Raw genomic sequence first — 72,089 nt, 5'->3', positions numbered from 1 at the left:
TGCAGGATTTTCCTAAAAAAACGTGTATATATATCTATAGATTTATACTAAAGTAATCTCAACGTCACCTATGATGCACTAGATGTTTGCGATGGCGTTTGGATCAGAGACTCTGCCCTCTATCTGTATTTTCTTATTTTCTGTGTTTGGCACGTTTATGGATGTGTGCCCCCGCAGCTCTCAGGTGAGCTGTGGGCTTTCTAAAAAGGTTGTGACCAGGTGTCACACCATAAAGAGCAAGAGACAAAACACCGAAAAACACAAATATAGTGAGACAATCAGCAAACGAGTGAATCTGGAGTTGGCTTTTTTTCACTCTTGCCACCGTGTTTACAAACACTAACCAATAATCCTGCCTAGTAAAATTTTAAAGTATTCAATATTTCACCAACAAAAAAGAGAAAATGACAGAAAATTCTAAAACGTGAAAAGCTTTGTGAAACAGAACATTGTTTTTGCGTATGTTAGTCATCTCACAATCCTTAAATTTGATCCTGTGACCCCTCGGAGGGGCCTGAACCGCAGAACTTACCTGACTAAACAAAAGTAGTTAAAAGTAGCTCCCCCTACAGCAGCAAACTTATATTTGTGTATTTAAACTGTGTCAGCGATAACACTGTGATGATCACCACACGAGGCCTTTTTGTTGAGAATCTATTTTTGCTTTTTGATAACGTCTCTGTGCTTTTACTTTGGATTTTGCATACAGAACTTAAACTATTAATGGAGTATTTTTACATGATTGCACCAGTACTTTTACTTCATCTGCCACTGTTACTTTCAGGGAGTCAAGAGCTGGTACAGAATATAGTTCAAGTCTGCTAGTTACATAAAATAATGGAACTGGAATTATTATGGGAGTTTAACTCTTTGCTTACTGTATGTCAATGATTTGGAGAAACGGGAACACACACCTGACAATAAATGCTCTGTTATCCAAAAAGGCAATTGTTGCAAAATAAAGCTACTAAAACACAACTAATTCACAACACATAGATACTGATCATATAGAGCTGATTAACTTAATAGTCAATCAACAAAATCTGCAAAATCTTACTCTTCTGTGATTGTAAAATAAATATATGTGTTTGGACAGACAAATTGTGCAATTTAAAGACATTTCTTTCACCTTTTTTGATGAGCATTTTTCAGTTTTTTGACATTTTATGGACAAAATTATTTTCAATCAGTGAATGAGATAAATTCTTACCTAAAACATTAACAAGAAAAATTCCTACACTTTTGTTGCACTGATCCCATAGAGACAGCACAACATCCACCTTGAAGAGGGAGGATAAAAAGATCACACCTCTCCTGAGCAAAACCTTTTTTATTTCTCGTTGAAAGTAACTTGGTAGAATATTACAGCAGAACACACATGACTGAAACAGCTGCCATTTCACGTAACACAGTACAGGAAGAAGGATGTAGTTCAATCTCATGTGTAATATTATATATAGTATATTTATATCAATAGAAAAAGAAAAAAACTATTGCTCCCATGTGTTTATTTTTTTTCATATGGCATTTCTCTGCTGTGTTGAAGTGGGTAAAGTAAAATTCAACGAGAGGTTTACACACCAAAGGAAGTGGGACAATGAAAGTGACATTCCCCAAAGCACGGGAACTTTGTGGCTTTTTTTTTTATTAGGCTAAGAAGTAAACTTTTAACTTTTTTCTCCATTGCAAGAAATAAAACTTGAAACCGCTCTCAAAAAAAAAAAATGGATAAATACCATCATACAGCAATCAGAGTATGCAAAAGAAAAGAACACAAGGCAGCTCTGCGCAAGAGCACGCATGCAAAAATTATTATATTTTTAAAAGGAGCACTAAAGACAAAATGTCGATGATTGCAGGTGTTTATGTTTGCGTCGTATGGCAACTGATGGAGAGCCAATTTGTGACAAAAAATGGTAAAACGGGTGGACTGAAACGAGGGGACAATTCGATGCTATGTAAAGTGAACTGGAGTGCTGAGTGTTTGCTGACAAACTACTTCAATGAAGTTGTTTCTAGAAATTGCTATAACATACTTTGTTATCATTTTGTTGTACTCTTCTTAATTTCCTCTAAGGAATAAAAGAAATGTTAGGAAAAAAAGCAGGTATGAAATATCACCCTGGACAGTTGCATCCAAGTTTAGTGTTTTAAATAAGCCACTTTAGGCAGCATTATCTAATAAATGTCTCATTATTCTAAGACATATTTCAATATATCTCTTTTGAAAAATAATTCTATCTATAGTTGATCTTTTTAGTAAGTAAATCTCTTCCAGTATATATATTTTTTTATATTTTTTTCTCCTTAAGGTACAGCACCCCACTGTGGGTTTTGTTTTCCAAAAGCACCTAATTTTTCTTACAATCAGACTGAATAATGCTTCAGTCATAAATGGTCTGAGTTCAAGATTAAAGGATCCAAATGGCGCACCCCAAATAAGTCAACAAGGTCGATTCCCTTGCGACCGTAGCTCGAGCCCGGCAATATTAAGCTTTGACTTGAAAAATTGTGACCAGTGCTCGAGGCCTGAGCTCACCGTGTCCCTGTTAACAAAAAGGTCACAGGGGTCAAACATGGGCCTGCATCATATGAGACATCATCAGTTGCCACAGACGTCTCTGCTGCAGCAACTGGCTGACCAGAACTGCACCCAGAACCTCTCTGAGGATGATGCACAGGCACAGGTAGTGCTGATATACCCCAAAATACAGATGGCCCTTGCCTACCCTGAGACAAAACAAGCCACACACGACCACGTTTCAGCTATCAGAGCGGGGAGGGGGGTCAGCACCTGAGTGATGCCCAGGAGGGAGAAGAGACGGGGAGAAATGGGGCGGGGAGGGTCATTTGGACTCATTTGGATCATCCTGGGAATCCAAATGAGTCATGTGCTTGTAACAGATCACCTTATGGGCCCTCACTGGGCTGAGCAGATGTCCTGCGGTGCCAGAGATGCCCCCTATAGCTGAGATCGTGGCTCTGGGTGCTGTGGGTCTGTCCGGGCGAGCTGTTCGATACAGGTCATTTTCGACAAAAACACACACACACACAGCCATGGTGAGTAACGCAGGCGCTCTGTCTCACTCCCACTCTGCACCTGCTGGTATGAGTATGTCACACGTTGTACACTTCCTTATTATCATCACACAGACTACAGGTCAGCGCCAGGTGAGCTCTTACCATTGGATATCAAGCAGGAAGTGGTGTATCTTGAGCACTGTCAAACTTAATTTGCTGGGCTACATGTGAGGTTATCAAATAGAAAATCAATATATATTTATATATATAGATGTATATAGATATATATTTCAAAAAATTTTATATCAATGGGGAATCTCATACAGGAGCTGGCTACTGCAGTCCGCACTCATTAAGCTATAACATCCACCTAAACTTTAGGACATGATTCTCTTATATAGACAGTAATTTCTCAGTCAAATATACTTTTTTTTTTAAACTCCGTTGATTTAGCATTTTAAAGTTGGATTCGTCATGCACAGAATAGTCGCTCCTCTCTCTCTCTGTTTATCGCCAGGCTTTTGCATCATGTTGTAGCATTTATCACATGTAACGTTAGCCTCCTCTCCATCAGTCGTCGTCCACGTCGTCGCCCTCTGACTCCTCTCCGGCTCTCCTCTCGTACATCTTATCCCGGTGCCGCTCCTGGATCTCTTTCATTTCCTCGGCGTAGCGGCTGAACGCTCCCCCGAACTTGCTCCACGCCTTGAAGGGGATTGTTATAGAGTTTCTGTAACTGGGCTTCACTTCACTCACCCGCAAGAAAACTCCGTACTTGTTGGACCCCACGTCAAAGAAGAACCGCTTGGAGTCCACCATGATCGAGGTGCCCTCCGGAAGCTCGCTGTAGCCCCCGGCCCCTCCGCCGCCGGCCAGCTCCTCCTCGTCTCCCCCGTAGTCGTCTATCAACTTGGCCAAGGCGTCGCGGAACTCTATCAACCCCTGGGCCGGGAGTGCGATGGTTTGTCCGGCCTGTAGGCCAGCCCCGGGGATGCCACCCACCCCAGCTCCGAAACCGGGGCCTCGGTTGACGGTCTGCCGGATCCGGAGAAACCGACCCCGCTGGTTCTCCTTCAAGTCGAGGTAGTATTTTCGGTTCTCACGCACCAGGAACTCGCTCTTCAAGGCCCGTCTAGGCCCGGTGTCATCCCCACCGGATGATTGAGCGATCTGCTCCGGGGTGCTAGGCCCGAGCTGGGCGTAGTGCTCTATGAAATCCCCCAGGTAGTCGCGGAACTCTGCCGCAACTGACATCGAGAGGGTCAGCCGACTTTTCGAGCCCCCGGCGCCGACCTCGGCGATTTTGATGAACCGGCCTTTGGCGTTCTGCTTTACATCCAGGTAGAAGCGTTTGTTCTGAATGTCCAGCCGCTTCGAGGCCAGTTCCTGGGTCTCCGGTTCCCGCTGGTAATGCTGAAATCCGCCACCTCCTCCCCCTCCGCCGCCGCTGCTGCCACCGCGCTCACTGCCACTGTCCCCATCCGCCATCTTCACCACCAGCAGCCCGTTTCTCTGCGTATCTTTGACCCCCACACACCCCCCTCCCCCTCCCCGTACTCGCCGAGCTCGCGGAGGAAACCGGACGCTGGTTGCTGGGCTCTGATTGGCTGCTGCCGCCGCCAATCACAACAGCAGATAGAATGCTTGCGTTTCTATTCGCTAATCATTCTGTCCGTCATTTCAAAGGTAACCGCCCAGTAGATGACATTCAAGTATATATATTACAGCTCATAGCTGCTCTCCTGTTAGTATTAAACTGAAGTGTAACGTTAACGTGAAACCGAGAATTTGTCCGTTGGTGAATTTACCTTCGGCTAAAACAGTTTTGTAACGCCAGCTGTTGTTTTTTGAAAAAGTCATGAGTGCCCTTGTGCTGAAAATCAATAGTTTATTCCAACTACGGCCACCTAATAATGTATTTTGTACATTTTTGGGATGGATGCCCCTGGAAGGACACTCACACACACACACCGTCCCGCCTACTTGTTGGTTCCGTGCGCAAAGGCAGGCAAGATGATCTTAGGGTGGGGGATGGGTGAGTGCTCTGCAAGCCGCCCGCGGATTGGTCGAAACGGAGATTCGAAGTAACAAAACACACCATGATTGGCTGTCCACTCTCCCACGAGGGGTCGCATGCAAAAGATTTACGAAAGGGTTTATTGTTTCTTTGCTTTCGGGAGCCGAAATTGTTTGCTATCTGCTCAGTTCTACAATCAAATAACGAGACGGAAAAATGGTATGTGCGCTTCGGCTGGTGCTTAGCGGCTAAACAGGGGCGTGGGTACATTTGTGTTGTAATTAATGGACAACTGAAGAAGGTGCAGTATTGAATTTAAAGTGAGGAAATTCGAGCAGAAGGTGTGTGGTTAAAAAGCTTGATAAAGAGCTAACTGACAGCTAACGCGTTAGCATCAACGTTAGCTTCAGAAGTCCGAGTTTTTTTTGCTTTTTCTTTAATTGTGACAATACATACACCGTATGTCGGATAATTCCTCTGTTGCTGAAGTGAAGTGGTTCATATAAAGTATAAACTTACACTGATTGTAGTGTTTCTTGTACTCGGTGTAACGGTGGATTAGCAACCATTAGCACGTCAAGTTTAGCTATTTCATTAGCCCAACGGTTGCTTAGCTATTAGTAGTTGACTACAAGGATTTCAAAATAAATCTTTAATTAAACAAATAGATAAAAACAACAAATGTGATATTTGTGCTCATGGGTGACTTCTTGATCCAAACTTTTTTTCCCTGTTGATTTTCGTGAATGAAAACTTGATGGTCTTAAAGCGGCGCGTCTGTTTTGTGTTTGTCGCGGGTTCACTGGCAGCACCCCGCCGAGAGCTTCTGCTGTTTTTGTCAGAATGGCTCTGTGTTAGTTTTCTCACAGAAATCGTCTATTTTCCATCTATTTTATGCATGGTGCATCTGGTAAACGCCACCATTATCGCCTTAGAGTTTTTTTTCTAACATTATGTGTTATTTGTGATTGGCGGGAAAACAATAACAGTCAAACCGGGCATCTGTTTAAGTATTGACTCGGTCAGTAGTTGAATTTTCTATTTGTCGTTTAACCACTTAGCGTACTTATATTTGGTTTTTACAGGGTTCCCCCGGATCATTAAAAAGTGTTAAAAGGCACTGAATTCAGACATCTAAAATTAAGGCCTGAATTGGTAAAAATAATATATACATATACAAATTTATATTTCTATAGTCTCGTAATGCTCAGCATTGGGAGGTGTGATTTAAGAGTCGTTTTACACTGCGTTGTAAAATTTTTAAAATAAAAAGAAAAGGTAACATTTATAGCAAGTGAAATAATTTAAAACATTATTCTTCCTAAACTGGACATCATGGGAATCCAAACTGTTAAATTTCATGTGCGGAGCGAAATGGCCAAGAAAACTGCAAAAATGCCAGATTTATCCCTCTTTTGTTGGTAAACCTAACAGATATATTTATTATTGATAACTTAATGTGTTCATTGTCTTCCGTGTGTTCCAGTCTGAAAGAGATTGTTGTCTTTTCCCACCAATAACATAGGTAATCAATTTTTTCTCACTGGACAAAAAAACGTATCATTTTGTATGTGTCAATAAACAGGGCAAATTAAACATGTCCTTAATTTTTGTTTTTAAAAAAATTGGCCTAAAACTTAATTCCGAGTGGCATCAAAAATGTCTTAAAGTCTTAAGCTGCAGGAATCCTACTTTAACCCTTTGAAACTTGAGCAAATTGGAATGATTTCTTTTAAAAAAAAAATGGGAAGAGGGTGCTGAGCAACTTGACAAAAATAGTCAAAAAAATAAACAAGAAATTGCAAGAAAAAGAAGGAAAAAAAACAAAATTACCTGAAATTGACCTTAAGAAAGCGCTATTATCCCTCTTAGCTAATTTTCAGACAATTTCCTTGTCACCTTTTAATTATTTATTCATATTTGCAGAGTGCAGGACATTTCTTTTACCAGTTTTCTCTGGTAAGAGGTTTAAATGCCGCTGAAAGGCGTCAGAATACATCACAAGAAAACAGCAAAAGTTGATCCATCCCTTATTTATTATTATTTCACATTATTTAACCAGGTCAGTCCCATTAAGATTAGCAATCTCTTTTTCAGTGGATTAAACTCCCTTGCCTGCAATTTTGAAAATATGGTGTGCTGTTTGACTTATTGCACAAAATTCAAACACTTTACGTTCACACGTTTCCTTTCTCAGCTTTGTCTCTCTTGTCTGATTTTTATTTCCGGTTGAAAATTTCCTGAAATCACACCTGCAGGCTGGTGGCAAGGCAGGAAAAGACAGTGGCAAAGCCAAGGCGAAAGCAGTGTCTCGCTCCCAGAGGGCTGGGCTGCAGGTAAATGTCTTTCAGTGTTTGTCAAGTCACTTTTATGTTTAAAGTCCAGTATTACAATTTAGAAATTTGCCTTAAGGGACATTTTGTGGCCTTTTTTTTTGGCATGCATTGTGTACCACCCAGTTTGTTTTTTAATTAATATTTTTTTATTACTAAAACCTCTTTTTTGCATCTGTTTCCTGTCAGTTCCCAGTGGGTCGTATCCACAGGCACTTGAAGACTCGCACAACCAGCCACGGCCGCGTAGGTGCCACAGCAGCTGTGTACAGTGCAGCTATCCTCGAGTACCTCACCGCTGAAGTAAGTCTTCCCCATGTGGTGCCTGTTTGTGATTAACTGTGGCCCGGGATGTAATGTCATGCTGTGTTTCTGTGTGATATGGTACTGTCGTATTAATGGCTGTTTATGGCGATTCTCAGGTACTAGAGTTGGCGGGCAATGCCTCCAAAGACTTGAAGGTGAAGCGTATCACTCCCCGTCACTTGCAGCTGGCCATCCGTGGTGACGAGGAGTTGGACTCCCTTATCAAGGCAACAATTGCTGGAGGAGGTGAGCTGACCGCTTTGCAAAGACATAAACTGTTCATTTTGGTCCACATTTTGTCAAGTTTTTGTGTCTTTGGGTGCTCTGCAAATTCTGTAATACTCATTCTGTAGAGATATTCACGTCTATATGAATCATTTAATCTCACCGTTTTGTTTGTTTGTTTGTTTGTTTGTTTTTCCAGGTGTCATTCCCCACATCCACAAATCCCTCATTGGGAAGAAGGGCCAGCAGAAGACTGCATAGATGCCATGTTGACCAGAAATTTCGGGGCTTGGGCTTTGATCGGACCAGGAGTTCACATTTGTTCTTTTTTATTATTAATATTATAGCAAAACGAAGAGTGATTGTTAGGATTTGTGTTGTAATATTTTCCCATAACTAGAAAAAAAGTTCAGAAAACCCCCTAACGACAAAAAAAAACTAAAAAAAATCTTTGTATGTCATTGTAGAACGTTTGACTGGGGAGTTCATTATTCTTTCAAATGGTGACAGTGGATTTGTTTGATTGGCCTGGGACTCTGTAATGTTTTATACTGAAAGAAATTGTTAAAAAACATTTTTTATATAAAAGAAACTTGTTTTGTGGTTATTTTCTTGTTACGCTGTTTACTATAATACAAGTTTTTAAGGAGATGTTTCTTTTTGGACAGCAAATTAGGTAACTACAGCTACATGTGAGATGGTGCTTTTTTTGACTTACTGTAATATTTTGAACTGCACATGGATAGTGATGTATTAAAAGTTGAATTTTTTACATCAAAATGAAAGAAAATTGCAAGCAAGTTATTGCAGTCTTCTGCTACAGTGTTTTTGTTTATAGCGCGTCAACAAATGTGTCAAACTTAAAGTGTGATCCTCAGCTGCTGTGATCAGGTGACGCTGGTCCTGCAGTTTCTGCCTCACTGTGGAGCCTTTTGTCAGGCACATATTACTACTATACACTTGATTACTTGATATGTGGAGAAGATGGTTTGAAGATTTGATCATCTTTAAAAATGTACCTACAGAACCTAAATGCATGCACAAACTGAAATGACCTGAACTTGAGTACTTTACATTTTTCAATATAAAAAAAAGTTTTTTTTTAAAAATGTGTGTTCAGAGAAATGACATATTTTATCTTTAAATAAATACCCGTTGCATGTTTGGCTTTGAAACAACTACTTGAAATTATTTTTGCAGCTATGAGTATGATAAGTCTTGATATTTAAACTGTCCAAAGTACATGAACAAAACTCCAATATGGATTTATGGATTTTTTTTATGTGTTTTTTTTTTTTAGAAATATTTACATATTGGATACTTGCATAGATTATTCACTTAGCACTATAGCACTATTGAGAAGTGAATTTGTAACTTCAGATGTATTTCGTTTAGATTTAGATTAAGTGTACACTATACATAATACTACATCATAATTTACATGTCTGTCTACCATCCAAATAAATTCATAATTTCCAATGGTCTCACTGCAGGATTTGTCATGCAGGTTTACATCCTGCCAGCAGGGGGAGCCACTGGCATTCAGAATCAAGGAATGACTTAATGTTATTGTGCAAAATAATTAACATAAAGGAAGAATAAAAATATTGAATTTAAATAGTACAAGACGTAAGATAAAGATATAGCAGCAATTTAAAACTATAAATGAAAAAATAGAATATAAAGAACACAAAATATATGTACAAAAGGTGCAATGAAGGGCTTGTGCAGTTGTGCAGATGTTGGAGTTACAGTGTAAATATCTTAAGTCTAAATAAATAAATTAACCTGCAGTGTGAAGAAATCCAGTCCAGTGTGTTAATGTAACACATAAAATATGATTTAGCCCAACATTAATATGATGTCATAATAACAACTGTCTTTTCCTGAACCGTAGATCAAACTTTTATAAATATAGAAAGAGTATATAATATTCTTATTTCAGCCAACCAGATGCACGTTTTAATGCATCACATTACAAACACGGCATGAACAGATTTTTGCAAAAACACTGAGGGAACAGGAGGTTTAAAAAAGTGTAATCATTCAAAACCACAACAAAGTGAAAACCCCAAAACCTATGAAAGGATGTATGAAGTATTAAAGCCGATATTACCAGTTCTAACGAGTATAATTATGTCAGTTTTGTAAAACACCCCAGTGAACATGTTTGAACTACCCATGGCCTTATTTATTTAACCCTTTAGCTGCCTTAACTGTTTGATAGAGCACATTTTGAGTCACTATATCTTGATTAAAAATGTGTTGAATTAAACTCAACCAGATTGAGCCATCTCTACCATTGAGTTGAGGTATGTCATGCTGAAAAGAGTCCACTAGATGTCGCTGTGTTTTTAAACTCTGTCTTTTAAGTTCACCAGGAAGTTATAAGTTACAGGAAGTCAGGAGCAACAACAATCACACCGGACATGAGGCCTCTGTGTGGCGGGAATTTCAAAGGTAGGCATATTTATTCAACACATAGTTCCAGATTAATGAACAGATTTCTGCAATTTAATACAAAACATTAAACATCTTATAATGGTCAAATATCTTTTTAAAGAAAACATGCTTTAAAAAACAGCTGATTTGGCCCTCCATGGTAAAGGTAGTGAAACTCAGCTAATGAAACTAGAATTGACAATTGGCTAAGATATAAATACACTTCTAATCATTTTTGTTTGTTAAATGATATATTTCATGTTGTCCATTATATATACGGTGAAAAAAATCGTCTGGTTTTTTTTTTTACTGTATAAAACCATGCTGAGTTGGTGATGCTGAGACAACAAAAATTACGTCTTTTAATGATATAAAAAGGATGAATATTCACTGTTGTTAATTCTATATCTTTAATGTTGGTCCATTAAATATTTGGTGAAAAAATTATATCAGTATGATTTTTTCACCATTTCTGAGATGTTTTCAAAGTCCTGTAATTGTAAAAATGTGTGGAAATAGTACAAGTGCTGGTAATACTACCAATTCCATGGTGGTAAATTGTTATATGTTGGTATACTAACATATTTCAAGCATTATAACAGTAAATGATTTGTAATTGTGATTGTTTTTTTCTTTGTTTTACCATTACCATGAATGGACATCTCAACCGTTTGGTAGAGGCCTGTTTTTTAAACACACAATTTCTCACAAAAAAGGCATTAAAAAAAACAAAAAAATTCTGCCAATGCATAATTTAAAAACTTCAAGGAAAAGTGTATGCAGTAAAGGAGCTGTGCAAGATTTAGGGGGATTTATTGGTATTTAGGGGCGAGAATTGTAGTTTGCAAACAGCTGAAACTTCTCCTGGTTACAATTCCTTCAGTGTTCATCATTTTTACCAGGAGCTGAATTATCCACAGAGGTGTCCACCTCTGAAAAACACAGGCCAGGTGATTAAAACAGGTAAAAGAGAAGGCTGAAAAGGCAGATTTATGTCACAAATCAGCGTTTGCCCGACACTTGCAAGTCAGATGGGCTGCTGGTCCGGCACCTGATCACATTTATCTCTGATAACTTAAGATCCAGATGTTCAGGGGGAGTTTATCCTGAGTTTAATTATCTGCAAAGGTCTCACCCTTTTAAATCAAACTGACCCAATGATTTAAACTGGAAAAACACAAAAAAAGAAGTTTCACATTTACAAATGTCACTCTTTTTCTGATGCTTTTGTTGCAGAGACTTCTACCTGACGTGAAAACACAAATGTCCCTGTCTAGAGCCGGTGTTTGGTTTGTCTGTTCTGGGCTTCTGTAGAAACATGGTGGAGCAACATGGCAGACTCCAGAGACAAGGACCCGCTTTGCGGATGTAAACAGCTCACTCTAAGGTAACGAAAAACACACGTTTGTATTTTCTGGTGGTTACACGCTAAAGAAAACATATTTACTGCATTATATTCAATTTCAGCCAACAAATCCCCCTAAATCCCACACACTGGAGCTTTAAAATGATATCCTGCAGGTCTGACCCTTGCTTATGTTTGCGAAAATTATAAAATTAACATATAAATAAAATAAAAAGTAAATAATTCAAATTATATGTAAACAACAGAGCTCATTGAAAACTGTATTTAGTGTTTCTTCAGAGGTTGGTAACCAGTGCAAAAGCAGAAACCCTGACAATCATCTTTCACTGAAAATGTATGTCACTATAATAATTTCTCATTAGTTAAGCCACTTAAAATTCATTACTTCATCTGAGTTCCTCACACTCACTAATAGACTGTGATTATCTGAATTGGACGCAGGCTGTGACAAACTGTGGAGACTCTGAGTGGTTGCTGCAGCTGTTAATGTTGAAGTGCACAAAGCGTCTTGTTTCTCCCTCCAAAGGATGATAAGAAGTGTTTACATGAAGTGATCTATAGCTCAGCTTTGACACTAAACTGTACAGAAAAGGCCTTTCACATAACATTGATTGCAGGCATCTGAACAATCTCCTACAGCAGTTTTACCAACATGACCAAGGACGGTTCAGCTGCTTATCGTGAGAATCATGTTATGCACTTCACATATATATTCCCCATGTCTGCTGTTCAAGGCTGTAACATGTCAGCTGTGTTGTTGCTGTTTGCTTTTCATTATCCCCTTTTGCTGCATTTGCGTTGCTAGCAGTGATTTTCCTAAAGAGTGCTGCTGATAATGTTTGTAGAAAACTGAGCTTCAACCTTGAAATACTCAGCTTAACAAAAAGGACAACATTCAAACAATGTAACAGACAGTATTTGTGGAGGCAGACGTGGTTGAGGGAGAACTGAAATCCTTTGCAATAGAAAATAACTTCTTTATAAGCACTGTGATAACTGCAGAGAGTGTAATTAAAAGTTTGGCAGAATAAAAACATACTAAAGTATTGACAGTATTATTGTGACATGAGGAAAACCAGGGTTGTTACTTTTTTAGTTTCTGAAAAGTTGACAAGCTGCTTAGTGGGACCGACACATTTAATTAAGGAATTGCTCAACATTTTTTTGGAAAACATTTGTGTTAACTTTTTTTTAATGAGAGTTAGATGCAGCTACTATGACAACTCGCTCCTGAGGTCAGCCCCAAGTGGCCATTAGAGGAACTGCAGTTTTGGCACTTTTGATACTGACATTCAGAACCTCTAACTGACATAATCTTGCCCATGTTGGGTATTTCGGTTATTTAAAAATTCTGTTAACCCTTTCCCCACCGGGGCTGCCAATTCCCACGCATCTGCTGTGCGTTTCCTATTTTGGGCTCTGTCTCACGCCCTCATGTCACCGAGGAAAATCTCACGCCAAAACACAGTGATGGCGGAAGTGTTGAACAATCATGTAAAAAAGTGAACGACTTTGACTGTAGAGTGTTTGACAGCCACAGCATTTCATCATCACGGATCAAACAGCTGATGGTCCGACAGCAGCGCAGTGAGACAGACAAACAGAGCGCAACTTCTCAAAGCACCAAAGTGTCTGAAACAGACACATTTGCAGAGGTCAAAAGTGACTTCTTCAGACTTCTACAGACTACTTTTTGTTAATTTCAGCTTTAATCAGACTTTGGATGAATTATTTAGCAACAGCAGGACGCATCGTTCCATGTCTCACCCAGCCGCTCGCGCTGAGCTCTCAGGGGCAGATGTAATGTTTTGGGGGCCAAGGGCCACTATTTTCACCCTTTCTCTAACTGGGAATGTTGGCAGGCAGTTATAGGAGAAGTAGGCCTACTCAAAAGTTGTTGTTTTTTCCTGAGTAAAATGATTAATAACACAGACGTTTCACAGAAGTTGAAATCAGAGTCCTGCAGTCAGGAGAGGTTGGCCTATTATCAGCACAATGTGCTTAAATTTACCTAAAGTTTGTTTAAAATCGAACTTTTTTTAATATAATGCTGAAAAGTTTAATAAATAATAACGAATCATATGCTTATTACACTCCAACACACCATGGTCACATGAAACTGTGTCAGTGAACTATGAGGGCAAAAAACAAACCACAAAAAAAGCAAAAACAAAATAATTGGTTTATTAACTATAATCAAGGTAAAAATGTTCAATTAATCCCGGTTCTGATTTTATGCATGAGGTTCGGACCTTTGCTGGGAGGAAATTTTAGCAACTGGACCCCTTTGAATTTTAGTTAATTACCCCTGGTTTAGCTGGTCTTGACTACGACACTGATGAGCAAGAACGCAAACAAGCCTTTTACAAAATGTCAGACTACTGCTTAAAAGCTAAATCATTAGCAAGCAAGTATTCCTTTTAAAATATCTTTAACAAGCTCATACTAAGTTCTTTATTTTTACAACCATTCCTCAAAAGCCTGATTAACTCTTGCTCCCTGACATAAACTTAAAAAAGCCTAATTATGGCTTTCTCCTTTGTATCCCAACAACACCTCAGTGTCATGCTTATCTCATTATTTCCTTTGCAGTTCCACTTCCACATGGCTGAAGTGTCAGAAAAACTCTTTATTGTATGAGCTACAAATGATGTGAGATGAGTGATGAGACTGCAGAGGAACAAGCCGCTCCGACAGCAGCAGGAACAGAAAACTGTGTTGTTTTTTTTAAAATAATCACCACCACCTCTGAAGTTTTGTTTACTCGTGTCTGACTCAGAGATGATTCTGAAATGATGAAACATAGGCCACACAGTGCGGCGCTGACAGCGAGAATCTTATTACGACAATAACTGGACTGACCTTTGCAAGAGCAGCAATAACTCCACTGTTGTCCGGACACTCACAGTCTGACTTTTCTTTACATGAGAAAACATCAGATGTGAGTCACTGATTTAATATTAACATATTCTTTCACATTATACTTGCATGTTTTGTCCACATTTCTTAAGTGACATCATGTATGAGCTGGTTTTCAGGAGGCGGAGGGGACGGTGGATATTGTGTCACCTCAGCAAGATGCTGACCGAGCTGCATACCACTGCATTAAAACAAAAAACAACCAAACTGGATGTTTTTAAGCAACCAGTTTTACAAGCAGCTTATAATGCACCAAACAAGGATGTTTCTTAGCGACTCCTCGCTGTTTTTCCACCATCTACAAAAAGCAGCTGCTTTACCTGCTTGTGACCCAGGAGCTAGTTTTTTAAGCTAAAACCGATGTCGAGACACTTTTTAACATCTGCCAGACACCTGATAAGCTGCAGACAACTGTTTGACACCACAGACTGTTTATAAAGATGAACAACATGACAGTTACCCGAAAGAGAAGCTTTTTAATCTCCATCGCCCCCTGGTGTCTGTCTGCAGTATAGGTCATAAAGCCCGCTCCTTCATGTTAGTGAATGTAACATAGGCCAAACTGAAAAACTCAAAGTACACGCCAAATAAATGCTTCTGTCTGCAGCATTTCTGCCACTGAAGGTACTTCTCATGACCCTTATGTTTGTTCATGTGTTTGTTTTCATGATAAGTTTGGTTTTCATTAGTTATTTGAATCTACAAAGACTGCTGTGTGGAGCTGCTTGTGATTGGTTGAACATCTGTTTTGGCGGGAACTCCCGTGGATATTGTTACAGCAGAATCCAGCTCTGAATGACGTCACCAGCACAATATGGCAGCAGCTGTATGCAGGACATTTTAGCCTCACTTAGGCATAGCTGGGTTATGTGGGGACGCGTCCTTTATCTTTATACACAGTCTGTATTTGAGACCAACAGACAAAAAAAATCGGTTGTCTTATAGCAACCTGTCGCTGTTTTACAAGTGATTTTATGTGCACCAAACTTAGTTGTTTCTTTTGGTTTTCAGTTACCATTTTTTCAGTGCAGAAAGTGCAGGAAAAAGCTTTTTTGTGCTAGATGAAAAGTCAGGGGATCAACAAAGTTATTGAGATAATGAATAAAACTCCCCGTGCACAGCCAGTGTCATCGTCAGGTGCTGGTTGGTAGCAGGAACATTTAAAGTGAAAAACAAAGTCGACCAAGAGAAAGTGAAGTACTTTACTGTGACTCAATAAAGAGTGAGCAACACATTGTCAGCTGTAGCTTCCTCAGGTTTGCTCAGTGAAATTACACGAGTATAAATACACGAGGGTCATGTGACTCGTGTATTTACCCACAGGTGAAACGCGTTGCTCGCAGTAAAGTTCTTCAGCGTGTGGTGGTCGACTCTGTTTCTCAGTGTCATTAAGATATTTAGGCTTCTGTACCAAAAATACTGGCAGTTTATCCAGTAGTTGTTGTTACATTTCACTCAAGGAATCAGGGAATACTCGCACAAAAATTTCTGATCTATCCAAAAGTTGTTGGCAGAAAGCAGAAAAAAGTGACCGATGCTGCCATCATTAGAGCCGCTCATGTGGCTAAAAACACGTGATAGTAGCACTGGCTGATCAGAGAAAGAAAACAACACGGAAAACTCTGTTTGACTGACAGGTGATCTCAGTGCTGCAGGAACACCAGGATGCATAAAATATGACTCCAAAATAGCACATCTAATCCTGCAGACGAGGCTGTGAATCACTCTGGGACAAAGTTGGTTATGAAACTGGTGCAAACCCGGGAACACCAACACACAAAGTAAAGGTTTCTCTGATGAAATGTGACACGAGATGTATTGTCCACATGAGCGCGAGCCTCTGCAGGGAGCACATGAAAGACGCCGCTGCCTCATATCTTCAAAGAGCGAGAATCATTTGTTTATCCTTACATCTCTCTCTCCTCTTCTGTCTTTGCAGGTTTCTCTGGAGGCCGGTGGGAGGGTGACAGCCAGAGGTCAGCCTTCAGCTCCCATTCTCCTCTGCAGCGAGCAGGAGACGCCGGAGATGCTCAACACAAAACAGTGACACCATTTAAGGTAATGGAAATATTTGTTAACCACTTTTTATCGCTGTGTGCTTTAACAAGAGTATCAAACCAGCCTGTGAGTATTTCTGAAATATGTTCTGTTTTAAACGTTTTGTGTTTTCTACTGTCACTCTTTTTTTTCCTGTGAAAAAAAAAGCTTTTGTTGCACAGACAATCATGCATTTTTGCATTACTGATTTTCTTGAAACAAAAATAGAAAATGACTCAGGGAATTAGCATCAGCAGCTATAATCTTTTGGATGAAAACAAAAAAACAAACCGAAAAAACTAGAAAAGTGCGCTCAGTATTTAGCCATTCAGCCATTCTTGGCAATTCTTGTATTTCCAGCCCCCACGCCACAGAACGAGGTTAAGAAGATATATGAGGATGATTGTATTTTTAAGTGAAACACAGTTACAGATCTTTGATCTATGTCATTCCTAACTGGACTTTTCAGTGTAGCCCATTAGCTACAGGCTGTGGCCTGCAAAAAAGTAAGAAATAACAATAAACACAATCAACTGCCAGTATGTGGGTGTCCATTACACCCATTATTAATATTTTCAAAATGTCAATAAAACGTAGTTGCAAGATGAATGTGTTTCCACTGAATGATGTGATGCAACTTCTCCTCTCGCGATAACACCCCAAGAAGCATGGTGATGGATGTTCAAAACATTAGCAGGTTTATTTATATTGCAGCCACCGCACTAACCGTCATTATTTCCAGTCGAAGATGACGTAGGTATGTTACGTGAGCGATAATAATTCTACTTTTTACTAATTTCTTGCTAAATGTGGGGTAATTTCCTCTTAAGTTGCTCAATGCCTTCTTCATGTTTTTGACAGAAATCCAGACAAACTGCATAGGTTTCAAAAGGTTAACCATAAAGTTTTAATGTATCTGCTACATAATAATATCCTAATTCAACATGTCCATGGTTTGCAGTAACATACAATTTTTTCCTGGCGATTTGTTGAATTAAATGAATGTATTCTGGCTTTGAATAAAGATTCAAACAGCCCTTCGTGTGGCCTGCAGGTGTGATTCGTTACAGTATGGTGTTGAAACTGGAGGTAATTCCTTCACAGGAATATTTTCATGATGAAAAGAAATGCAGGCATCCTTTGATCCTCGATGTAAAGAACATGTTAGGTAGACACTGTCAGAAAACATCTTCATACACACTGTGAGAGAGAGGAGCTTTCAGAGGACCTGTCAGTGACACCCTGTCTTAATGTTTGATGATTTTAAACCCATAAACCTCGGAGCTGGGCTCAGTGCAAACAGGCAAAAAGCAGGAGACTGTAGGACTGAGGACTGAACACGTTTATTAGAAGGACGTCTTAAAAAAAACACACAAACTAGGGATAGTACTACATCGGCCTTGAAAGTAAAAAGAAATCAAACACGAGTTTTTAAGGTGGCTACTTTCAAAAGAGCTAGAAGATCTTAAAGTCGACCTTGTAAAATAACAAAAGAATGAAGTAAAGAGGATGATTAACTGAAACGTTTTACTAACACACAAACATGTTACAAACTGCTGAGAAAAATCAAAGCATGGAGTTGGTTTCTGTTTTGAAATTGTCAGCCCGTTTTCATCCCAAAGTTGTCAAATATTGCCGCTTTGCAGTGATTTTGGTGTAGGATCCCAATGCCAAAAGCCACCTTTCACGTCTGCATGATATGCCCTTGGACGACGTCCGATGAGAGCCCGGCCACAATGTGGCCAGATGTTACAGTTTGCCAGGTCAGATGGATGATACGTGGTTGGGCGACGTCAGTTGAGAATGTGGCTGGACAGAACTGGTCGCGGTGTTATTATAAACCACTGCACGGCACCTGCTGTGGCTGCATGATAAATAGATGGACGGCGTCAGTTGTAAACAGAGCCAGACAGAACTGTTCGTGGCCTTATTATAAGCCACCCAACAGCACCTGTCACGGCAGCATGATACGCCACTGGACACCGTCAGGTTGAAATGCTGCTGATAACGGCGTGATACAGGGAGCACGAAGGTCCCTATAGGGCGGACGGGAGTGGCGGTGGATCCAACAAACCTTGGACATTAATGTTGGAGTCCAGTATTCGCTTCCCACATGACTGAATGTGATGTTTTTTCCTTCACCGTTCTATGTACCTTTTTTTGCCTAAATCTAACCATCCATGGCAGCATGTGCGTGTGTTGACGTACCTCGTTGGTCGCCATGTGCTTGTGTTGCTGAAACATAACCATGTGTGGCATAATCCCAACATGTGCTTGTGTTGACATCACGGTAGCCACATCTCAGAGCTTCAGTTTCACACGCAGAAGGATACTTAGAGAGTTAAATGCAGACACGGAAGTCCACCACAAAGCAGCAATATGTGACAACTTGGGATGAGAACGTGTTGAAATTGTCTACATTGAACTTCGATTGACTTTTTATTTAATGCAATTAGAGTTCATAGTGCAACAATAATAAATTCACCCATCATTTCACCGCTTGCCTATCTCTACAGCACTTCAGAGTCTGCACATCTTTTAATACCCGACAAATGAGCACTAAAGAGCAGTCAGTTTTCAGTTTCAAACTTGCGTATGGCACGGTTGTCGTCAAGTGAGTTTATCCAAGGAGGCACCAGAATGGTCATGGTAAAGGTTTGCGTTGACCACGAGCAGTCCTCGTCATGTGCTGCTTTCGTGGACACATTATACCTGAGCAGGTATAAAGAACAAAAGATGTTTATGACTTTAACTGAACTAAACTGAACTTTTTTCCCCTCATCTACCTAAAACACACAAACCACAGCTTTCATTCTCCCTCTGTGTCCCTGAATGTGTCGGCATTGTGCAGGAGGTGTTTTGTCTCCTCGGCTGCTTTTCACTGCTGGATCAGCACCAGGAAAACGACCTCCCCACCATTTCAAAGAACAGCTTGTTGGGCTTCCTGAAGTAGTGACAGAGCTTCTTGAAGGCCTGGGTGCTCAGCGGCGCGTGCGGCCTGCCTTTAGACTCGTCCAGGCACTTGTCGTGTCCGGCAGACAGCAGGCAGTAGAAGCCCTTGGTGGTGTTGTAGTAGAAGTTGTTGGGGCTTATCCTGGGCGGCAGGTCCAGGAACCTCTCAGCCTTTCTCAACTCGGGGAAGGGATCCCGAATGAGCGCGTCGCCGTCCACCACATGGATCTGCTCCCTGGGGAAGACCTCCAGCCAGCGGGCCAGATGCACGTGGTACAGGCTCCTCTGCAGCGCCTTGTAACCAGGATCAATGTGGCCCTTGTGGATCAGGAGCTCCTCCAGCGGCTGGTAGGGCTTGTGGCGGGTCAAGCGGTTGTGGAGGACCTGGGTGTAGTCGGACACCAGCCTCTCTGCAGGGTCCCGGACGATGAGCAACAAGCGCACGGCGGGGTTCGTGTTCCAGACACGTGCAGGAACCTGAGGAGCCGCAAAGTAGCCGGGGGTCTTCTCCACTGTCAGCTGACCGGGGAGGGTGAAGGGCATCTGGGCTCGGTACCAGGCCAGGCCTCGGCGGTAGTGCTCCTCCACGTTGAAGTAGTGCACCTGATGCAGGAAGAGAAGGTGAGAATAATGAAGTCACTAATTGTTGTAGTGGTGTTGAAAACCTTTCTTTAACCCTTTGAAACCGAGATTAACATCACTCATCTGTTCTGCATTCAGACGCCTGTTATAAGTATTTCAACCTTTGAACCTCAAACAAACAGGTCTGATTTCTTTTTAAAACATGGAGAAAAGGTAACGAGCAATTTGACTAGAAATGCATAAATAGCTAGAAATTAGTAGATTAAACTACAGAAAATGTCCAGAGAACTGCATTTATAATCATTGCAATTAGATATTTAAAATTATTTTACAGATTTATTATGATATTCTATTTAATTGTATTTAATACAATTAAATTTTATTTTATTTCCACTGTCACATTATTTGTCTATTTTGTTTTTGTATGTTTTTTGTGCTTATTTTCAGGTTTGTTTGTTTTTGGTTTCTGGTTTGTTTGGGTTTTTTTTTTTTTTACAAAAAAAATGTTCTTTTTGTCGTTGTTGTTGTTGTTGTTGTTCTCCCTCTGCATAATAATAGCAATAACAATAATAATAATAATAATTATAATGATAATGATAATAATACCTTTTTAAAAAAAAATAAAATATCTTTAAAAACAGAGTTTACAAAATGCATTGACAAACAAAGCAAAAGCCAAAATGGGACACACAGAAGGCAACACAACAACAGTCCTACTCAACACAAGTAAGACAAAACTGGGATAGAGCCAATATGCAGGATGCAGGATGCAAAATGTCAATATAAAAATAGTACAAATAATTAGACCAAAAACAACAAAGGCATTAAAACCACAGATAAAAGGAAATAAAAGGAATAATGCATAAATAAACAGGTAAAATATATAAAAGTTATAAAAGAAATAAATAAAAACAAGCTTCTCATTGGCCTCTTCCTATGTTTTCTGAAGAAAATCAAGCCAGTTTGCTCAGGTTTCAGAGGTTTAATGGAGCTGAAAGAATGTCAGAGGATGAGAAATGTGATGAAGTCAGACCTGAAATGTGCTGGATTTATGAGACACTGAGCTCTTTTCATTTTGTCCCCATCTGTCCAAACCAATCTATTCTTTTGCACTAGCTTTCCAACTCTGAAGTCCTCACCTCCAACTACCCCGGTGAGGATTTCTCTCTGCGGTGCTTCTTCGGGACAGACCTGTCTGCACTCATAACCATGTGAGTACGCTGCAAACCATTTATACAGTAGGCCGAGCTGACTTTGTTCTCTTTTTTTTTATACCGAGGCGAAAAGTTCACCCCGAGTGAGACACAAATTCACCTAAAGTGTGTTTTAAAGTGTTTTCTTTTACGCTGCAGCCAGCATAAGTTCAGTCGTGCAGCAACTAATTAATATTTTGATCATTAATTCGAAACTTAAAACTATTTACGATATTTTTAGATTGGTAAGTTTTTCTGTTTATTTTCAGAAAACTTCACTGTCAAAGAAAAGCAGCAAATTCTCACCTACGGTTAAAAGATAAATCTGGGTGTTTGTGTGATTCTTAATGGGAGAGGAAAGATGAAAAAGTTGAGATCTGATGCCGAGCTTGCATTATTATTGCAAATAGCTAATAATGTTGTGCAAACTCTGGTGCTCTGATCGAATGTTAGCATAAAATTTCCCAAGAAAGCGGTAAAATTTCTATGAAAAGGCAACATTTTTTATTTATTTTGATTTAACCTTTATTTATAAAAGTCATCTATCTGTATATAAGCTCACTGAAACACGGGGTCTCGTGTTTCGGACAACGTGCAATGTAACAAAACTTAGTTTAAGATACAACATGTAGGTGCCGAGTGGAGGCAGATTAAAAAAACTAAAAACAGGAAGTTTTCACAGATACTTTTTTGAGTGCCCTTTAAATAGGTTTAAAATCCCCAAATTGTAACCACAAGAGTAAATTAGCATTTAGTTTGGAAAACTAGTTTAGTCATATTAACTATTATTATTATTATATATATATTTTTAACTTTGTTTATCATAACAGTGACCTTTTATATACTACGGTTCAGCTGCAGTATTCCTGTCTATCAGGACTTATAATTACGATCATTTGTAGTGACACTAAATTTCAAACTTTTTGAATCCTCCACGGTGTGTCACTGTATGTTGCTGAAAATGGCACAAAATGTCAGTTTTTATTTAGGAAGTTTAATTCTTTTTTTTTTTTATTGTCTTATGTTCATTAAAAAATCTTTTCTAGGGGCCTCCAGAGACCAGGGGGCCCTAAGTAACTGCTTAGCAGGTAGAGCTGGCATTATCTCATGCACAAATTTGATTTCATTTGTTGAACTTCTTCTCTGAAATTAGTTTTTTATTTTATGTGAATTGTTGTATAATGTTATTTAAATGAAACCACATGAGAGACCAAATCCTGCTCAGGGCTCCTAAAAGATTGGAAATTGACTACAGCTGTCAAATAAATGTGTTGTAATGGAAGAAAATAGATTGAAATACTCAAGTAAAGTGCAAGTACCTCAAAATATTACATCAGTAAGTACTGGAGTAAACTTTGCAGTGGTAGTGCAGTTATTAGCGGGCACTGTTGGTCTTTTACCTCGGCTTTTGCCACTTCAACGTCTGGGTGCAGGTTGAGCATCTCCAGCAGAGCTCTGGTGCCGCCTTTCCTCACACCAATAATAATCGCCCCCGGCAACCGCTGCTGGGTGGCATTGTAAGAGGAGGAGGAAGAGGAGGATGAAGAGTAGGCAGGGGGGCTGGAACTCCCGCTGCGTAATTCCCTTAAGCACACAGACAGCTGAGTCTGCAGCAGCAGAAGCACCAGCAGCGCTAGTATCACTGTCCACAGCATGGTGCCACACACACACACACACACACACGGAGGTGGAGTGGAGGTTATGTGCACACACTCATGAAGCTCCCGGACTTGTACAGAGTTGTGCTTGTTAACAGTCAGCAGGGGGCCTCAGGAGGAAGCTCTTCAACCTGTGAGCCAAGAGCAAAAAAATAAAGGTTACTGTCCACTTTGTCTCACTACATCACCTTATCATTTAATAGATGCCCCGTGGTAGAAACGCAAGGTGGCAAAATCAGACACACTGTAGATAAACAAACAACATGAGGTCCTCTTTAATGTAAATGTAACCTGAAATAGAGATTCAAAGGATAAAAAACAAGCTGAAGGCTGAACTTGCTGAGTTTGCTGCCACGTATTGGCACATTTTACAGCAAATAAAGACTCTAAAATCTTTAAAAACAGACAAAATTCTATACTCAAACATCTTAGTCAGTTATTTGTGCATTTATTTATTTGACTGGATCCATATAAACACACAATTTAAAAAAAATCACCAATTAACTCTGAATGAAATGCAAATTATAAAAAGAAAAAATAGAATAAAAAAGCAGAAATTAATTTCGACAAAACTATGACATTTTCCTTTGAGTCGGGGGAGGGTGCAGAGTCGGCATCACTCACAGATTTTAAGGGTGGAGTCACAGCGCGTCTCTCTGCATCTCACATACTACAGTAGTCGCTCCGTGCGCTCACGCTTGCTTTCATGATCCCATATACGTCTGAGACGGTTCTGCACTCTAATGTGCCATTTTACAAAGTCCCAGTCCGAGCAGTGGTGGTTTCCACCCAGAATATAGGTCTGTGATGTGATTATGGCCAGAAGATATTGAAATATTAATCTACATCTAAAGCACACAGAGAAGAGATGCATTGAAAATTAATGCTGTTACGAGGTTTAGGGCGTCCCCGAGGAGCACCGACGCTCCTCACAGTTCTGCTGAACCATTTTCACAGAATAGAGGACAGGTTTCAGCGGCTGTCTGAACGCTGCAGTATGTCTCATGGAGTTAATGCTGTATTTGATGAGACGCCAAAATGTTTAAGTGTAAGAAGAATTAAAGGAAGATGTATTAAAAGAATGATCTGATCCGTCATTGAACCCTTTAAAACCTGGATTGAGTTTTCTTATGCAGTGTTCAGACACCTTACTCAAGCATTTAAACCCTTGAAACCAGAACAAATTGGTTCAGTTTATTATGAAAACATGGGAAAAAAAGGTAATGAGCAACTTGGAAAGAAATGTCCGGCAAACTGCAAGATATTCGTAAAAGTTGACAAGAAAAATGACCTGAAAAAAAAGAAAGACAGAGAAAAATCTATTTAAAAAAATAACAAAAAACAACAAGAAAAAATAAAAAAGAAAACAGTATAAATAATTATTATAATGATGGATTTAAAATATGTTATTTAAAATATTATTATTATTATGTATATATACATATATATATATTTTTTAAATTTATTTTTTCTTGAGACTTTTACTAATTTCTGCCAATATTTTGGATCATTTCTTGTAAAGTTTCTCTTTGCCTTCTTTCGTTTTGTTTCAGCTGAGCGCCTCATACGGTAAAACAAACCTCCTAACAACAATTTTTGGGCACAAAGTGTTCAAATATATTTATTCAGAGACATTTTTCTTCTTAAACAACACCCTGCCCTTGAGCAGGGCATGTAGAGCGCTGCGTGTTCAAACAGAACATCAGTTGCTTCGCCACAGAGCAGAGCGAGAGGTTGTTCTTCACACCTCTCTGGGGCAATCGAGAATATTAGTGTGAAACACAAGTTTTAAAAGAGCTGTTGTGTTACAGTGATAATAGGACTTATTTTTGCATGAGCTCGTATCATTGGCAATAGTCCTGACCCAAAATGATTCACGAGGAATGAAGAGGGACTCAAAATTCAAGAGTTATATATAGAGTTATATATACGGAAAATAAAAATCTGTTGTCAGGACAGAGTGCATCAGGTGGCGTAGCCTGCAGTGACCCGCAGAAAAGGCTGAAAAAAGAACACGTGGGTGCTGGATGATAAAAGTATGAAAATAAATAACAATAATTTCATTTAATGTTTTAAGCCAGCGGGAATATGAGTCAGATGCATTAACCCTGTAACACCGAAATCGACATCAGTTTTCTTGTGCTCAGTTAGACTCCAATCACAAGCATTTAAGCCTCTGAAACTCGAGAAAGTTGGTGTGATATCATTCAAAAACATAGGAAAAAAACAATGAAGAACATTACCTAAAAATTACACAAAAAATGTATTGAAAATTATATTTTATAATTATATTATTCTTATAATTAAATATTTAAAATTGTGTTACAGAAAGAAAAAAAGGTTAATTTTTTTGCACTTTCTTCAGGTCTTTCCTTTGTTTTTCTTTCTTTTAATGCTTATTTTCAGTTGGTTTTCTTGTAACATTTCACTGATTTTTTTGCAATTTTTTGGGCTGTTCCTCATTGCCCTCTACTCATGTTTTTGAAAGAAATCAAGTTACTTTTTTAAAAAAATGTATCCTAGTTTCACGTGTATGAAATGCCCTAAAATAATCACTAAACATGCTGCTTTAACAGCAGGTTTATAATGGGGTTTCATGTTCGGGTGCAGGTCTCGGGTCGACGGGTCGGGTTGTGGAAATGATTGGTCGTATGGTGGCCGGACAGATGCGGTATTGCACAGGTGCAGGATTCTGGGCGAGGAGACGCTTATCCTATCTCAGTACAAAGAGTGTATATATACAGGGAATATCTTTAGTTGTTGTGTTTGTCAGTTTGGTCAAATTTCAGCATGTGGAGCACTTTTGCATTTGTTATTTAAGACTTCAGATTTCCACATCTGTCAGTCATCTGCCCTCCACACACATGCTATAACCTAAAGAAAACACTAAAACTAACACTGAAAATAATAAAAACTAAATTGAAATGAACAAACCCAATCTGGAAACTAACTGAATATACAGAACTATAATCACTCTGGTTACAAACAATCGTGCTCAGGACGGAGGTGCAGGGCTTTCGTTAGTGTCATTATTCACACCTGTGCTCCTTTTCTGTCATGATGCAGGCTGTCGGAGACATCTCCAGGCTGTGAAACCGTCTTAAAAACTGGAGAAGGATTTAATCAGGTCAAGAAAAGGTAAGAGTTTCAATTTATGCCAAATACTTGTCATACTATGTAATTTAGAGCGGCTAAGCGGAGAGAAAGTGACCCTGACAGCTACAAAATCTTGAAAAGATCTGCAGAGGCCACCTGTGTTGGTGGCTAACATTTATCTAAACTATTCAGTGTGTTTATTTCAGGTTTTACTGAACAGAATTTTCTGGCTGTGTTGCATTTTGGTCACAAGCTGCTTTGGAGGGAGAGATTATCTGCTTCTTAAATGGTTAACCTTTTGAAACCTGCGCAAATTGGCTTGATTTCTTTCAAACACGTGAAATTAAGAGGACAGACGTACAGTCCCCTGAAAATAACACACAAAAAAAAAAAACCCCCACAAAACAAGCAAAAAAACAAATAAACAAGGAAGTGACCTGAAAAAGGTTCTTTAGGATGATAATCATCCTGTAAATTATTTTTATATTAATAATAATGATAATCATAAATATGTTTTTTGGACTTTTTTTCCTTAGCATTAAAAAAAAAATAAGATAAAAATCCAAATCTACTCATTTTTTGCAGTTTGTGGGGCGTTTCTTGCCAAGTTGCTCATTGACTTTTTCCCCCACATTTTTGAAAAAAAAAACCCCGATTTGTTTAGGGTTTAAAGATTTTAGTATTTGTGAACGTAGCTCAAGAAAAATGATTTTGCTCCAGATTTCAAAGGGTTAATTTCTGCTGCCACGATGCAAAGATGCTTTTGTTGCTTGATTTTGCCATGACACTGTGAGAGTTTAATATTTTCTGTTTCTAAACTGCGCTGTCGCCGCACTGTTTCTGATTTCTGTTTTGTCAGAGCTTGGGCAGGTAAATAAGAGATAAAAAAGGGCTTTAAATTGCTTGCAGCTTTAACTCGCCGACAACTTTTCAAAACAAAACTTATTCTGGGGGATTTCTTTGACACAGTTGTGATGACAAAACACTGCTAAACCCTTCCTCTTGTTCTCCTGCTCTTCCTGTTGTTGTTGCTTGACGCCGCCCTGATTCGACTGAGTTATTAATTAGTGTAACAATGTTCTGGTTCAGAGGAGGAACCTTGTCCCGCGTTGTTCCTGTAGCAGAGCACTAATTGCACCTTCTGGGAGCATCACTGCACCCCCAACCTTCTGTGCTATCCCCTGGCTTGGCGACATTGTCGTCATCGATGTTGCAACCTTTGCAGTCCCTCGCTGAAGGTGGATGTGTGGGTTTTGTTTGCTTATGTAGGTGTTATGGATGAGGTGACTATGCAGAGAGGAAGGGCTCAAACAGATTTATTCTAACATGTACAAATTATTTTTTGGCGTTCTTTGGAGTTGAAAAGTTTTTTTGTGCATTAGGGGTTCTAAAAAAAAAAATCAAAGCATGTTCACAATGAATAGCATCAGACTAATTTATTTTAATGATGTATGTGTATGAAATTATAAAGTATATTTATTCCAGAGGAAGATTAAACTGTTCCCTTTTTTGTCTGTTTTGAAGGTTGTTATATTTTTGATTTAACACAGTGAAAATCAAGGCCAGCTTCTTGTATTTTATTATGAAAAAGAACTGGAGGTCGTTTTATCTTCTTTGACTTTTTACTGCAAAGTCATGGTTGACGATTCAGAGGCTGCACTCAATGAGCCGAGAAGTTTGTTTTTTACCTCATAAAAAAAGGTAGATGAGATATGAAAAACAAACAAATCCTGTTAGTGACATTTGTGTTTTGATCCCTCATATCCTTCGAAATATGCATGAAAATATTGCCTCGCATTTACCTCCTAAATATTTCTAGACATCACCACAATGATGCTGTGACCTGGCAAAGCTCCAGCTACCCTTTAATCAATCAGTGCGGCAAACCGAAAACAGCGATCAATAAAAATTCCATGTGCAGCTTGCAGGCTTGTTGTCGTGATCTAAACTGCTCTACATGGTTTACTGGCTGGTTTCCTTCAGACTGAAGCAGCTCGACTGATGAATCCATGAATGCATGTCATAAAAGTTGACCTCTGGCTCACCTGCTTGTGTGTGCACTTAACCTTGATAGCGGCCCCTGATAGACTGCTCATTTTATAGCTCGCAGGCAAAATCTGGTCCTCAAGAGGGGGCCAGGTGCCCCCCCCCCCCCCCCACCACAATATTTATCTAATTCACAATAAAAATGAAGGTATTCAGACTGATTTTTGTTTGTACTTATATTATACATATGGTGCCAGAGTGCATAAAACAACATCAAAATAAAGCTTGATCCTGCACATCTCCGAAAATCAAAAAAATTATATCCAAAAAACCTAGACATGTCCTTAAACCCTAGAAGTGTCATAAAATATGAGAAATGTCTTAAAAATCCTAGAAATGACCTAAAATCCTAGAAATGCCCTGGAATGTCCTGAAATCCTAGAGGTGTAAAATATGAGAAATGTCTTAAGATGCTAGAAATGGCCAAAAATCGTAAAAATGTCCTAAAATTCCACAAATGTCCCAAAAACAGCAAAGAATATGGGAAATGTTGAAAAATTGTCAAAATATACTAAAATCCTAGATATGTCCTAAAATTGTTAAAATGTCATAAAATCCGTGAAATGTCCTAAAATCCAAGAAATGTCCTCCAATTCTAAAAAAAAAAAAAACCCTAAAATTCTAGAAATGTCCTAAAATCTGAGAAATGTCCTGAAATCCAAGAAATGTCCTCCAATTCTAAAAAAACCCCCCTAAAATCCTAGAAATGTCCTAAAATCTGAGAAATGTCCTAAAATCCAAGAAATGTCCTCCAATTCTAAAAAAACCCTAAAATCCTAGAAATGTCCTAAAATCTGAGAAATCTGAGAAATGTCCTGAAATCCAAGAAATGTCCAACAATTCTAAAAAAAATCCTAAAATCCTAGAAATGTCCTAAAATCTGAGAAATGTCCTGAAATCCAAGAAATGTCCTCCAATTCTAAAAAAAAAACCCTAAAATCCTAGAAATGTCCTAAAATCTGAGAAATGTCCTAAAACCTGAGAAATGTCCTGAAATCCAAGAAATGTCCTCCAATTCTAAAAAAAACCCTAAAATCCTAGAAATGTCCTAAAATCTGAGAAATGTCCTGAAATCCAAGAAATGTCCAACAATTCTAAAAAAAATCCTAAAATCCTAGAAATACTCTAAAATCCTAGAAATATTCTAAAATCGAGAAATTCCTAAAATCTGAGAAATGTCCAACAATTCTAGACTCATCCTAAAATCCCGGAGACAATCGTATGGGGCTGCTGCTTCTGGCCCCTCGCCCGCTCTCATTTCTTTAAAGTGGCCCCCAAGCTAAAAGCAAGTTGAGTATCTCTGCTGTACTGTAATTTGTTACTTTTACCAGCACGTTCACAGACACTGATATGTGCATGTGCGTCACTTTTGTCATATAAGTACTTCTCTGTGAATTCGACCAGCAAATGTCCCATAAATGAACTCTGCCTCGTGTACATCAGCTGCCGGCAGCGAGCGGAGAGGACGCCGGATTCAGAGCACCGACAGTCGTCAGTGTGATGTGAAGTGGCAAACTGTGGGCTGATGCCAGTCGCCGTGTGGCGTGTGTACGGTTTATGTGCGTGTGTGTGCATGAGCGCTGACAGCTAAACAAAAAGAGATGTTTTGGAAGGTGTGTGTGTGTGTGTGTGTGTGTTAAGTGGTTGCGTGAGTCCCTTGTGACTCCTGTGTAAGCTCGAGTATTCCCCTGCTGTCAAGGCGCTTCGCTTCCACCTCACCTCATGACCTCCCCCTCTCTCCCACCCTCCCTCTCACCTTTCCTCGTCCTCTTCAACCCTCACCTTTGTTCGCCGTTTCCTCAGCCTGTTCTCGGCTCTGTCTTCGTGACTCGTTTGAATCCGTCCCTGTTTATGTGGCTCCGCTAACAAACCGCCGGCACCATGCTAATGGGGATGCCCTGCAGCAGCCTCTTAGCTGCTCATAAATAAAACACAAGCGCACCTTTCTGCCCCTAAAATATTTTTGAGTGAATGAACTTTTAATCTTGACGAATTGGAAATGAGACAGGATTGGATTTAGAAATGAGAAACTGTCGAGTGTACACTTTTTCATAAATTTGCTGCAATATGAACTTTTTTTCTGGGGTACAAAAATACATTAATTTTAATTTTAAAAAACATTTAAAAGTAGAGTTGTGATGGGATTTTGATACGATAAATGTGTTTTCTTTAGTGTATAATCACATGAAAATAAAAATTGCAATATTTTCATTGCCTTAGAATGAGCTGTTTATATCAACATAGAGAGCGGGTCCTCGTCTACAGAGATCGCCATGTTGCATCGTCATGTTTCTACGGTAGCCCAGAATGGACAAAGCAAACACTGGCTCCAGATAGGGACATGAGAGTTATCATGATGGCCACTGTAGTTAGCAGCCCAGAACGTCTCGATCTTAAGATATCAGAGAAAAAAGGTGAGCAGGCTGTCTGCGACGTGTCAAACAGTGTAGAAAAAACACCGATTTACTGGTTTAAATCACCTGATCTGTTTGTTTTGGAGAGAAAGAGACTTCTACTGAAACCTGAAGGAATCTTAACCCCTTTTCCACTCCACAAAAAAACAGCTAACATCTGGCTTTTTAATGCAGCGGGAAAGGTAACAATTAGCATTCACACCCGGGTAAACACCCGATCGGCGAGGTGCAATGACACACCGTCACTAAATACTGTTCGTCTCCATCCAAACAGCACTTGAACATCAATCCAAATCAGTCTGCAATGAGTTTGAAAGAGACTGAAAAAGTAATATATATATATATATACACAAAGGAGTAACCACTGTAACATTTTTACAGACATTAATGCTGTTTTCTACTGTTTAGGAACCTGTTTGACTATGAACGTGACACACCAAAACAAACAAACAAACAAACAAACAAACAAACTAAAAAAACACACAGAAAGGCATACTCATCTGCTGCAGAGCCGTGTACACAGCTCCGGTCTACTGGAAATGGGAAAGCTATCTATCATCTAAAATTTATCTCACCAAAAACTACAGCTCAGCTGGGGAACTGGATTTTCTAAAGTAAACATCTGAGACATTTTTCTCTATCTTTTTTAATGTTTTTCAAATAATTCATTTTTTTGCATTTTTTCGGTGTTAATGACACAAAATCAAAATAAAAAAAATGGCCGAGTTCATTAGTACCCGTTAATGGCTGGACGGCTCTTTTCATCAGCGCCACAGGAGCTCGGAGTTAGCCTCTTAGCCCTGCTCAATGAGGCTCACATGACTCATTGCAAGTCCTTGTCTTCCCCGCTCATCGCTACTTGTGGTTCACATTAGCCAGCACGGATAGGGAGAACAAACAACAACAACAACAAGGCCAGGATTGTCAATGATGCGCGAAATCTCCATATTGACAAACACGAGTGGAAAAGGAGAGAAAAAAGGAAAAGAGGGGAGGGTGGAGTGTAATTATCTGTGAAAGGCAGATGCTGTCATCTGCGTATTGGGAGAGTCCCAGTATCTCATAAGTTTTGGTGTGTGTGAGTGTGTGTGTGTGTGAGTATCTCGTCTCATCTGCATGTGTGCAGCGCCTTTGCCTTTTGTGCGAGCACGCAGCATGCGACCGCCTGCGATCCAGGCCCTTGGAAATATCTTTTTACTGAGCGATGGTATTTTGGGGGGGTTGGGGAAGGATTATCCTGTATGGAGAGACGGAGGGTGGCAGGGAGGGAGGAGACGGGCGGTGGGGAGGCAGGATGGGGCTGAGGTGCAGTTGGTGTGTGTGTGTGTATGTGTGTGTGCTCTGCAGGAGGGTGTGTGTGTGTGAGGCAGCAAGGAAGATTGTCCCTGGTAGGGGGTGGCATGGTGAAACGCTTTGGATTGCCAAGCCTGTCATATCGCCGAGGCTGTGAGAGTCAGATAAAACTCTCTCTGTCCTCCTTCCTTTCTCCTTCCATTCATCTCTCCCCTCATCCATCTTTCTTTCACTCTCTGGACTCCTTCCATTTCCTTTTATTCGCTGGGTCTCACCTTCATTTCCTCACCCATTTGTCTTTCTTTAGGTCCAAATTGTAGCGTCGTTTTTTCTGTTTGTCTCCGTTTTCCTTCTCGTACCCCGCTCGACCGATTTCGCTCGCATGCATGCATCACATCCATGACCATGATTGCCTTTCAGAATAAAAACCGAAATGTAACAAGGCCGTTCCTATTTCCCATTCCTTTCCCATTACCCGCCTGGAGAGAAGATAGCCAGCACTCGGAGGGGGGTCTGTAATCAAAATAGATGAAGCCATCTGAGAAAGACCGAAATCAGTCATGCTTCCAGATCGGGCCGACCGCGGGCGTTCTTCCTCTGTTCTCCCGTTATCGTGCAGAAAAGACACAGACACAATGAACAGTGAGGACTTGGTTAAGATGTTTGATGATGTTTTAAGACAAAAACCAAAGATGCCACGAGTCCGGTTGTCTCCTTTTCCCATCACAATATGTTCGAAAAGTCCTTTTAAAGCCCAGCAGAGCTTCCTATCTGCTGCCGGGTCTTTCAGAGTTCATAGATAAGATGAAAGAAACATGAGCTGTGGATGAGAGAGTGAAAAAAACTCTCCCGTCTCTATTGAAGTCAAGGAGTTTCGCCTCTTCCAGGCACTCTGTCTATTTGTGTGAGGAGTTTGAGGCACCCTGCACCAGGTACGCGGCCTGGGGAGAGATATGCTGAGTTATCTGCATGTGAGGAAGATTTGATCTTTTCCTGAGAGCGCTTCAGAGCAAAGGAGGATGCAGAAAGAGGGCGAGACAAGAGCCTCTTTCTGTTTCTCACAAGTTTGTCTGTGCTGCACATAGAGGCATTAATAACAATAAACCCACAAGCCCTCCAAAAATGAAACGTGTTCAGAATGTCCTGACAAAATATGGAGTTTGTTGATGCCCTTTAGGACAGTTGTTCCCAACTGGTGCAGCTATGGGGTCCAGATTTTATCTTTAGTTATTGGTTCAAAGTCCACACATAAGATAAATGACCGAATATTCAATTTTACTTCACAAAATGTGTCCAACACTTGGTCGCAGAAGACAGTGAAATAAAACATATTGCAAGAATAAAGTGCAATTACTTAAAACTTTGTAAATAAATTGCACTGCAACCAAAAAAGTGCATATTATTGTGTCAAGATCAGTGACATAAAATCGCTGCAAAGAAACAGCATCTTTACAGGCCAAGTGACAAAATAGTAGCTGAACAGATACTGATACGTCAAAAATAAAAGCCCTGTGCCAGAAATTCAGAATTCAGTGCATGTTTTTTACAGTCTTGACATGTTGGGAGTCACTTGTGATATGGGACCAGGACCCTCCAGTTGGGAACCACTGCTCTAGAATGAGACATGCAATTGTTTCTAATCTGCCCTATGAGGACGGCATCATTTCTTTGCACCTTCCAAAAATGATTTCAGATCACTAATTGAAAATAAATCATTATTTGAAAACAATTATGGTTTAGTTAAGTTTTCTGCAAAAAAAAAAAAAGTTAGGTTTCAGGACATCAACATAAAAAAAGTCTGCACACTGCAGCTCCCTTACGTGCCATTTATTGATATTTCGAATTTACGCTCTTCTCCAATGTTGACTTGAAGTCTGAAGGAGAGCGTAAAGAGCTGGAGCAGAAGGATACCTAAAACGTCTTAAGTAGACGCAGAAGGTCATTGATGGAGTGACACCATGTGATGAGCTGATGGAGACATAAAAAGCAATGTTTTTCAATGTTTGTAATATTCATTCATTGTGAAAAATAAGAAAAATGTTTCAGCTTAGGGTTGATGTTTTGTACATGTTCATTTTGTCATTAAAAAAATCACTTTGATATTGGCAGAAATCAGTATGTTGGCCAATATTTAACTTTAAAGCCAATATGTGCCGCTACCGATGTCTCATTAGTGCAAAACAGTATTAATTTGTCTACAAGCTGCAAAAAATTGTGCACTGGAGCATTATCATTGTAATAAACTAATTGTTGATCTAGTAAGGACTTAAGACACTGAGGCGTAGCTAGCTGCCAAGTTTATGTGCTGCATCAAAATTTGGCAAAAGCAGCAAAAAATTGATGTCGTGAGTCTACGGCTTCACACCGAGGCCCTCCAAGCTGGCAGACAGAAAGCGACGCCTGCTGAAAGCCTCTCATCAACTCATGTAGATTTATCATTTCTTTACTTGTCATCTTTTCTCTCTGTGTTTATCTCCCTCGCTCTGACCTTTACTGAGGTCTGTCCATCTTTTACCCATCAGCCACCTGCTGGTTTTTAAATTGGACTATTTGAAGAAAAAAAAAAAACCTCTCTGAGCAACCCAGCGGCCCACATCCACCGCCCTTTCACCCACTCATCATCTTATTCACTCACACATGCGTAACACCCAGATAACCCCCCCCCCCCCCGCCTCTGCTTCAACCCCTCCTCCCTTCCCCTCCTCGCTCTCACATCTTCAGCCGTGCACGCTCCAAGATCTGGGTCAACCGTATCAAACACCAAAATGCGCCGGCTCCTTCTCCTCTCTGGTGTGTTTAGTGTGCGTGCACGGATATTATGTGTGTGAGTGTGTATGTGTGTGTGTGCAGTTGGAAACAGTGGGGGCTCTACAGTACTGTTGTTTTAGCAGAAATCGCTCAGGGGGCGTCTGATGAGGAAATCCAATTTTATCAAAGGAATCTTTGTGTGTGTTTGTGTGTGTGTGTGTGTGTGTGTGTGCGCACATGCATAAAAAAGCAATAATGCATATGCATGTGTTTGTGTGTGTGTATGTGAGAGAGAGAGAGAGAGAGAGAGAGCCAAACAGAAAGCAAAGCGTGCTGGGAGTGTGTGTAAATTTTGCTCTAATTAAAAGGGGGTCTGGCCCGAGTGTCTGGGCATACAATCTACTCTTATGTCTACACGTCAGGGGTGTGTGTCTCTATTTGTGTGTGAGTGTTTACATGGCCCACCTGGCACGGGGCGATGCCATTTGGATTCAGAGAGGTGAGAGAAAGAGGTAGGCTGGCTGATGCCTCCCCTGAGTCCGGTGCACGATGGGGCCATCTTTCCTCCTCTATTTCACATTTTGTCATTCATGTCTACCTTGATCTTCTCTTTGTCTTCCTGTCCTCTTCATACAAAAATAGTTTATCTGCTGTTCAGGTGGAAATATAGTCATAAACGTAGCTACGGACTAAAGACAGACAAACACTTATGAAACTAGACAGAACTCAGAGAGCACATTTCTCCACCGAGGTCACCAAATCTTTTGAATTTTGACATTTAAGGGCATATGGCTGTAGTTTTTGGGTCTTCGCGTAATTTTGGTCAGAGTTTCGAGAAAACCTTATTCGTGTTTAATATGGAATATTATAAGATTGAGTCAAATCTGTGACAAACTGGGCTGGATATCATGTAAAACAACTACAATACAAGTACCCTAGAAGTGATACCGTTACCCATACAGTACTTCATCTGATACTTAAAAAGTTTTTAATTGCCAACTCAATCAAAAAAAAAACGTGCTCAACTTTACCTATTTTACTAGCTGCTGCAGTGGTGCCCATCTATGTCGCCTGTAGCGAGTGCCATCTCTAATCCCTAAAATCTGGACGTCATTTACTATTTCAGGTCCTTTGGTTGCCTCATCTGGAAGTCAGTGAGTTTTTTGAACGTCTTTTGGGTTAGATGAAATAAGGTCTGTGGCTGACATGAGAGTTTGAAGTTTCGTTTTATGACACAGAATATGTCAGTAAACAACCCACATGCGAACTTTGAAGCTTTTATGTGTCTTTAAAAAAGTGGTTGCAAACAAGTGGCTAATGAGACTACAGAACGTCATTACGCGGAACCGCACCAAACATGGTTTTACATCCTCGTAGTCATGGCGACACCACCGTACTGCAGTTTGTTTATAGCCTAATGTTAGCTTTTTACTACCGGTGATTAGGCTTCAAAAATCCTGAAAGTTGTATTCATTTTTGAAGATTATCTTGCTGAACAGAACATGTGTAAATATCAAACATTTGTTAACCATGGAGCTTATTTTCTGCAGTCATCCAAAAATCCAATGGAAAAATGCCATAGGCTGTTTGAAGAGGAAACCATGGCAACGCCACAGAAAGATGTCATCTTTCCATTGGGTTACTTTGCTCAATATCTTAAGGAAATACTGAATACCAATACCCAGCTCTAGTGTCCACTGACTGTGTCCATTTACATTATTGCTGTAGTGCCAAATGTTGGCAAAATCAAATAATATTTTGCAGCATCACCCAGAGTTGACTTGTGCAGCTGTCATCTGAATTTGGTAACATTTGCATAATATTTTAATGAGTTTTGGAAGTTATTGTTGAATAGGCCACACATACCAGATTTTGGCAACCAATCACAGTTTACAAAACAAGTTTTTTCAAGGTCATGAATTTCAAAGAGCAGTGGTGAAAAAAAGGTATTTTGCAAAAAAGTAAAAAAGGAAAAAAAACATTCTGCCAGAAATGTTTTTTTTTAAGCTAAGAATCTACATCATCTACATCAAAAACTAAAAACCACGCAAGGCCAAACCTGCACCGAAGTTCAGTTAAAGTTGTTAAGTACTTTTAGTTGTTTTGAGTTTCTTTTGATACCAAACATAAAAGAAACCAGAACAAATACAGAAAACAAAAATGTTAGCAATTATTCAAAGCTGTGGGGGTGAATTTCTGATGGTCGCTCATTTGAGGGGAAACACATCATTTTAATTACTGCAGCTTCATCGACCAAACACACACCGTGCTTAATTCACACCCCTTTCCCCACCCCGCTGCCCATATCCTTGTTTATATGCTCTCTCTCTCTCTCGCTATCACACACACACACACACACACACACACACACAGAACATATGTGGTCTCTCTCACAGTGACAGTGACCCCGACAGCTTGGCCTGACAGTGAGAGGAGACTGACCCATCAGAGTGGATTTAACCCGACTGACACTCGAGGGGTGCATGACTGTTTTGAATGTGTGTGTGTGTGTGTGTGTGTGTGTGTGTTTGGGGGGTGAGGGATGGGAGGATTTGGGTGCGTCCCTCTTGGCACATCGTCGGGGTCAGCAGACACTATCGACTTGTTGTGTTTGGGTGAATTCAGTGTTTTTTGCAGTGCGTTTTTGAGCGTCATACTTGTGTACATATGGGCGTCTGGAACAAGGGCGAGCTGACAGATGGGGGCGGGCAAGTTGTGTCTGGTCAATATCATCACGGGCCAGCGAGCCCGAATATTATCTGTGTCCTGATCTGTGGTTTTTCTGGGTTACATGCAGAAGGAAAACAAAACAGAGAGTGATGGAGAGAGAGAGAAAAAAGCAGATGGTGTTTATGGGAAAAGAGGAGGATCTGAGTGTTGGAGGAAAAAGTGAGTGACGGATAAAGAGAAAGAAATGGTACACCAGCACCATCAGGTGTGTTTGGGCTCCTGCTGATAGATTACCATGGCAACGATTGTTTAGATCGCTCTCACCTGGGCAGTAAACTCCAGGGACTGAGGATTATTAAAGCGAGGCGACTGAGAGGAGAGATGGAAAAAGAGAGAAAGAGAGCGGGAGAATCAGGGGATGAGGGAGGCTGTTGGTGGCGGTTACAGATGATGCCACAGTTGGTGCGGCGTTACGGCCAAGCGGTGCCCTACGGCGACAGTAATAAACCAAACCGGCTCCTGGTGGCTTTGTTGGCCAAAATGGGCGATTAGTCTGATTGGTGTCTCGACTGCTCAGCCCGAAAGTAAACACAGACACACAGAGAGACAGATACCCGGGCTAGCAGCTATGTTTGGGTTTTTTAGCTGCAGTAGTCAATGTTTTTATAAGAATGCACCAATCTAAACGCTCGTTTATACTCGTAGTTAGTTACATCTGTGTCAAGGTTGTAAATGTCACTGCCCTAAATCTTCCACGCGTCCTTTATGTTGGCATAAATACAGCCATTCGATGGCGCTGGAGGGCAGAGTCAAAAGTTGCAGAAAACAACAAACGAGTAAAAAAAGTACACTTTAATGGAGGCAGCATTGTAGACGGCGGCTGTTTGTGACGCCATTAAGTATATTGTACTTTTTTTGTACTTTTTACTTTATTACCAATTCCTTCCATTACACCATTTTCTGAAATGTTTTCTTCGGTCACTTATTGCTTCAACTACGCTATGCTGCCCTCACAATTTCCGATGGCACTGCAAGTATTAGATTTTGATTTTCAAGTCCAAAACATGTCAGAATGTGCTCTTCTCCAAATATAACGCCTTTTTTTAACATCAGAAAATATTAATATTGAATAACAAGCATCACAAGAGCTTCTTCCATTTTTAATTTATTTGTTAAAACATATTTTGTGCGGCTGAACTGTCAGTGCTGGCATTGCACTTTCATAGCATATAGCACTAATAATCAGTCCTACAAGAAAACACATTTTGTGTGTTTCTGCCTCGTCTCACGTTGTCAGATTTATCTCTACAGCGCTGTGTCAGCGCCCAGGAAACGTCTGGAATCACAGATGATGATTTGCTACGGGGAAAAATGCTTTGTGTGTTTTTGTTTCTTTAAACACTCGTCTTAGGCGGTGCTAAGCCCAGGATGCAGAAACGGTGCTCATGCAAAAACGTCACAAAAAACCTCAACAGTCGTATATTCACTGTCTTATTCAACTTTTTGTGATTTACTGGCAGTCATCAAATTTGTGCATCAAGTCTGGCTCCAAGTCATGTGACTCGAGTCCACATCTCTCTCAATTAGCCAAAGCATATGATGAGTGATACTGTATTTTAAGATCTACGAACAGAAGAGGTGATGAACTGAAATATAACAAGGTGGGATTTAAAGGCTGTGAGGCAAGTAGGAATAGCATGTCAGAGCACTGCAATGTCATTGCTCAGCTTTTTGCCTCCTGATGTTAAAATGCTGATGCTCAGGCAGGTGAGGTAAACTCCACAGCAGCTGTCAGCCAGCTGCATGTCAGTGTGTTCATGTCAAAATTTCCACTCTTGAGCTCTGAGATTAAAACAGAAAAACAGCAACGAGTGAGTCCTGCATCCTCAGTGGAGACTGGAATTTGATGGGGTTTCTTTTTTTGTAAGTTAACAAATTATTTTGGGACAGTTACGAGAAATGTGCAGTTTATTGCAGAGATGTCAATGAACATAGAGCTTCACCGTTTAATGAATACTGATAATGAATGATGTTATAGCTGCTTATACTGTTGTAATCACTCTGCAGTTCTGCAGCCAATTTATCTGGTTTTGCGTACATTTATTTATGTACTGCACTTGATAAAACTTGACTTGTGACTTGCACATGTGTGAGTTAAGGCCCAGAAACCAACATCAAAGAAAAAGCAGCCACAAAAGCCGACTACTGTCGTCTCATGTCGCTTAACGTCGCCTCACGACGCCTCACGTCACCTCATGTCGTCTGTGTCGAAAAGTTGCACATGAACACACTGCTACGACTACAACTGACAGCGAACCAGCATGTATATGTTTTGCGCTTGCGTGAGAGGAAATAACTCTCCATACCAGCAGCTGTCATTCAAAAAGTGAAATCAGAAGACCGTCTTAACATTAGTTAGCCAGTTAGCACTTAAACAACACAATCCAATGTTGAAATAACACAACATATTGACGCCAGTAAACAAAAGCAAAAACCATAAGGAAATCTTTCTGCTAAAGAGCTCTGTGCCTAAAGAAAAGCAATCTGACCGGACATAAGTTTCTTTAAATCTCACTTCCTCTTGATTTTAGCTGTTTTTTTCTTTTTTTACTTTGCTCACTTCCGTTTCTCTTCTAGTGCACTGAGGCTAAACTACCAATCAGAATGATTTAATTTATCGACAGGATTTCGTCCGTCTCTAGCACCATCCCATTCTCATTCTCATGTCGTCGATTCCAACGCCAAAGGCGACTTTTCATGGCTGTTTGATACGGCTGGACCGAACCATTTGCGGTGTTACTATACACTACAGCCAGACGGCAACTGGTGCTTCAGCGTGATACGTAGATGGTTGGTGTGGAGAGTGTAGACTAACGAAACCTGTCGCATCTGCATGATACACACCTGGATGGCGTCAAGTTGAAACGCTGCCAGTAATGATGTAATATACGTAAGAGCACAAAGTCCCTATAAGGCAGGAGGGAGGCGCAGTGGAACAAAACCCAGACTTTCATGCAGGAGTTGATTTGATTTCTGTCTGAATGTGATGATTTTTTCTGCACCTTGCCATGTGCCTCCTTACCCTAATCCTTACCATCTCGGGAATCTGTTTTTTGCATCCTCAAATCTTCTGTTTTAAACGCAGACACCTGCAGCTTAAAAGCAAGAGCTATGTGGTTGAGACGCTCAAGTTCTCCCGAGCGCCTGTTTTTTGTTATAATAATGCAACTGGTTTGACAGATATTGTGACTGAAATGTAGTGGTAATGGTACTTATTCAAATTTTACTGAGAAAAAAACCTATAAAAAAGTATTATCTGATTTTTTTTACTGTGTTTTATCTGTGTTTTATACTAAACAAGCATTTATTCTAGGTCTGGAATATGATTTGTAGGCTGAAGCACCTTTTTTTAAATTAGGATTATTATTTTTTGGCTTGCTTGTGACTTGTACATGTGTGACTTACTCCCATCTCTGATAGTTTGACATACACTTGCGTATTTTTCAAATTACGCCATTAAAGTCTGTTCAAAAGGAAGAAAATCAGCAAATAAGAGGAGGAAAGCTCCTTTTTGTTTCTGTGGATCATTACAAGATGGTTGAGCTTTCGAACCTAACAATGTGCTTAAACTCGGTTTGCAAAGTTTGACTTGCATTCACTTCACATTCTTTAAACTGACAGCTTTAACTCTTGCAGAAAGTGTATCTGTGCATCAAACAGGAAGACCATAATGGACAGAGGTCCTGCAGTGGCTCCAATTAGGCGAAAGTCTTACTCAGAGGCACAGGCGTAGGTGCAAATGCATGCACATGTATTCACAAGCACAAACACATTGCGATGTAGACTAACAAATTATACTCTAATGACTGCATCTGCTCTGTGGCTTCTTGCACAGAGCTCCACTGGTGGTGCATCCTTTCTTTCTCTCTTTCTTTCTGTCTCTCTTTGAGCTCAGTATCCCACTGACTCTCCAGACTGGCTTGCTCAACCCCTCAGTGCACACATGAATGACACACTGACACACACACACACTGATGCACTAACTGGTTCCCCCACATACACAGAAACGTGTACGTGCACTGTCGCTTTTTTTTTCTCGCATTCACACACACACATGGACATGAGGTGCGCAGCAGGGGGCGGTTTTGATTGACCAAACACTTTATGACTCTTAAATGGCTTTATTGCCTTCGTACTTAACCCCCACACACCACCTCCTTCCTCCCTGTCACACCACAACACACACACACGGTCCTCAGGCCGTCTCTGCGACTGGGAATTAATGAGAGCCATCACTAACCTCACACACACATACATGTTACCACCCAGCTTACGATTTGAGCTCCCTCCTTCTGTCTGGAATCCATCAAGGTCACCCCACAAATCTAAAGCACTCCTCCTCCCTCTGGGGTCTTTCTGTCAGCCCTCCGTGACCTCACTTTGATTTTTATCCTCCAAAATTTTGGGAGCGGGCCAGGATTCGTGTCTAATGACTTTGTTACTGTACAGAGCAGGTCGATATGCGAGATTGGGTTGATTGATTTTAATTGACAGAACAGCAGGGCGTTGGAGGTGCAGACTCTCAGTAGGATGGGACAATGATTCGACAGATATGAGAGTCTGAAGGCTGCTACTCATTCCCAAATTTGACCTCTGATGTGGCCACAATGACGGGAAAAGAGAGATTTTGTCTTTCAGTTATACTATGTGTGCACCACAACCACATGCAGACTTAAGGGGATGTGCACTTGTCCTTATTTCTGTTAGAACCGAAAATTTCAGTGTGCTGTTCTGCATCTCCGTCAATAGTGTGAGCTGCAAAGAGGTTAACTTCTGGGGAACAGCACAGGTTTTTAACCGATGTGAAAGAACAAAAAAATAGCGCTTTACTTCTGTTATTCAAGCTGCAACTCCACCTTTGACCACAATATGGGTTGCAATGGCAGAATGGCTCTGTACGCATTTTCACATATTGACACTTTCTGCTCTGCTGCAGTGGCCGCTCTGAAGTTCGACCTTTTGATTTTCTGGTGAACTTAAGTCGAACTAAGAGTTGGTGAGTTGGTTTAAGTTTTAGCAGCAAATTGCAGCCAGAGAATACCAAAAAAAAAAAAAAAAAAACGATCAGTAAACAGAGTCTTACATTGTAAAATCCAAACCAACTGCCTTGAAAAATTTAAGTAAATGTAGCTATTAATCTTGACTATGTTTACTTTATATCAAATTGTTAATTTAACTTAAAAATTTGTTATATTTTGGTTATTTTGTGAAGTTGTTGCAATTTGAAAATGACAAGTCATTAAATCAATCTTTCTTAGTTTGAGCAACTTCTGTATGTGCTATTCAGGATATTCTGCTATTAGGTATTCTGCTGTTTGCAAACTAATCAATCATATTTGTATTTTCTTAAACATGTTAAAATAAAACAAAACTCGTAAATCTCTTAACTTCATCACTGGTTATATCCTCTTTATCATGATCAAGTTAAGTCAGACTTGGTTTTCTCAAATTGCTAACATTTTAAAAAGTAATTTTTAAGCTTCAACAACTCCACAATATTAAATATATTCAGTGAAGTTTCAAGTAAACTTTATACTTAGATACAAAGTAAACATAAATTAAGATTTAAATTAATATTTTATTTTACTTTTCAAGGCTTTTTTGTTTGTTTCCAAGAATAATTTAGGCCAAGATCAACTTCAGATTTTACAGTGTGAACTCCTGTGATATTATGACCTATGTTACAAAATATTTCCTGCCACACATCAATCATGCACACAGATTCACGCTTCACATCATAAAGTTGGCAAACGTTTCTGCTCCTGTGACTACTCTCTAAAAACAAACATTGTACAATATTATCTCAGTATCAATATTCCACTCAGGTGGTGATGTTCTCCTCCACAGCGAGTGGGAAGATCATCCTTCAGCCTGAAAACGTTGGCTCGAGCCCAGCGTGCTTACAGAAAATCTGCTGTTGTGGCCTGCAGCGAGACACTGAAACTCACTCCGTCACTGACCTCTGAGCTCTGAGCTCAGGAGCGCGAGCGAGAGGAAAATTCCCTCCGGGGATCAGTGCGGTATCATGTAATTAACACATTGTGTAGGCAAACAATCCATTAAACCTGACAATCTGCAGTAAACTCCTGACCGAAAGTGTCGATGTGTTGGCAGTGATGTTCAGTTTGGGGTCTTTTTTGTCTTTTAACCACTTTCTCAAATTGCCAGTTCAGGGAGAAAAACAGAGGAATCAGTACATTTTCTCAAGCACTGGACTTGCGCACACATTTAGGGCACTTGTATGTGAGTATTTCCCTTTTATGTAGCTTTATACTTCTGTTTCACTACATTTTGAAGTAGATTTTGTACTCCTTTGCTTTGCTGCATTTGTCTGGCAGCTTTAGTTACTTTTCAGATCATTTTTTTCTTAAACTTTGTCCAGTGAAAACCATGTCTCTCTCTTGTTTTTGATAAACTGAAGGACAAAGTGTTCATTTGTGTGTTGACATTATCCTCCTACTTCTAAGCCAAATTAAATTTTTAACAATCATTTTGCATCAGCTAGAAAATGCATTGTCACAGGGCTCTTTTTTTTTTTTTTTTTTTAGAAATATGTGGTTCTCAGAGGACAGTGACACTACAAATCTAGGATTTAGGCTTTGGGATTCCTAGATATCTTAAAAGGCATTGGATTAACTCAAAATAAGACCCTAACTGGTATTGAAATGCTTGCAAATTTCCAAACTTAAGGACGAATACCTTATGTCTTAAATCAATCTTTCAAAAGTCCTAAAAAGCTCAGATATGGAGAGTATGATTTCATTAATATTTTTTACTGACTTTGCGCTGTAAAAGCTTAAAATATTTACTAACATCATAAGCAAACTGACATAACTAACAGAACTGTTAGTAATATACGTGTTAAATGGAGCAAGTTTTTTAAACTCAGCACGATGGAAATTAATATGGTGAAATCCCGTACAGAAACACTAAATAGTCAAGAAAGCCCGTCAAACGTCGAGTATTTCCAAAAAACAAAAGTCACCTAATGTTTTATGTTACATATTAAACATTTGAGCAAAGCTGTTCCCGACCCTAATTAACTGATATCTATTCATGTTTTTTATTATTTTTTTAACTTCAGTTTTGGTTATTGTAAAATTAGTGTTACATTTTATTCAGAAAAGCGTGTAGAAAATCCTTAAATCTTACGAACTTGCCATAAGCTGCACTCCGTGTGATGGTTTTATTGTATATGATGCATTGCTGCAGATTAAACTACAACTTGAAACATCTACAGTGTTAAAATGCGACATACACATGAATGCAGCAGTAATACTAATAAAAAAAACATCAGATATGATAAAATAAACATTGACAGACAGTATTTTATTGTACAATGAGTACTGAGTAAGTAAGGTTTTGAATGCTGGACTTTCACTTGTAGTGGAGTATTTTTCCAGTTTGATATTAGTACTTTTACATCAGTAAAGGATGCAATTACTTCTTTAACCACTGCTGTTGAATATCAAACACTCCACAAACTGACTGCAGCTTCCATATTCTCATGCTGATTACGTGTTAAATGTGCGAAAGACAGATTTTCAGCAGAGTGCTTCTCTAAGCGTTGGGTTCAGGTTTAAGACACGATCTTTTCGTTCTCCCTGGTGTTTGGCTGTCAGGTTTGTGCCTGCAGGTCTTGGCGAGAAACAGGATGGGAGCATAATAACACAAATTGTAATTGTGTCGTCGTGCTGGCTCCCTCCATCTGCCATCCACCAGGAGTTCTTGTCACCTCAGAGCTGCTGAGGTGTGTCGGCCTCGATGGTGTGTGTGTGTGTGTGTGTGTGTGTGTGTGTGTGTGTGTGTGTGTGTTTTTCCCTGCTAAGCCAGAGTCACTGTGAACCTTCACCCTGACATTGCGGGCGGCTGCCAGGCTGATGAACTCCTGCCCGAAGGTTTTACAAACACAGTTAACACTGACCTCCTGAGTGCATGGCCTCCCTCCAGCTCTTTAAGCACCACTACATCCTTAAATAAGACTGCCATTGAAGAACAAACCTTTTAGCAGACTTTCAGGCAGCATGTGTTTCAGTTCAGGAAGTGTACTGTGAAAATCAACCTGCAGAAGACTAAAACTCACTTTAGAAACTAAAAAACTGAGAAGGGAGAAGGTAGATTTATTGGTCATTTTTTAAACCAAGACATTATTGGCAGCATTTCAACCTGAGAGTAGCGGTGTATCGTGTGGACACACAAGCTCCGACCAGTCGCGTTGCCAACTGATGCCACCCATCTGCATATCACGCTGCCATGCAAGGTGCCATAATGACCGTGTAACTCCACAACCAGTTTTGTCCAGCTGTGCTCTCAGTTGCCCGGCAGAATATCATCAGGCTGTAAAAAGAGGCTTTTGGCGTTGGGGTGTTATGCTGAAATCACTGTGAAAGGGGAGGTTTTTGATGACTTCAGAGTCAGAACAGGCTTTAAAAGTGAGCGTGTTGCTCACAGTGATAGGTTACAGATTTTGAGCAAATTTCAAGTCTCTTTAAGTTGATTGCTCTGTCAAATCACACTGTCAGCAGTAATGTGAATTATATGAAGTTAACCAACTAAAAACACACAAAACAACTTAAATTGAATGGAAACGTATCAAACCTGCATGCAAAGGTAACGTATTGAAATATTTCAGTTATGCAAGCTAAAAAAAGTCGATATGTCTACATCTTAATAAACAAAAGTCCATCTAAAGCTACCTCACAATAATCTGTTAATAATATAACATAAGATCATCTTTCAATCCACCGTTACAAAAAATAACCCCCCTCCCCTGCTGATGATGTGACTCTCTCTTTCATGCTTGCACTAATATCCGCGAGAGTAGCTATTAAATGAAATCTCACTTTTGAACGAAACTGTTCAGTAACGGATGAAGCTGGAAAATTCTGCACGTCATTGAAACTCTGAAAGCACCCAACTGAAAAAGCGACGCTTAAAAGTTCTGATTGTCGGAAGTCATCTGAATATGACTGTCTTGTAAGTGTATTGCTGAGTTTGTGTGTGTGAGACCTTAATGGGCTCATTGGCTGCCCTGTTAGACCTGAGGACCGTTTGAACGATCACACGAACCGTCTGCAGCTCCTTTTTATGTCGTCTTATAGGAATTTGGACATTGTGCGTGAAAAAGCATGAGAGTGACTAACAAATAAAGGCACACGCATGTCGCCAGTTTGCCAGATTTTGTGATTTTGAGAGCATGTTTGAGAGTAAGGACTATGTGTGTGTGTGTGTGTGTGTGTGTGTGTGTGTGTGTGTCCTGCTTCAGTGCGCTTCACAGGACGTATGCACTCTGCTCATAAATAAAGGCCATGCATTATTCAGGGCTGCTCCTCCAGCTAATGCCCCTTAATGTGCCCAAACAGCCATAATGTACTTTGCTACCAAGGTGGCAGAGACCCTCTCTCTCTCTCTCACACACACACACACACACACACATGCACACACACGTCAAACCTCCACCCCTGGATTTGACACGATGTCTTTGTCAGTGTCGCTCTCAGGCTCTTATCTCCCTCTCAAATCGTCCCCATGTTCCTAATTTTCCCCCCAAAATCCATTTTGCTTTTGATCCAAATTGCTCCTGCTCACGCTGTCTCGCCATATTTCCATCGAACTTTGCTCGATATGTCCCTAATTCTCCATTGTCACTGTCTCCATCTCCCTCTCCTCCCTATACATCTCCCCGCTGTCTCTTTCTCGTTGTTCTTTTTTTATTAGCAGAAAATGTATCTGCGTACTGTTCTGAAAAAATCTACCATCCTTCCCTCCTCCGTGGCCCCGGGGTGCCAGCTTTCCGCAGATTTAGGCTTGTGTCTAAACACGGATTTGTGGCTGTGAAGCTCCGGCAGCGAAGCTTCCTTAGTGCGTAATCTTAATCAGTTTTTTGTGGAAATTAAAGTGATTAAATTCGGAGGTAAACAGGAAACAGTTTGGAGCAAAGGAAGCCATGAAAACCATAAACTCAGTTTAAGGTGAAATGTTTATCGCTGCTGTTTTGCTTGTCTGCATTATATCAACAGTGTTTTATGTTCTAATCACTTTGTAATTGATTCACTTGTTTACCGACTGTGGTTGTAATTGCTTTTGCAGTGTGTGATCCTCCTTTGTTTTGGGCTTTGTGGAGCACTTTAAGTCCTCTGAAGTGTAATATAACTCAAGTTCACAATGTGTATGTGTTAGAAGAAATGATGAGGCATTGTGTGATTTTTTTTTTTTTCTCAGGAAACACTGCTCTCTTGAATATCTTTCATTTTCATTTTTTGGCACATACAGAGCTGAAAACACATAAGTTGACCCCTATTGGTGTCACAGTGTGCTTTTGTGCATTTTAAACAACAGAAAAAAAGTTTTTTCCTTCGTTAGTGCCACTTTAATGTCTGTAGCTTATCCCAACCAAGTTAATCAGTATTTTTATGTGGAAAATAAATTCAGTAACTACTTGTATAAAGGAGTTGCTTGTCCTGATGAGCACAGAGAATTATCTCCTGACTCTGCAGTTCCCCTCGGCTCTCCGAAGCTTTATGGCATCTGTAGCTCATTGGTTTGGATTTCCAGTCCACAAATTTACTGTTTTAGTTCACGCTCACCTCTCTCACACCGTTTTATTTAACCGGTTTCATTCCTGCACCAAATTTTGAAGAATTTAGAGCATTTATACCAAAATTAATTTGGTTCAGAACCAAGAGCGTTGGTTCTCAGCTTGAACCAAATAATAGCAGACTTTTCTCGAGGTTCAAACCGTGGCGACATCAGTGGATGCTTCATATTCCAGGTTGGAAAGAGAAGATGGAGAAGGCAACAATGGCAAAATAAAGAGTGTGCAACCGACTCATAAACAGTTCTGTTTGTTTTGGGGTAAAAATTAAAAATTTGTAATAAGGAAGGATTCGCGGATGCTTTCCTGTTATATTATTAACAGATTAGTGTGAGATAGCTTTACATTTACTTTTTGTTTATTAAGATGTACAAATATCAACATTTTTCTAACTTGCACTTCTGAAATATTTCAGCAAGTTACCGTTGCATGCAGATCCTAAAGGTTTTTTGTCAGTGTTAGTTGTTTTGTGTGGTTTTTAGTTGATTAACTGCAAATAATTCACATCAGAATGCAGTATTTTAAGTATTTGATGCTCAAAATTGTAGAGTGGAGGAATCCCACCCCCCTCATTTTTTAAGTCTCCCTCAAATATTGAAATCAAACCTACATGCTCTTACCAATGTGTTAATTAGCAACATTTTCACACTTTTTAATGGAAAATACGCTCTGCATAATCTGTTCTTTAAACGCATATTTGCAGTTTTAAATGAGTTGTATATAAACATCATTTCTGCTCATACAAACATTATTAAGCATTTCCATCAGTACGGAAATCCAACTGTCCAGAAAATGTTAGATGATCTATGATGACTGTGGAATATCTAGTTTTTTGTTTATTTACACCTTTGATGCTAAGTGCTCGATTATATTATTCTCTTTGTTTTTTAAGTGCAGCACTATGACGAAATTTGTCTTGGCTTTTCCATAAGATTTTGGGTTTCTGTGAGTCTGAGTTTTAAAGTTACTTATGTCGTCCGGTTGCTGCTCATGTTAACTATTCAGTTCTTCTTCTACTTATTTAGTAAGTAATTCGAAACACATGACTGCCTGAATCTGGTTCTTTTTTTTTTTTTTTAGAAAGTCATGTTTTTCTGTGTTACAGTATCACAGACTGAGCATTTATTCAGGCGATTACTGAGTATCAGTTATTCATCTCTGTTTACAAGATGTGCAACAACTTGGTGTAACATTAACCTCTCACATGACGCTGATGGCTCACAGTTTGTTTTTGAGACACACAAAACACGCCCCCCTAATTCAGCACACACATACAGCAGACAATGACTCCATTCATCCTTTTACTCTCTCCGTCTCCTCTCTCTCTCTGTCCTCTGCTCACATCAGCTCATTGTAAACAAAGTGAAGGTCAAAAACACAAAACGCACCATGTCTGTCCCTTCACAGCCTCCTGACCTGAATCTACTTTGCCTGTTTGGTCTTTTGAACAGTCTGTTTGAATCCTTCAGACGCTCCAGTGTTGGTATTGTTTTCGTCACGGTACAGACTCACTTAACCAATTAGTCATGTGGGAGTGTCATGATAAGTGGCGCTGGCGGTGAGTTACTGCCTCGGTTTAGCCGTCATATGTTCACAGTTCACACATGTAGATACGATAGACAATACAGCAATAGACATTACTTTCTATGACATAATTTGAAGGACGACGCAAAATCAAACACAAGAAAATGTCAAGGACAACACAAGACTCTGTCTTTGCAACACGTCTTCTAAATGAAACTAGGAAAAACATTGTTTGTCCTCTAGAACTTAACATTTGTTGAATTGACGCCATTTTCATTAGGATCACATTATTTACCTGCGCCTTCCAAAACCAGTACAAATTACTGTTTTATAATGTGATGACGCCAAAGTTAAAATTAAGTTAGATTTGGGCATAAACGTGACTCGGTTAAGGGTATACTGTTCACAAATTATCAGCTCATTCCCAACTCGTCAAATGCCATCACTTAGTCAGTGGTTTTGGTGTCAGACAGTATTGCATAAAGGCATCTTTTGCGGCGATATGATACGTGACCAGGGTGCGTCAGTTTGCGCTGCCAAGATAAGAAGTATAAAAGCTGAAAGTCCAACTGACGAGGCAGGTTAGTTGGACTTTCAGCACAGGACTTTCACTCCAGGAGACAACAGCTGTTAAGAACTATGTGAAACCAAGTGAACTTTGACTCATTTTAAGGTACATTATCACCATGTTTCTTTTCCTGAATATAACCTACGTAACTTTACGTTAAGTACAAAACTAATAACGAACAAACTAGTAATTTGTTACATATTGTACGAACCACTGTGAGCGGGTCATAAATGATGATTGAGAGCGATTACTTTTGTATGAGTCTATGCAACATTTTCTCACTCTGAATTTGTCATCTGGTGCTGCTCTGTCAGGACCTTCCACGTCAACCTGTGATGTTTTTGGTATCCTTGTGCGTCACCTGTTTAAGCTCTAGTAAGCCGTTAAAATTATGCAATAAATGCACAGGGATGAAGCAGCACGATCCGCCCATGCATGTTGTATTTTGACGCGCCCACTCGTCTGGCTGTGCGCCAGCGTATGATAACAACGCTGTTGGTTCTGTCCAACCGCTTTATCACCTGACGTGTCCGTGCACATTGCATGTTTATGCAGAAGGTGGTTTTTAGCATCATACTCGTACGTTGAAAGCACTGACTTTTTTATTTTTTTTTAATTTTAGGATAATCCTGTGTAGTTTATACCTTTTAAGATTGAAACCCAAATCCTGGTTTGCATTTATATGAGTACTTGGTTAGGGTTAGAATGTACTTTTTGTCATGGTTATAATAATATCATGGCAGTTGTGGTCAAGATTAAAAGAAACCAATGTTGACTATTGGCAGGAAACAGGAAACAAACTGCAGTCTCTCGTGTTAAAGTCTGACGTTTTGTTGACCGACCAGCTAGAGCTTCCTCCTCTCTGTGGACTTTGTCTCTGCAATAACGTCATCGAAACTTTGCCACAATCACTACAGTCATTACAGGGCTTTGTAACTCATATGAACCGATGTGTCTGATTGAAATTCAAAGATTTAAATCAAGGGTAAAGATGCACAAATCCAAGTGACTATTCAAAATCATACTGCCAATAAACCAATACCAAAATTATCATCAATAAAGGAAATATAAGTCATATAAACTTTACTAAAGAAATCACATAAACTATTTTAAGTGTAAGCTTCACTCTTATACATGCCAAACTTTTACTGTCTTTATAAAACAGTGGTTTTATAATAACAATATGAATTTTATTTATATAGCACTTCTCTTAGCAAGCTTCCCACGTGCTTTTAAGATCAACAGCAGATTAAAACAGAACAGCAATAAAAAATAAATTAAAAAACAGCGGTATAAAGTGCAAACAACACAGTGGTCATAAAATATATCAACACTGGGCATGCCATATTAACGTATTCTGATTCCTGGTATCATCAAATGTAAAAAAACAAAACAAAAAAAAAAAAACAACTGCGTGCATTAGTGTTCAACCTCGACCAGTGAACGACAGCTCTTGTGTGATGGGCACGAGTCCCCGCAACTGCAGAAAAGTGATGTTTAAGATACTCAAGTTAAATTTCAGAACTTCCTCCTGAAGAGTTTTCTTTTGGTTTCACTCGTGTCTCGCTTTTAAATCCAGCACATGTTTGAATGCAGGATTCCTGTGGGTCCTTAAAAAGTCTGAAAAGACTTTGAATTCATTTAACTTAGATTTAAGGCCTTGATTGATGTTTCAGATGTCTTAAATCAATCTTTCAAAAGTCTTAAAAATGCTAAGATATGGAGAGCAGAATTTTATGAAATGTTTTCTTTTCTGACATTGCGCTGTAAGTTCTTAAAAAACAATTTGTGAGATCGATTTTTTTAAATAGGGAAGTGCAATTCAACAAAAATTTAACAAAGATTTCGTGGTATGTCTGACAGGGGAACAAGATATATGAGGCTTGGTGTATTTTAAGCAGAAAGTTTTTCAAACTCAGAGGACCACATGTAAAGTGAGAAACACACAGTTGCAAAGACCAAATTGTCCCAAACATTTAGTAACTGATGTTGGCTCATAATTAAAAAAAAAATCTTTATCTAGTTCTTGTAAACTGGTCTTAAATTTTATACCGAATTGCATCCTGAAGAGTCTTGAATCTAACTTCCTTTGAGCTGGTGGAGCCCTGTGAATGCACACACACGGAAACAAACCTTGATAACTTCATCTGCACAGATAAAAACCTCACATTTCCCTTCGTGTCAGCATTTGTGGCTTAAAAGCACCACAAGCAACTCAACTCTCATGCGAACAAACAAGCCCCCGAAAGCATGATTTCATGAACTTGCGACACAGAGAGAAGAGAGGGCAAAAACTTCCAGGAATGAGGTAAACTCTGCTCACTGACACTGCACACACACACTCAACCTGCACAGCATGAGCTGGGACGTTACACTGTGTTTTTTACTCCATGCAAATGTTGCACTTAATATTGGCTGCAATGCAAAGAGTGAGGTGGTTTTTCAGATTCAGCTATCATGATCAAGATAAGCAGTGAGTGAATGAAAGACATTTAAAAAAGAGCTCTTACCTGGTTAATTTTCTCCCAAAATGTATCTTTACTTTCTCTTCTTTTGCTTCTTGTTTCTCTTTGCTGGTCTCTTTCTCTCCTTTTCTCTTCCTTCCTCTCGTCAGTTTTGCTTCAGCTCCCCGGGCGTCGCTGAGGAGGTGTGTGTCGAGTGTCTGAGCGCGTGTGAGAGTGTGTGTGTGTGTGAGCAGGCTGGTGAGAGAGCGACTCTGCTTTGTGCTGCCGACCTCGGTGAGCGTGTTGTTGCAACTGACTGAGTGACTGGGAGGAGAGGGAGGGAGTGTGTGTGAGTGAGTGTGTGTGTGTGAGAGAGAGAGATTAGTTCACACACAAACACATCTCTGCCTCAGGGAAACACCCCACTCCTTCTCCTCCTTCTTCCCCCCTTTTTTTCCTCCTTCTTGTCTTTTTTATTTCTCTCACATCAGCTCTTGTGTTTCATCTGATCACCTTGAAGGACTCACGGAGCGAAAACATTTTCACTCCCCCTCATTCTCTGCTCCCATTTGACACCAGTCAATACTCCTGCCTGATTCTGGGTTTTTAACCCCGTCTTTTGTTGTCTTTCCTCCTCGTGTTCATTCAGTTTTGCTGTTGCGACTCCCCCGATCATAAATAAGTCAGAGAGCTTGCACAAAACAGCACAAATATCTCTGATGGGCTTCTCTCTCTGTGAGCTGTTGCTTTTTGTTTGACTCCATATCAGTGAAAAAATGTAATCTTTTTTGCACTTTCCATGTTTTTCCTGCCTTTGATTCTACAAAGACATTAAATTGAATAACGAGGCAGTTGGTGGAGGGACAAAGACATCTTTTCACTTTTCAAATCATTTCAGGGACAAACTGCTTGTTAATGGCTGTTGAGTGTGACTTGACAGCACCTGGTTGGAGTTTTTTTGGTGAATATCAAGATGTTGAGTGTGAGAGTGCCGTGGCATGAATAGTTTGAAAGGATTAAACTAATAACTTGGATTTTAAGGTCTGATCGCAGTCCTTCAAGTTTCTATCTATGGAAATTTTGCAACCACTTCAGGTAAATACACCAAAAAATCTCCATTGTCTCCTCAAGTCATTAATGTCCAGAGTTAAGTCCTAAACCTAATTTTCTTAAAATAAGTGAGAAAAACCTGCAAGTACAGTAAAATCTTCAAACTATGGGGTTTGGATCTTATTACCTAAGACTTTAAGCCCCTCCCAAAAGAAGTAAAAACATCAGTTTGGAGAGTCTGAAGCTTTTATCCCTCTCTGATAGTAAATGTCTCCCATAATAATGCCAGGAAGAATCATCGCAATGGCTTTCGTCCCCATGAAGTGTTGCAGGAATTAATCCAAAAACGTGGATGTGGGTTTAGCACTCCTGGTTCCCTCGTCTCAAAGTCAATGTTTTGGTTTTTTTTTGTTAGATGTCTTCAAAAAACTGAGGAGACTTTCACATTTTATTCTACGACATAAAATATGTCAATAAATACTCGCAAATTTAGAAGTTTTGACTCGTCTTATAAAGGACGTTTGCTTGCAGATGGCTAACAGCCTCGTTAAGGTGGTGATGTTCAAGTCATACGTGTTGCATTTCGGTTTCTATGCTTTTAATGTTTGCAAGCATCCTGCATGGTAGTAACACATCTGCATACCTGTTTGGCGTATTAATAGTGATTTTGTGTGTGTGTGTGTGGTGGACAGTACTGAAGTACATTTGATTAAGTACTCTTGTCACTCATAACATTTCCTTTGAAGTCAGCGGATGAGTTTTTTTTTTTTGTTCATTTCTAAAATGAAAAAACTCCGTAAATCACAACAAATTGTTTGCACGGCAACAGAAGTTGCACAAATTTGGTGGATGTTCCCCTAAAATTAAACAAGTTATTTTTGGTCGTAAATTTGTGCAATTTTTAGTAGTTTTACTTGATGGGTTTTTGTCGAACATTTATAAATTTGCAGGTGTGTGACTGGGATGTTATGGCAGGCTGTTTATTTGTTTATTTATATATTTTGGTGATTATTTTTTAAGAAGCTGCATCGGCAGCAAATGTTGTGTTTGACAGACGAGGCATTGGCTCGAGGATGAGAGGAGTTGTGCTTTGAGCAAACAGCTGAATAAGAGACACAAACAAGAATTGCAGTTAAATTTTAAATAAATTCAATGATGGTCGTTGTTTATATGGACGTTTCTGTAGGCTTAGCGGCACATTCAAGCACATTCAAAGCAAGTAATCCAGTACTTTAACTCAAGTGATAATTTGACTCAACAACTTTCACTTTCAATATTTTGGCTCAAGTAAGACAGTTGTGTACTTTGTCCACCACTGACCCTGACTACCAAGGTTGTTATTGGTCCCATAAACTGGTTTAATGGATTTATTAATCATCATCTGCAAACTACAGACATTCAAGAGCAAGATACTATACGGGTTGTAAGACTTTTACATGTATTGGGCTCTCCTCACACCCTGGAGAAAAGGTTCATCCCCTTACTGTATAATTCAAACTAAGAAAAATATGATGAACAATAGAAAAAAAAGGCTCGGAAATAAGAATCTTTAATACGAGACGAGAATCACTTATCATATTGAATTGTTTTATGTAATACTCAAGACAAGATAAAATATTCTCACTTTTTCCCTTGAAAAGGGACTTTAAAGACACTTTAATGGTTTAACACATTCTTTAAAAAGGAGATTTTTTACACACTGTTTTACAGATTTGCCATCCAAATCAATATCTTGCAGAGAAACAAAGCTGCTCGCTTGGATGAACACTGACAGGAGACAGGAAAAGACAGCAATCAGTTTAACCTTGAGGAGACCCCTACTCAGTTTTGTTTAAGCCCATCACAGCGATTACAGAATTTAGCTTTAGTCTGCTAATCTGCTCTAGATCCACATTAAACTGCTCCTCAGGAGGCTGAGCTGAGGGGGGGTCTGTGGGTGTGCAGTAATTTACAGCACAGTCTCCTCAAGTATTCGGTCTCTTTTGTTTTAACTCTGAACTTGCAGCGCATACTGTTTGATATTGAACAATGTGTTAAAAATGCTGTTGAACATATTCTTCGTTATTTCAACATCAGGTTGAGTTGTTGTTAATTGGCTGTTTAGCATCTTGAATCCATCCTGGCTGTTTTCGGTTTCTTTTTTTGGATGATGAATACAGACCGACGTGGCTTGAGTTATTTCCTTTTACGCAGGCGCAGAACACACATGCGAGTTAGTCAGCCTGTTCTCACTCCGAACTCAAATAGCGTCGCTCTGTCAGTGCTTTCGACGTACGAGCGTGAAACCAAAAGCCACCTTCCACGTCCGACTCAAACACGGCTGGATGGCTTCTTTTATTTTTTTTAAAACCACAGGGAGCCACTAGGGAGCAGGAGGCGTCTCTGGAGCTGTAGGTAGCTGACCTCCGCGGGTCGGCATCAGTGGTGTGATGGTGGATGGTGAGGTGGGTTTACTACCAGGTAGATGGTAGATTACTAAGGTGGAAGTGAGTACTCTTTCTATATCCAGTTTACCTGATAGATGGGTTTTCCAAATATGGCACAAATTTTAATCACATACTTCACACACGTTGTGATTTATTCACAAAGTCTTAATCACATTTTGCTTTTATCGATCAACAGCGTTTGGTGTTTTATCATTTTTGGCATTTCTTTTTAGTGTTTTTTAATGTGCAAACTGCTTTTAAAATGTGTATAAGAGCAGGTGGGTTAAGAGTTCTTGCACGAAGCATTAAACTTTTGTTGCAGTTTGACCTTTTGTTCATATGACAACAGCATTACGGGGATCTGAAAACACAAAATTTTGAAACCGGGTTCCAGATTGTAATCTTTTGAAAATGCAAGCCTTTCTGTCACCATGTAAACTGGATCCTGTGAGAGCAGTGACATCACGGCCGCACTTCGCCCATGTGCAAGGTGTTTTCTGTGGTGTGTCATTATAAAGTTACACTGCCAGCTACTGGCCTGGCATGCATACTACAGCGTTTTTTTTTTTGTTTTTTTTTTCCGTATTTGTGTACACAAGGATCATTCTCACATATGAATGCAGATTATTTTAAAAACCCAAAGTAAAGACTTACGTTTTCAGTGGGGCTATTCTCGCATAAACGAGGCCAAAAAATGCGCTTATTGTTCTTTTCAAATCCTACATGTTGGATTACGGGAAACGCATCACTCTTCTAATACTTACAGATTTTTTTTATATTCGTGTGTGTGTGGAAGTGTGTTAAATCTAGGTGTGTGTGAATGTGGTGACTGCATTAGAAGAAGCCCCCCATTACTCTGAACAAAGCTGCTCCACCAGCTGAAATATGAAGTGTACGAGCCTCTGGTGTCTCCATGTTAGAGGAGGTTTTCCTTTTTTTCTCTCTGCAAAACAAAAAGCTGACCCCCTGTTGAGTTTCTCTGCGGGGGGCACACTCGCCGAGCCATCTTCCTCTCTCTCCGAGACCCCTGGGAGCCCCTCCACCCCTCCTCGCCTCCTCCCTTGTTAGTTTCCACCACCCCATCCTCCCCCAGTCTCTCTCCTCTCATTTCCCTCCCTCCGAGGCTCGAGTTAACTCTCGCTCTGATCGCTTTCCCCCCAAAAAAACTATTTTCCTCTCCTCTCTGTCATCTTCCCTTTGTGTTCAGGTCTTCATCTCTTTCCTTTCTGTCTATCCTCACTCGCTGTCTCTCGACCTCCCCCCCCGACCCCGAACTGTAATCTCCCTCCTCTTATCTGTCTTTCTACAACTTCTGGGAAAACACCACCTTTTCTTTCCCTTCTTCCCTTTTTATTCTCTGTCATTTTTCTCTCCTTCCAAGCAGCAAAGCGATTTGGCGCTTGCTCAGGCCTGTGAGAAGACCCAGGGGGTTGGTTGCTCTATGAGGCGACATCTCTGAATAAATAAGCATGGGTAATTTGCTCCAAACCTGCAGCCCCTTATTTTTTTTTCTTCTTTTCACCCTCCCAGTTTAGAGAGAGGAGATAAAGACACAATAAAATGGTGGGAGATCCTCACAGAGGCTCATTATATGGTTGTCAGTGAAGTTTTCTCACAGGGCTTTGTGACGGATCGCTCAGCCCCACTCCGCTCTGTCTATTTCTTTTCAGGGCAAATTATCTATATTACATTCCTGTTTTTCCAATGACCGTGTATTTGGATAAAACCGGTCTCATTTAAGGAAGTAATGAACCGTCAGTTCTAGCTGAATTAAGGCAGATTATGGAGAGCAAATTGCAAAGCCTGGCGTACAGAACTAACAGCTATTAGCGGCGTAGCACCTCACACATCCAGCCAATGAGAGTCTGATAAGGATTAAGCACTTTCTGAGCAATTTGCCTCCAAAACTGAGACATTTCATGCAGTAAACTGGATGCGGTGTATCCGTCCTGGTTGTTGTGACGCCGGTTTAATTCTCCGTCTCTCTGCTACTCACTCTCCTCCATTCATGGCCCGGTGAAGGAAGTATGTGAGCGCCAGGTCAACTGTGAACATCAGGTATTAATAATGCAGGACAGGAAGCAGCCCCTCCAACTACAAAGCTGTGCACTCTGACTCCACGTCTCCGCGCTCCGTCCCACCGCTGTGAGCTACATAACCCGACACAGGCTGGGAGGAGAGCTGCAGACGTGTGTGCAGGGGAGGAAACCTGCCAAAGCACCTTCCAAAAATGGGGTGAAAAGGCGAAAAAAAAAACAATATAACATACTGTGAAGGTATCTAAAATGATGAAAAATCTGACATGTTTTCACTGAGTCATTGGCTCAAAATCACTGAAAATGCTTGCATATTTTCAAGAAATTTGTGACCATTTTTGTCTTATTTTTAATCAACTATTTGTCAAAAAGTGTGATACGTTCCAGTGAGTTTAAAAATAAGTTTGGCTTTTTTTTTTTAAATTTTTTTGTGATCGCACCTCTATATATTTTTGCCATAAAGTGGCACTTTGCTGATTTTCTGCCAGCTTTGTATCATAAAAATGTGGATAGTATGTTTATTTGAACTGTGGTAAACTTCCTTCCGTATTACCAGCGTCCAAATCTCACGTCTCATCTCTCTGCTCTAATCTGCTGGATTTTTGCTGACTCTATTCTACTCTACTACTACTCTATTGTACCTCGACATTTTTATATGCCTACCTCTATTAAAGCAAATAGTAAAGAATTAGATCGAGAGAGAGACACCCTTCCTTCCTCTCTCTCTCGCTCAAACTCAGACGTTTAAACTTCGCATTGCTGCCCGGGTGTGAACCAAGATTATGTTACTGCACTGCCTATTTCTCACCTAAAATGTCTTTAAAAACATATTTTCAGCTGTAATATGAGAATTCGTGAACAGGAAGTGGGCACAACATTGTTTTCTTGTATTGTTAAAAAGGGAGGCTGAAAAAACGGAAATCAAAGAGTAAAACTGAGCAGCGCTGATCAAATCTAAACCAAGACTCTGTTATAACATGGTCATGGTTGCTACGTCCATTATTTTATACACTCTATCCAACTGTTGCCAAAAAGCTGATGGCATAAAAGGTGACAATATGTCTGCGATTCACAGCTTTTTTCTACTGCCCAATGAAATCTTTTAATGTAAGTTTACTTGCAGGTAAAAGAAGAGCGGTCCCACACACTGCTCAGTACATTTGCAAGTACAGGACAGTGTGTGGGACCCCTCATCTTTTACCTGCACATTTTTTTTTCTCCTATGCACCTGTCCACATAAGTTTTGGAGGTGTGCACTGGCCTTTCTATTGAAATGTAAGTTCAGTTAAAATCTATAAGGTAACTTATCATGTTGTGTAGCACCACTAAGATCCATGAACCAAATGGACAGTTTTAGGTTAGTGGAGTTTTGGAAACTTGGAGAAAACTTGGTCAGCACGATACATAGCCTGAGGGCCGACAAGTTCTGTTCTAGGAAAACAACGGACTGAGGCGTGATTTTTTATTTTTTATTTTTTTGGCTCAAAAACCTAACTCTGGCTTTGATAAAATATGCATGCACGCCTTCCATTTGACAGTGTGCGTGCAGATCTAATCTCAAGAGGACAAAATAATAAGGACAGTTGATCTTTTCTCATATTGAAAGATGGTTAGACAGACAGCTAAATGAAAGATTTCCGAGCTGTAAACCAGGTCATATTAGTCAGTGAAGAATTTGAGCACTCTTGCTGAAATAACTGAATAACTCCTCCACCTTAAACCCCTGTGCTGTTTTACTATCATACCATGTTCTGTTTCATTTTGAGTGTTTAAAAGGACAGAAAATGCTAAATTTTACCTTCAAAAGAGGCTCTGCTTTTTTATCAGCTTCCCTCGTGGTTTAATTGTGTTTTTAAAGTCTGCCGAGTGGACTTTTGTAGTTATATCATTTGTATGTAAATTTATGTTGTAATGATAATACCATTCAAATGTTGCTCTTCTGCTGAGCGTCCCTTTGTTTGCCTTGTTGTGTTCATTAATATGATTGTTTTGCTCGTTTTACTTCACAGCATTTTGTGCCTTAGATAAGAAAACTACAATTTTACTATTATTATTATTATTGCTGTTCTGTTGCTTCACTGACTGTTTCGCTCTTGGAAAAATTGATTCACAAAAGGAACTGAAACTGGATTTTTTAATTAAGGTTGACTCATGCAAACGCAACAGAAATGACTAAACAGCAACTATTCATCTTTTTACATGTACCTAATCTTTACAGGGGAAAACACATCCTATGACTTTTATGCCGTCACATATCCTGATTAAGTTCAGTCTTCTGCATCTGTGCCATGAGATTCAAAGTTATAGCTCTGTAGTTGTTGCAAGGATTATGCTGCGGGAGTGTTTTGAGGGATTATTTGTGCAACTTATTATTATTTTTCAGCATTAAAATTGTCACTATTGAAATCAGGTGTAACCAACTGGTCTTAAACTGACCAAAGGTCTCTGATATGAGACAAATGACAAACATTTGAGGCTCATCATATGCTTGCTTTTGAGTACGGGCAGTTGTCATGGTGACGTTGTTGATGCACTTCCCTGCAGACTTTGGTTCTGTTGCAAATCACATACTGAGGTACTGAGGTGTCAGCCACCTATGGCAAAAGACACCTTTCATGGCAGCATGATACGCTGCCCATAGTGTCACCTTCTCAATGTGCTTCTATACTTTTTGTGTCTGTTGCAGGCATATAAAAATGCAGAAGTGCACTCTGTAATTTGAGCAACAGCCCTCTAATGAGCGAAAAATTGGAGCCGACATGAGCGGGAAGATCTTGACACTGATTAGTTGGAGGGAAGTTTAGTTTATTAACACTTTACCCTCATTGTTATAATAAAGCTAGTTAAAAATCAGCAAAGCTTCCCTTAGAGTGTAGAAGTGTTACATGTTACACGATGGCAAAAAGTTGAACCATAAAAGGCGTTGTTTCACTGCAAATTGTTCATTAGACTCAGAGAAAATGAGTGTGATTACAGTGAATCTTTTTAATACATTTCCTGAGCCTTGTTGAATCACATAATATTCATGTAATTCCAGTATCAAATCTGCATTTCAGAGTTTGTGCTCATTCAACCGATGCTCATCTTTTTGTAGAAGTGCGTTAAACAGCTGTTCGCTCTCTGCACAGAAAGCCCGCTCTGTGAACATTTGGTCTCTGCTGGAGCCGCTGCTCTCTCCATGTGTCTTCCACCGTGACTCTCGGCTCTCTTCAGAAGCTCGCAGAAGGACAAATGGTGTTCATTAGCCACTGATGAGTCGTGTAGCTGCAACAGGCCAAACTAGAACAGAGGCTAATTAGCCAACAGTTGCCAGCTGGGACGTCAAACCTTTGCGCTCTTGATGTGTGCAGTCTTTGTGTCTGGGCTGAGAAAGTAAGAGAGCAGCGACTGCAGAGGAGAGATCCCCGGAGAGGCTGTGATCTTATTCAGGCCTCGGCTCTGGCTCGTTCAGGTCTCGGCTGTAAGAAGAAGACTCCAGTAATGTGAACAGAATTACCGCTGCAGGAGAAACACATTAAAGGAAGTGGTGGCTGTTTGGTTTTATTCACATACAGAATGATTTCTGATGATTGAAGATGGTAAAGGGTGCTTCGTCACATATTTAAGATACAGTGCCGAGTGCTTATTTTCCTCTTCTCTGAACTGGTCCACTTTACTGAAGCACATATAAAGTGTGGAGCTCCACAGCTGTTAAGGGAAGAAGTATGTGTTAGGAAAAGTAGATTCAAGTAGTTTCAAGATGGCTCCTGGCTCCAGACACACAAAACTGGCTTTACAGATGCTGGCAAAGCCCGACCTTTGTATTGCCTCACGTTACTCACATGTCTCGGCCAAAAAGTTGCACTTGAACACATCGCAAAGAGCCGACGACCAACTAGCCAGCCCATTTTCATTCTAAAGCAGTCAAATACTGACACTCTTGATGTGCTTTGCCAAAAACCACCTTCTGCATCTGCATGATACGCCGCCGGATGGCGTCAGCAGACACCGCAGCTGGACGAAACCGGTCGCAGTGTAATCACGGCACTTGCCACGGCTGATATGTGGACGGGTGGCGTCACTTGAGAGCACGGCCAAACAAAACCAGATACATACTATAAGTATGTATATCTTGTTTGCAATGGATGCTGCCATTGTTGTGTGACGTCAGACCGTTGAAGTCGGGGTACATGGATTTGCCCCGAATTCACAAGTAAGTCCGACTCGGAGTGGCGTTCCAATTTACTTTTTCTTACAGGAGGTTGGAATATCTCGACTTCTGAGTTATCTGGAGCGCAGCATGAGAGCTGATTGGTCAATAAATATACAATTGAACAGTTGTGCAGATATGTTTATTAAACATGACAGAAATAGGCTCGAATCGTTGAAAAAAAATGCAGAAGTTCTCTGATCACCATTTAAACGACTGAAACCTTTTGCAGAAGCATCAATTAAAAGTGCTGCGCTGCTCTTTGATTCCTGTTGAGCAACATTTTTAAAAAGTGGAAAATCCCCAATCACAACTCAGCCTTTAGACACATGGGCAGACCCACAATCCTCAGTATAGCCCCCTCGCAACAGGATATCGAATCCTAAATATCGAACATTTAATATTTGTGATTTGAAAACTGTTACCATGGAATGTAAAACGCACTCTTTAACTCACACCACAGGACAATTTAGCAAGATGATCTTAAGAAGTAAGAATAAATCTGCGCTTTGCTGACCAGTATTGAAACAGGGACCGGGGGGTTGGGGGGGGTCAGGCCCAAAATCAGCTTGACTCTCATACTACATGTACCTGGCATTAGTCCCCTGTGGCTATAATGAACTGCTGACTCCACAGATTTTAAATAAAGCCTTGGTAGTGGGGTTAATGTGTTGAAGTGCGTCTGTGCACATGAACTGAACTCTCGCTGAGTCTCGCTTTAATTACCTGCCGTGTGAGCGGGATGTAAACGTCTTCTCGGGAGAGTAAAAGAGACATTTTTGGCAGAAAATATGTTTTTGCATACTCGCGTGTGGGACGTCAGAGCAATGGACACTTTACAAACCTCTAACTCCCACCATCAGTCAGCACAGCCAGGTAAAATGATCAAATATCGAAGGCCTTTTTAACTCAGTGCAGCTATGCTTCATGTGTTTTTTAATAAACACACATACATTAAAAATAAAAATCAGCACCTATACTGTATGTTGGTGTGTAACTGGGATGTATTTATTTGTGCAGGCGCCTCAGCTCACTCAAAAGTATGAGGTATATTTTGCTCTTATCTAAAAATACGCATGGAAACAAGCAGAAAAAGTGTAGCTACAAAATCAGCTGTGACACCTTTTGTTACACCTGTGCACAAACACACACACGTCTTCTAAACATCACTGTCAGTGCATGTTGGTAAGAGATATATGTGCTACATCCTAGAATAGATATGAACTGTCATCCAAACAAAAAAATCAGATTCAAGCAGCGAATCAGAACTGAGCACAAAGGCCTGCGGAGTGACTGTAGCCGCTCAACACACACACACACACACACACACACGCATACACACACACACACACACATATATATATATATATATATAAACAGACACACACATCACAAGCAGAGTTCTGGTGGCCTGTTGGTGAGTGAAAGTTAGTGAGACCTAAATACGGAAAGAAAAGAGAAGGATGAGTGAGAGGTATAAAAAAAAGTATGCCAGTGCAAACTCTTAACCCTTTGAAACCTGAGCAAAATTTTAAAAAACATAATGAGGAAGGCAATGAGCAACAAAACAAAACGACCCCCAAATTAGCAAAAAGTACAAGAAAATTACTTGAAAATAAAAAAAGAAGGAAACTGGCCTGGAAGAAGCCCTTAAAATTATAATAATTATGCAACATATATTAAAAATGTTATTCTGATAAATAATTTTCCAAATGTAGTAATTTGTGGAACATTTCATAACAAGTTGCCTGTTTCCTCTTGTTTTTGAAAGAAATATCACCATTTTTCTCTGCATTTAAAGGTCTGAATACTTGTGAAAGACCTCTGAAAGCAGCACAGGAAAAGTGATGTTGCTACAGGTTTCAAAGGGTCACTCATCTTTGTGAGTAAAAGTACATCAAGTACATCAAGGAGAAGTCTCCCCTGATCTTCAAAGTCCATCATCTTGAGAACGTGATGAAAATGTTAGACACTTTCCTGCCAATAGGATACACAATCTTCCACTAAAGCCAGTTTCACACTTTCTACATCCAGGAGTGTGACGTATCTTCATTGGTCCATGTCTGCGAGGTATTTCTGAGCACAGCCCAAATTTTGTGGCAGCGCTAACTTGCTCGCATTGCTTTCATTCAGTTAGGATACGGTGTAAAAATAAAACAAAAACAAGTAAAGTAATATCTATTTTTAAAGACAGTAGTACTTAGAATACCAACAAATGAAATAGCAACTGTAATAGAATACAGTTTTTGTATTTTGAATAGATAACACTGTTACTTGTATCCCATTACTTCCCAGCTTCAGCCACATTTATATAATTTGTCTTTAAAGGAATACAAAGACAGTCGAGACAGCTGGAACGGTTTGTTGATCCGGAAATGTGCATGTATGGAGCAATGTAGGGATACGGACCCTCAGTTAAAACATGGATGAAACTTTGCTTGGATGTTCAATGAGGAAAGCATGTCCAATGCTTAATCTACAAGTATAGTACAAGGAATAGAAAAATAATGACAAATCAACATGGTAACAAGTAACAGTATAGTTTTCAGAATGTTTAAAAAGTAGAAGAAGAATATAAAACGCATTTGTTAGACCACAAGGATACACACTAAACACTGAATATAATGTTTGTTAGATGATGTAAACACTGGTTTTTGAGGACACAATTTCAAAATTTTGTTTAAACTTACGCAACAATTTAATAGAAACTGATAATGGATGCTGCTGGGTTGGTATATGTGTCATCGTTAGTGTGCCATGTTCCTCAATTTTCGCAACACTATGGTTTATTAGCATCACAGAAGAGGAACATTGATTTTGATGATTTGCATTTTTTAGGGTTTTCCAACTGTCTTGTGGCACAAGACCCACACTTCCAAGCTCATCAGACCCAAATAAAATGTTATGCCAATCACAGAAAGAGGAAGTTATGGAGTGAATAAAAGAATTAAATATATTAATCATAAAGTCTACTTACACGCACACGTTTTTTTCCACATTTCATCAGACAGTACAAATGACAATTTGCGTTGCTTAATTTGATAAACATCTCCATCTCCAAAAAACATACGAACTTACTTTGCTGTAGAGTTCATCACACATTTTATAACATTATCTGATTTGAATAAGTAACCAGATTCCCAGTGTTTGTCACAGTTGTTTTGAATCTATCTCGTCAGAAGCTTAACTTATCTTTTTTTTGTTTTGTTGTTTCAATATTGGACACCCTGTATCCCCCTGTAAGAGAATGTTCTTTTTTAAATAAAAAAAAATAGGAAATCATGTTGTTTAAAGATGAGTTTAATCTTATAATCCGTCTAAAATAATATAAATTATAAACACAGAACTCACAGTAAAAAAAAAAGGAAGCAGCAACATCTTGGTGGCACTAAAAAAAAACACTATAAGAGATTTGTAGCAAAGTGGTTCATATATATGTGATGAGACTGACTGTAAACATGGGCCATTACAGGGAAAATTTAATTTCTTGGTTTATGGTGAACACATGTTCAACCCCACATGTTGTCTGCTGAAGGCCTTCCTATGCAATTTCCCCCCTTCTCACTCTCTTTTGTAAATATTGATGTTGCAATAAGGCTTTCCTCTTGGATAAAGCTCATAGTTAGGGCCGGCCCAGGCTTTTTTCTTGGACCTGCCCTTAGTTGGGCTGGTATAGGCCTAGTCTGCCTGGGGACTTTCTACGATACACTAAGCTCTTCTAGCCTCTTCTAGCCTCTTCTTTCTCTCCATTTGTAAAAATTCACATCTCATTCAGACTTTGCTTTTACATAAAGCTCATACATAGGGCTGGCTCAGGCTTGCCTTGGACCAGCCCCTAGTCAGGCCCTTATCAGCCTAAACTGTCAGGGGACCTCCTATGATACACTATGATACAAGTTCTTCTGTCCCTCGAATATTCTTCATCTGCACACATTCACATCCCACTAAGACTTTGCTTCTGGATAAAGCTCATACTTAGGGTTGGCTCAGGCTTGCCTTGAACCTGCCATTAGTTTGGCTAATGTGGGTCCAGTAAGCTGAAGGACTTCCTATGATTCGCTGAGCCCCTCTCCTCTCTTTCTCTCCATTTGCAAACATTCATGTCACACCGAGACTGTTTTATATAATAAAGCTTATAGTTTGGGCTAGTTCAGGCTTGCCTCGGACCAGCCCCTAGTTAGGCTATTGTTGGCCTAGTCTGCCAGGGGACTTCCAATGATACACTAAGCTCCTCTCTCCTTCTCCTTCTCTTCATTTGTGAACATCTGTGTCCTATTAAGACTACTTCTGTTAGATGAAGCTTATCGTTGATTCAGGCTGGCCTTGGACCAGCCCCTAGTTCAGCTGATATGGGTCCAGTCAGCCAGGGGGCTTCCTCATCGGCTGTGAGGGTCAAAGGACAGAGGGTTTCGTATGTTTTAAAACCTCTTGAGGCAAACTGTGATGTATGATATTGAGCTTTATATATAAAATTCAATCTATCCAGCACCACATTTTTTGCTGTTGCTGCTGTTTGTACAAAGATTTAATCTAAAATAGGTAGCCAGTACTGAGATATTGGAGGCAAACTTCATGCACCATCATTTTGCATTCATGATATATTTTCTTTGAAACGAACACACAGAGGAATCAAGGACTTCTTTCATTCACTACCTTCTATAAATTCAACTGAATGATGAGCTTCAGTTTCATGTCCACAGTGGATATTCAACAGTTTGGACTTAAAATGTTTGGTTTAATCAATATTTGTGAACAAGGATCACTCGCTTCGGAAGCTGGAAATGCAGCAGAGGAGAGGATGCTCGTGACATTCTCGGGGGATGAAACCTGGAGCTGATCCACTGGCAGCCAACCAGAGAATATCTGAGTTTAAAGGCTGAACAGCTGCTTGCAGCTTCTTTTTTAGAGAAGAGCTCTTGTTTACCCTGCGTTTCATCAAACACTGAAGGCCTGCTTCACTGCACTACTCAGGTTAATGAACTTTATGTTTCCCTTTTTACAGCCCTATTTTGGGACATTTATCACCCACTGCATATTATTTACAGGTATCTTTTCTTTTGTGAAAATGAAAAGAATAATTTTAAAAGGATCTGTTGTCCTCCTTTGAATATATAAGTTCATTAAAACACAAATCTGATGTCAGAGACGATCTCGGTACCGTTTGTATGTATGGACACAGATATACCAAAAACATGAACTAACATTGCATTTGCTCAGCTTTATACAGTTTGTCCAATGAAACATTTTGGTCAGGACTACACATCACAGAAGTAGAGAACATCTACAAGGTCTTCATCTTATCTTAAATTCCAGACATCAAAATCCTCCTCACACAAAGCACGTCAAATGTGAAGGACTCTCCAAATACCAAAGCATGACAACACGCATACCATACATTTCATTAGAATACTTCTAAAAGATTACAGCCCAACACATACTCAACTTTAAAGACAATGTGAGTTTTTTGCTATTCACTGTAAGATTGTGCAAAGACTGGGGATTTTGCAAGGTCACTATTTGCAGCTAGATTCAGGATTATTTTCCATTTCCTTGAGGAAAATATTACACTAAAATACCTTTATGGAATTTGTCAATATTACTTACCTGTCTGCAAAAAACATGTAACTCACAAGATAAAAGGTGATATATTTTAGCAGTATTTTTGTTAAATTGACATTAATATAAAGTGCCGTTGCATCCATGCATAATATTATGGATTTTAAGAGATGCAGCATCCTATGCTATGTGATTGGGTTACCCCTTAAAAGAGAGTGGGGCAGACAGCGGCGGAGAATGAGAGCAGGGTGGAGTGGACATCTAGAGACACACATGGAGACACCGGCGGAGGATGAGAGCAGAGCGCACATATGGAGACACACGCGGAGTCCCCTGCGGAGGCACTGGAGGAGAATGAGAGCGGAGCGGATATGCGGAGACACCCGCGGAGACACCGGCAGAGAATGAAAGCGGAGCAGACACCAGTGGAGTGGACGTTCGGAAACACGTGAAGACACCAGCGTAGAATGATAGCCGAGTGGACATTTGGAGACACTGGCAGAGAATGAGAGCGGACACTGGCGGAGACACTGGCGGAGAATGAGAGCGGAGCGGACATTCAGAGACATCGGCGGACAATGACAGTGCAATGGACATTTGAAGACACTGACAGAGAATGAGAGTTGAGCGGACACTGGCGCAAAATGAGAGCGCACATATGGAGACACATGCAGAGGCACCCGCAGAGACACTGGCGGAGAATGAAAGTGGAGCAGACATTCAGAGACACCCGCTGAGACACCGGGGGAGATGCCGGTGGAGAATGAGTGTCGAACGAACATTCAGATTCTTCCATATAACACAATCAGAATAATTTGAACGATGCTTTATTCCCAGGAATTAATCATTTCTGCATATAGTGGGTTTAATTGGAGCTGCCCCTTTGGTTGATTTGTTCATGGATGAGTTTTTAAAAATAAACAGCAGCTCATGAAGGAAGGACAGTGATGAGTTTCCATGCTCCAGGATGAACGCTCATATTGTTGTTAGTGTTGTTCATTGTTAATTTTCTCTATCGGACTTTCTCCCTCTGCACCTGTGGAGTGCATTGGGTGTGTTGTTGTGTCTGGAGCCCTGAGCTCAGAGATGCTCCACTATGACGCTCCTCTGAGCCTTTGTGGCTGAATGACAGGAGAGAAGAGGGAAGAGGGATAAAGGAAAAGGAGACGCAAAAGAAAAAAAGGAGAGAGGAGGCAAACGAGGAACCAGAAGAAGAGTGGAAACTATGCGAGGAAGCACAAATAGGAGACGGGATGAGAGACAAAAATGAACTGAGGAGAGGAAGGACAACAGAGGGGAGGAGGCAAAGAGAGATCAGACATGAGAGGCAAAAAGTCAAAAGGTGAGGAGAGGGGAAATGAGGAGACTGAGTAAGAGGAGAAGAGACAGTAGAAAAATGAGAGGAAATGAGAGATAGGCCTATAAGAAGAAGAGGGACAATAAAAAAAAAGGAAACGTGAGGAGAACAAACGAGTAAAGGAGAAAAGAGGAGAGGAGGCAGGATGAAGGAAAGGAAAGCTAAGGAAGCAGAGTGAAAAAAGCAAAGAAGAGTGGGGAGGAGACAAGAGGAAGGAAATGAGAGGAGAGGAAACAGGAAGAGGGAAGGTAAAAAAGAGGAGCAAGAGAAGCGAGGAAACGAGGAGAGTGACCGAGACACAGAGCAGAGAGGAGAGACGCACATGAAGGACGGGGTGGAGTTGAGGTTATTAGTTCGACTTGACATTCTCAATGAATTTTACATGAGTCGTATTGTAGCAGCGATACAGCCGCTGCGAGCCTCGACCTTGAGTACGTGACCCACAAATCAACTGTCACTTGTTGCTACCTGCAGCTCAAATTACTCATCAAAGTTATTTATTGAGCTACAACCAGGTGAAGGCTGCTGCCGTAACACACGCCGACGCCGAGTCACGCCTTCCTCACGACGAAGCCTCTGCCGCCTCAAGACTCTGGTTAATTAAAAATCTAATTTCACAATGAGACACAAGTGAATTTTACTTTGAATATTTTTCAGTGTGATTGAGCAGTTTGTCGAGCAAACAAAAGCCAAAAAGTTTTCCTTTAAATGTGGCTCCCTAATTTATTTAAAAATACTGTTAAAAAACTTAAAATGGGGGAAAATTGGAAGAAAATTCAAAAAGAGCAACTGGGGAGGGATCCTTTCTCAAAAAAAAAAAAAAAAAGAAACGAGATGCAATTACATGCAATCAAGTTGTGTATACAGAATATCTACCACTATAAAATGACTGGACATAAAATTTAAATGACAAAAATTAGACATTAAATGTAGACATCAAACACCAAAATGAAGCAGGAAATAGTTTTACTGCCTCTAGTATTTTTTTAATAGTTTATATTGCACAACAGATAGAAAATGACCACAGAATCCATGTCTGGACTTGGCTCCATTGATGTCCATGTCAGACAGTTGTGGGTCATGTAGTCTTCTAATCCTCATGTGTAAGTGTCCATGAGTGTGTGCTTGTGGACATTTATTCACCCTGTAAGTGTTTTATTCAGTCTGAGCCTAAAGAGGATTTGGTAAACTTCCCCCCTTGTCAATTAGCTAACATGTTGATGTCAGCATGGTCAGTATAATCCCTCTCTTAATGTACTGTAATAACCCCTCCTTCAACGAGACACTCTGAAAACACACACACACACACACACACACACACACACACACACACACACACCAGTTCCTGAGGGAAACAGCCACACAACAACATGACAGGATGCTGCATTAGCTCAGCCGTCATAACAACATTACCAGGGTCTGAATGAGGCTCTCCAGGGCTTCGGGAGAGACAACTTTCTGACCCAGCATACGACTCTGCCATGCAAGCACTCAATTTAGCGTTTATCTGGGTGCCACTTATATTCACAGCTTCCTCTCATTTTTGTTTAGTCATTTTATTTTTAAAAAGCAATAAACTAAATTTGAAATCAACAACATTCAGAAATATCTGATGCCCAAGAAATCACAAATAAACAGAAAGGGTGGATATATTTTAAAAGTGATTACATAAAACATGATGAAAGTCTATATTCATGTTAGCAGCTCTGAGATTTCATTGTATTGATTTAAGCTGACGTCAGCAGGCTCACAATGATAATATGCTGATGTTTAGCAGATATGATGTATGCCATGTTCACCATTTTCATTTAGCACATTGCTGATTAGCACAAGACACAAAGGACACCTGAGGTTGGTGAGAAAGTCATTAGTTTTGCATGTTTTTGGTTAAAATCCAAACATGACATGATGACAGTGCACAGCCGGTCTATCTCCAAACTTGTCAAACAGCGCCGCTGCTTTTGGCGTTCGAGCATGATGCCAAAAGCCACCTCTCAGAACGCAGCTAGATGGCATCAGATGAGAACGAGGTCGTACAGAACCGGTGGCACTGTTATTATACGCTGGTGAACAGCCTAAAGGCACTGAGCCCGTCCACATGCAAACATGGCCTGACCGAACTGGTCCCGTCATCCCACCATGTGCATTTGTTAACATCACCATGACGACATCCTGGAGCATAAACAGCTGACACAGAAGCATGCCAGAAATGACATAGGTTGAGATATTTCACATATACCCACATATGTTGACTTCTTGGTTTTGCTTGAGTAAAAAAAAATTAAAAGATGGTCATAGTCATTAGGATTCATCCTCTGACGACCACGAATGCCTAAATCAAAATTCAAGGCAATCCACTGAATAATTGTTGAGATATTTCAGTCTGAAGCAAAGACGTGAACCAAGTTGTGACTGTTGCTGTTAATGTTTCTTATCCAGGTCTTTGTCTGGTTTTGCAAATGAAAAACTGTGCAGTGAACACAGTGAACTTTGTGTTATTTCATATGTTTATTTACAAAACTTCACCGAGTTTGTGGGCTCATGTTATCCCATTCTGAGCTTCACAGCCAGAACGAAAATAATGACACTCAGCCTCACTCCCCCGAAACTCCGTCCCCTCACATTGGCATGAATCGCAGCAGCAAACTTCCACAGAGTCTGTCCACGGCCTTCCCCCCTCTGGTTCTGAGGGACACGGCAAGCGTCAGGGCCAAGATGGCGGCTAATGATGTGTAGCTCGCCAGGGGACTGAAGCGAGGCTGCCATTTCAGCCGGGGGGACAATTTGGTCTGGTTGGATAATGCATCCAGGACAGCTGGTGACACAGATCCAGCCGTCCAGAGGAGCTGTCAGTCCGGCCATCCCTCCACACGTGTGTGTGTGTGTGTGTGTGTGTGTGTGTGTGTGTGTGTGTGTGTGTGTGCGCGCGCGCACTGAGGGGAAGAACTAGATGATTTTCATGACTGA

At 40.1% G+C, this 72,089-nt stretch overlaps 3 protein-coding genes across 3 annotated transcripts; 1 reads left to right on the top strand and 2 right to left on the bottom strand.

Moving 5' to 3' along the window:
- Window positions 1–1,312: 1,312 nt before the first annotated feature.
- On the bottom strand, window positions 1,313–4,565 carry LOC121944778 (transcriptional activator protein Pur-beta). The gene has a single exon (XM_042488675.1). It carries the CDS (start codon window positions 4,507–4,509, stop codon window positions 3,592–3,594), a length of 918 nt encoding a protein of 305 aa, XP_042344609.1. The 5' UTR covers window positions 4,510–4,565; the 3' UTR covers window positions 1,313–3,591.
- Window positions 4,566–5,156: 591 nt separating this feature from the next.
- LOC121944323 (histone H2A.V) lies at window positions 5,157–8,490 on the top strand. The gene is made up of 5 exons (XM_042488069.1): window positions 5,157–5,257; window positions 7,297–7,374; window positions 7,561–7,674; window positions 7,794–7,923; window positions 8,102–8,490. The coding sequence occupies exons 1-5, from the start codon at window positions 5,255–5,257 to the stop codon at window positions 8,161–8,163; spliced, it is 387 nt and encodes a 128-aa protein (XP_042344003.1). The 5' UTR covers window positions 5,157–5,254; the 3' UTR covers window positions 8,164–8,490.
- A 9,503-nt stretch (window positions 8,491–17,993) lies between these two features.
- hs3st1l2 (heparan sulfate (glucosamine) 3-O-sulfotransferase 1-like 2) lies at window positions 17,994–52,815 on the bottom strand. Its single transcript, XM_042488642.1, has 3 exons — window positions 52,575–52,815; window positions 22,794–23,182; window positions 17,994–20,221 (listed from the first exon to the last, which is right to left on the bottom strand). Exons 2-3 carry the CDS (start codon window positions 23,046–23,048, stop codon window positions 19,556–19,558), a joined length of 921 nt encoding a protein of 306 aa, XP_042344576.1. The 5' UTR covers window positions 23,049–23,182; window positions 52,575–52,815; the 3' UTR covers window positions 17,994–19,555.
- Window positions 52,816–72,089: the final 19,274 nt, after the last annotated feature.

The sequence above is a fragment of the Plectropomus leopardus genome, chromosome 6 (assembly GCF_008729295.1).
Source record: "Plectropomus leopardus isolate mb chromosome 6, YSFRI_Pleo_2.0, whole genome shotgun sequence".
NCBI lineage: Eukaryota > Metazoa > Chordata > Actinopteri > Perciformes > Serranidae > Plectropomus > Plectropomus leopardus.
This window is presented reverse-complemented; position numbering and strand designations above follow the sequence as displayed.

What these genes read in the sequence shown, in the direction of transcription:
- LOC121944323 (XM_042488069.1), top strand. An exon ending in CCCAGAGGGCTGGGCTGCAG is followed by an intron (nt 7,375 to 7,560) that starts GTAAATGTCTTT and finishes GTTTCCTGTCAG; the next exon opens with TTCCCAGTGGGTCGTATCCA. An exon ending in TCGAGTACCTCACCGCTGAA is followed by an intron (nt 7,675 to 7,793) that starts GTAAGTCTTCCC and finishes GGCGATTCTCAG; the next exon opens with GTACTAGAGTTGGCGGGCAA.
- LOC121944778 (XM_042488675.1), bottom strand. Translation starts at nt 4,509, where the DNA reads ATGGCGGATGGGGACAGTGGCAGTGAGCGCGGTGGCAGCAGCGGCGGC.
- hs3st1l2 (XM_042488642.1), bottom strand. Translation starts at nt 23,048, where the DNA reads ATGCTGTGGACAGTGATACTAGCGCTGCTGGTGCTTCTGCTGCTGCAG. An exon ending in TTGAAGTGGCAAAAGCCGAG is followed by an intron (nt 20,222 to 22,793) that starts GTAAAAGACCAA and finishes TTCCTGCATCAG; the next exon opens with GTGCACTACTTCAACGTGGA.